This window comes from Brachyhypopomus gauderio, chromosome 13, assembly GCF_052324685.1.
Source record: "Brachyhypopomus gauderio isolate BG-103 chromosome 13, BGAUD_0.2, whole genome shotgun sequence".
NCBI lineage: Eukaryota > Metazoa > Chordata > Actinopteri > Gymnotiformes > Hypopomidae > Brachyhypopomus > Brachyhypopomus gauderio.
In genome coordinates, this window is record NC_135223.1 from 9794543 (window position 1) to 9866631 (window position 72089).

At 41.7% G+C, this 72089-nt stretch overlaps 3 protein-coding genes across 6 annotated transcripts; 2 read left to right on the top strand and 1 right to left on the bottom strand.

Moving 5' to 3' along the window:
* Window positions 1–5011: 5011 nt before the first annotated feature.
* Window positions 5012–11005, bottom strand: macc1 (MET transcriptional regulator MACC1). Of its 2 annotated transcripts, none has more exons than XM_076970967.1 (5): window positions 10876–11005; window positions 9904–10021; window positions 6831–8878; window positions 6499–6687; window positions 5012–6312 (listed from the first exon to the last, which is right to left on the bottom strand). In XM_076970967.1, exons 2-5 carry the CDS (start codon window positions 10019–10021, stop codon window positions 6088–6090), a joined length of 2580 nt encoding a protein of 859 aa, XP_076827082.1. In that variant the 5' UTR covers window positions 10876–11005; the 3' UTR covers window positions 5012–6087. The 2 variants fall into 2 exon arrangements, 1 of the variants encoding a protein (XP_076827082.1); XR_013120636.1 differs by having other exon boundaries at window positions 6174–6312; window positions 6499–6617.
* An 822-nt stretch (window positions 11006–11827) lies between these two features.
* On the top strand, window positions 11828–29597 carry LOC143473660 (ATP-dependent translocase ABCB1-like). The gene is given in 30 exon segments (XM_076970752.1): window positions 11828–13596; window positions 14765–14838; window positions 15037–15097; window positions 15218–15272; window positions 15378–15449; window positions 15451–15529; window positions 15696–15777; window positions 15983–16174; window positions 16262–16433; window positions 16897–17021; window positions 17192–17369; window positions 17493–17606; window positions 17761–17871; window positions 17948–18073; window positions 18156–18359; window positions 18519–18689; window positions 18831–18992; window positions 19121–19348; window positions 19475–19624; window positions 20889–20993; window positions 21149–21226; window positions 21350–21433; window positions 21576–21779; window positions 21926–22026; window positions 22153–22293; window positions 22394–22550; window positions 22655–22852; window positions 23812–24018; window positions 28487–28633; window positions 28840–29597. Coding segments are annotated over 29 exon segments (3954 nt in total). The 5' UTR covers window positions 11828–13596; window positions 14765–14786; the 3' UTR covers window positions 29038–29597.
* A 4677-nt stretch (window positions 29598–34274) lies between these two features.
* abcb5 (ATP-binding cassette, sub-family B (MDR/TAP), member 5) lies at window positions 34275–45473 on the top strand. Of its 3 annotated transcripts, none has more exons than XM_076970750.1 (29): window positions 34275–34393; window positions 35111–35188; window positions 35397–35508; window positions 35599–35662; window positions 35763–35913; window positions 36118–36199; window positions 36535–36726; window positions 36885–37056; window positions 37957–38081; window positions 38228–38405; window positions 38494–38607; window positions 38777–38887; window positions 39011–39136; window positions 39219–39422; window positions 39582–39752; window positions 39894–40055; window positions 40209–40457; window positions 40686–40835; window positions 41026–41130; window positions 41221–41298; window positions 41414–41497; window positions 41701–41904; window positions 42437–42537; window positions 42656–42796; window positions 42900–43056; window positions 43209–43406; window positions 43600–43806; window positions 44034–44180; window positions 44387–45473. In XM_076970750.1, the coding sequence occupies exons 2-29, from the start codon at window positions 35137–35139 to the stop codon at window positions 44582–44584; spliced, it is 4035 nt and encodes a 1344-aa protein (XP_076826865.1). In that variant the 5' UTR covers window positions 34275–34393; window positions 35111–35136; the 3' UTR covers window positions 44585–45473. The 3 variants fall into 3 exon arrangements, with proteins under 3 accessions (XP_076826865.1, XP_076826864.1, XP_076826866.1); XM_076970749.1 differs by having other exon boundaries at window positions 34275–34310; XM_076970751.1 differs by having other exon boundaries at window positions 34275–34310; window positions 40209–40446; window positions 40684–40835.
* The last annotated feature ends 26616 nt before the right edge of the window (window positions 45474–72089 follow it).

The window sequence follows — 72089 nt, forward strand, 5'->3', positions numbered from 1 at the left end:
AAACACAATGTGATGATCCCTGACAGAGACACAATGGTATCATCCCTGACAGGGACACAACATTGTCCTCCTCTCTTCTCTCTCACCTTTCACGATCACTCTCACTCTCCATATACATATGTTGACTACCCCATCTCCACCCACATACTGAAACCTACTCAAAATAATGTGACTACCACACCAAGAAGTACTAATTGAGGTAAACGTTACATGGACATCACGCTGAGGTGTACATTTAATTCTGCTCTGGCTGACACTGCAAATAGATACAATATTCATATTTTAATAATAAACATGCAATCACAACGGAAATGAGGGATTGGTTTTATGCAATATAAAGTAGGAAAGCAACATAAAACATGATTCTACATGGATCTTCTAAGAAACTTGTTAAACATCTTTAAAGAATACAGTATCTGACTAAAAAACATGTTTTAGAAGATCAAATGTGATTTTAACCCTAACCCTAACCCTAACACAGCTTTTGTCCACTGGACACCAAAGCTCAAAATAAATGATCAAATACTGCATTCTCATTTACGCTAGAATAAAGTCCTATAGTCCTACTTGAAGGACTATACGACAGGTGGCAGGTGAGTCAGGCGGCAGGTGAGCCAGGAGGCAGGTGAGCCAGGCGGCAGGTGAGCCAGGCGGCAGGTGAGTCAGGCGGCAGGTGAGTCAGGTGGCAGGTGAGCCAGGTGGCAGGTGAGCCAGGTGGCAGGTGAGCCAGGAGGCAGGTGAGCCAGGCGGCAGGTGAGTCAGGTGGCAGGTGAGCCAGGTGGCAGGTGAGCCAGGAGGCAGGTGAGGCAGGCGGCAGGTGAGCCAGGAGGCAGGTGAGCCAGGAGGCAGGTGAGTCAGGAGGCAGGTGAGTCAGGAGGCAGGTGAGCCAGGCGGCAGGTGAGTCAGGAGGCAGGTGAGTCAGGTGGCAGGTGAGCCAGGAGGCAGGTGAGGCAGGCGGCAGGTGTGCAGCCTCAGACGCCTTCGCAGGCCAGGGAGAGTGCAGCAGGTGGAGAAGAGGATCATCTGAAAAAAATGGGGAGGGGGGGGTGCGGACATCGTTGCTGTTTCAGCGAAGGCGCGGTGTGGACGGTGTAGATGGGGTGGATGGGGTGGGTGCGTTCAATGAAGGGGTTTCAGTAGAGGCCGTGAGTGTCTGACCTTGCAGCTAGCCCTGTTCATTTATAACAAATGATGCAGGTCTACACATTAACCTTTAACTTACTGTCAGCGCAGTTCTCTTCTTAGCACACAAAATACAAGAGAATCCACAGAGCAGTGGGAAATACAAGATATTTAACAGTAACATCAAACAGAACCTAACACAGAAAATAGAAGGCCTAATAAAAGCTTATATTCTAATACACATTGATTCATTCAGAAGAAGCTATAGTAAGGATACATTGTCCCTAATAATTAGGCAATATTGTTTTAAATGAGTATTGAATGTATTAAATGAGTTTAAATGTTTCACAGATTGTTAAAATGAATAAAATATCTGACAAATTTTTTTATGAATATTAATAAATTATGTACTTTGGTAGTAAGCTACAGTAGATCTGTTCAGCTTTTGATGATTCTGACATGAGAGAAAGAATATGTAAATAAATTCAAATAAGTATGCAAATAAATATGCACATTTGGCGTTTTCTAGGCACATCAAATGTATTAGAAAACGAACTAATGATGCGAAAATGGGAGCATTTTTTGTTAAAATATAACCACACCGCTAATAAGCAAATTTACATAGATAGTTCATATGTTATAGTTTCCATGTATTTATTCATATAGATAAAATATTTGTAGTGAATCGTACAAACACGCCACTCCACACCGGTGTTGAGTTTGACAGGTAGGTCTCCTGCGCCAGAAAGACGGCTCTGTTCTCCAACACACCCAAAGTAATGCTGGACAGCCCAATTCCCATTTCGAGGGAAAGGACCACTAGACTCCAGACAATCTTCCGACTATTGCACATGGGGCATCATTGCTTCACACAGCGCGAGCTAAGGCGACAGAACCCCCTGACCACCAAATGCTCATCATTCGAACATTCTACATATTAATTCCAAGGCTACGCAAAGAAAATAATTGCATTGGAAGTTTTTTTTTAATCCAAACTTGATTATTAAAAAACTATGCTGTAATATCCAGGTTCCCTGTGGCCAAACGTAGAATGTCCAGTCAATACCTGCACCAATGTTGTCCATAGGTCTGGGTCTGTCTCATCTCCGTTATGTTCCTATATAAAAAAGGATTTTTTCAGTTCGCGGGATATCTGTCCGGGTCACATGACATCCATTACTCTGAGTCATGACAGAAAGTTGAGAGACAAAAAAAACTTGAAGAGAATTTGATTCAAATGTAGAGTGTGATCAGTCAGATTCCAGGCTGCTGAATTTACCTGCGGTGCAGGTATATTTTTTTTCTCCACAGACTGACGCTCACATATTGATCTTAACTGTTGAAGAGTTATATAAATCTCTTTCTGATATAAAAGGCACTTTCCTGCCTATACTCCCGCTAACCACACTGTAGTGCGGGTCACTCAGTCTCTGCTTACAACGTCATATTTAACAAGGGGCAAAAAAATGGTTAATGCTGCAATGACAGGAGGAAATCTAATTTTAGCTCTCATCCACTGCATTAGGCTACATAAACAGACATGCTATACGTGGCCGGTGATCCGTGCGGATCCAGGCGGATGCTCCGCAGTGAAGCTGACAGCGGCCCGATAGCTCGTGAAGCTTTGAGTGAGAGCTGCAATAAAAGCGATCGCATCCTATCAGTCTCAGTGCGGGCTGCGTCTGTGCTCTTAAACGAGGAAGCCCAGATAGTGCTAAGGTGAGCTGATACCCCCATCACGCTCCTCAATGGGTGCGGCAGGTTCAGCACCTGCAACCTATATTTAGTAAACAAATGTGTGGAATCCAGATACCGATGTGTTCCGTGATGATACAGGAAAACAATTCAAAAACAAAATTTCCATTTCAGGTCTATTTAGTAAACAGAAAATAGAAGACAGTGTAAGCTCCAACCATTATTCAGAGCATACAGCATTACACTGAATTTGATTAAGCCGCAGGCCACTTACACATACTTATATTTGACTGCGCACACAACCTCTTCACACTGTACTCCTTGACAAATAAAAGGCCTTTTTGCACCTGAATCACAGTTCAGTATACTGAAGCTTGGTTTTTGGGTATGTTTAGATGTGTACTTGTTCTGCTGGACGTGTTACCTCTTTATTTACACTTATTCCTTATTTGGAGTATGTGATTAGACCTTTCTCAGCAGAATGACCTTTGACGTGTTTTCCCAAAGAGCAGAAGTCCCAGTCTCTAGTAAAATACCATCTGACAGAGCTTGGATCGCCACATGAAACTGCAGCAAGTCTGTCACCAGTTGGAAAATAATGAGGTGACTCAAGTTTGAACAGCCTGAGACATTCCTGTCTCCAGTAATAAGGAAAGGTATATTGTCTAGGCATTCATTGTGGTAGAGAGTTGTGGTCATGAGAAATATCAGTGTGTGAGTGTGTAATGTGACAAAAATCTACTGCAGAAAATATGAAATACAAACCTGTGGGAAACGGCCAGTTAACTTGGTCACAGCTGGAAAACAAACAAAAACATGACTTCAGTCTTGGTGTTTGTAATAGATGTATAAAAAAATTAATGGTTTCTTTTAAAATCCCATCCATGCTTTATGAATCCCACGGGAAATATTACCTTTTTAAATGTATCATTGTAGTTATCTATGGCTGATGGGAGTGCGACGATGTTTTGTTCGGCGCGCGCCCATTTTGTGACGTCACCCTCAGTAGGAAAGCAGTTTAGATCCCCTAAGGGAGGTTCGGTTTCCTCTGAGCTCTGGGAGATTACTCTGTTAATCTTGAAATACCGTTCAAGACAGGGATAGGTCATTTTATATAATAAATGTATGGTAAATATATACCCAGCCATAATTACCTTACGAGCAATTAAGAGCATTTTTATGGTCCTGGGAAATTGGGTTGCAGTTAGCACGCTACTAGATTACGTGGTTAATCTAATAATTTTGACCATTTAGCAAAAATTGACTCCTCGCTTTCTTTGTGTTCTTAACATTCATAATAATATTTTTCCCCATTGTGTGTTCGAGATTTTGAGGACGCATTTCTGACTCTTATTTTCCATTTAAAACCAGTACCCAAGGAAGGCTGCGCGCGCATCGGACCGGTTAATTATTGATGGTTGTAAAAACACTACAGCCTGGATGCCTAAAGCAAAGTATTGTAGCGGCGGTGAGGAACGAGGCAGAGAGTAAGACATTGCTCTTGCTTTTCTTTTATTAAAGAAAACTTGTTCTCATCAAACATGTGTAAGAGGAAGGGAAAGGAAGCACACACAACATATTCAGGGTGGTTACCAACCACATTATTTCTCTTTCTAATATTTACTATGTATGGACATTTTTCTTATGTGAATCACCCTAATTGATCTATATGTTAAGATAACTGGTTTATTAAAAGACAAGGGCCAGTGAGGATAACCGCCTTCACAAAAGTCCTCATTCCAAGTGAGGTTATGATGGCATGGCTCATGGACTTCAGTGCTACTAGTGCATGTGTTGAGCTGCTCAGACACTTACAGGGCCTCCTACCTCCCGTACATCCAACATCCTTCTACATTGTTGCTCACTGGATAATAATGATTGGTATAAGTACACAAAACCAGTGCACAGCAGTTCAGCTCTGCACCACCCTCAATGGAAAAAGCTCAACACCCCCAACGCCCACACATACACTCACACACACGCAAGCACACACACCACAGAGCTCACCCTGTCAGCACTGTGCATAACGCTCATGTGTCAGTACATTTGTGTATGTGTATACAGAAGTATGGAAAGCACAAAGAAGTGTGGGAATGAACCATCTGATGTGAGGAAAGGGAAGGTGGGACATAACTGAAGTAATTATGAGTCTGTGGCACCATCAGTGCTCTAAAACAACAGGCTTGAGGATTCAAACAGATAAAATTAGTTTATTTACTAACAGGTTCACGATTACATAAAAAGTTAACATTACTTAACAGCTTAGCACAGGTAACAATATATATTTGATCTGAGGTTCACATGTCACACAAAATACTGCAATCTTCATTTAATACAAAAGACAGCCACATCTGCTGATTAAATGTCGTAACTCGGCCTTCGGTCCCCAAGCTACAGAGATATGGTCACAGCATCTACAGCAGCGAGCTGCAGTCCCAGGTACAGAATACATCTGGCCTGCCATCATGCAAATTACATTTCAGAGTAACCGTACAAAACAGGAATCAGTTTTTACCTTTAAAATGTCCCCTCAAATACCCTCAACAAAAATGCAGTTTCTAGATCTGCACTCTGCTTGATGTACAAACTCTGGACTCCAAAACTCTTTAAAAGAGAATGACAAATTACCATGTCATTTTGCCCAGGACTACACTTAAGGTTTATAAGGCAAGAAATGTTTACAGAGCAACTGGACAAAACTGTTTTTGTTTTTCAGAACAAACACCTTATAATTTAGTAGCTGGAGTATTTTACGTGTTGGCCTATGTAACATCTGGTGATCAAAATCACAGAACAATGGTAAAGAATTTAACCACATATTAAACAGTATAAAAGTAGAACAAATAATTGTGCCTTTTCAGACTAAAAGTAAAGTAAGATGTAAAGTACTGAAGTTGTACTCCTTGCTATTACAGATACTGCAAATAAAGTAAATTCAGACTCTGCACAAACGACTACATCACCCCCACCCCATCCCCCATGCTAAATAATACCATTACTGATGGGTAATAGGGTAAGTGTATTCTATATTCTAGTAGACACAAAACCAATTCATACAAACTTGCGTTTGGCTTTGGCTGTTACTCGCTTGTATTACCAAACCTTCCATTTTCCAACCTGAGCTATATAGTGCTGTGTATCAGACAAGCCCATAAAAAGTAGAAAATATAAAACATGTTGCTGAGCATCATCCATGCAGACAAATGCAATTCAGTGCTGACGTGCAAAGGACCAGCGAGAGGCAGCCTTACCCCACAGCCGGCTTGGGCTTCAGCTGCTTTGTGGCCCCTTCGTTTTTCTAGGGAAGGCAGAGGCTCTTAGGATCTCCATGCAGGTTATTGTGATGAGGGCTCCAGTGATCACTCTCCAGTGCTTGGTCACTGGGCTCTTCATCTTGTCCAGGGCCAAGTGGAGATCCTGGATCATGTCTCTGTAGCAGTCACCATACTGCATACTCCAGGAGTACAGGAAGTCATATGCAGGCTTCCACATTGACTGGAAAAGATTAGTCATTTAGACACAATAATAGCCTAAATTTGATTTGAGTAAAGTTTTATTTTTCCATCCCAGATCATTTATCCATTTCATAAAAAAGAGCAAAAATATTATTTTAAAAACACAAAAATCTATTATTATTATGCATTGCAGATCATGTTATGCTGACAATTTGCAGGTGCTCACCTGCGTACTGATGTCTCCTTTCTTTCCCCTGTGCGGTGCCTCATAAGCAGTGATCTCAGAAATTGAAAGTCTCCCAATCCTCTCAGCTAGTTCCCTCCATCGTATGCCAATCTCAACAGCTGTGGACAAAATGACTGTGTTCTGGATTAAAAGGGCTACGAGGCCCTGGGCATCCATTTTAAACAGCCCCTGTCATGAAGAAAATTATGTTATACAAAGATAACATGCAGAATGTTTTGTTGAAAACAAAATATTTATCCAAAAGTATTGAATGGTCACAAAGCTCAACACAAATTAATAAGCGATATCAAGTTGTATAAGTAGATACATACGGCAATGAGTTCATGTAGGAATTTTTTCGTGTTTTTATCTGCGTGGCAGTCCTCCTTCAGCTTCTCAAGCACACAGGCTACCTTCTCTGCTTCGGTCTCAGCATGTCTTCTGGAGAACATTTCTATTGGGAGGTTTGGGTAACCCAGAGCCTCAGCAAAAGTCCTCCAACATGCTATATGCTCTGTTACCAGGGTCTGAATGGCAGAGTACATGTATGTGAGGTGCTTGAATGGCAACGTCATATCCTTCAATAAGGCCTGTGTTGTGACTCGAACGCTCGAGAAGTCAATTACTTGATCTCTTGGAATTATCTTAATGTTCTTACAATGAACCAGGCCAATAGTTCCTCTGAGAGAGCCAACACACCAGTCCTTCACTTTTGACTGTCCGACCAATTTTACAGACTCTCTAGACATCAGACCAATTGTGTCCCCTTTGAAGTACTCTAGAAGATATTCCACCTTTTCATGTCTGATGACCGATTTCAGTGCTATGCCATACCACTGAATGTTCACTGCTGTGTCGTGAAACTTCCTGACCTCTGGAACAGATTCTTCTGGGATGGACAGAGAATGTGTAACGTCCCTGTGGCGATCCGGATGTTTCTGTCCGAGTTTGTCGGCTCTCAAAGGAGCAGTCACAGGGGAGGTGATGTGGAAGTCTGTCAAGTGGAGGCGATTCGAGTCGTTCACCTGGATGGAGAGTTTGAAAGGTCCCATATCTCCACCACCCACCCTGGACACTTCCAGGGGCAGGTGGATTACTCTACCCATTTTGAGCTGCTCCCTTTTTACCTCTTTGTTCCCGTCCTCAGGTTTTACTTTAAAGTTCGACTCCACTGTGCTAGTCGCAATGTGCAAGTCTTTCAAACCACATGGGTTAAACTGATGCCTTCCCCACAGCTGCAACACCACAGGGGGCAGGTTTCTGTTACCCTTGTGGATATCAGAGAAAGGAAGCCTGGGGGGAATGTTATCATGGCAAGAAATGACCTGCACGACCTTGAAAGACGGATGAACGTGCTTGGGGCCATAAACAGCGACGGTGATCTGATGGTCTAAGTAGTCCCATACTGAGGTTGCTGGTGCCTGGATGACCGTAGCCTCGGCAACTGCGATAACGTACATATGAGGCTTTAGCTGTTGAAGCTGCATTTGTAAAATGTTTTTATATATGTAACAGTCCTTGACCTTTTCATAAGGCCCTTCTCTTTTATGTGCAACTAGAGCTACAAATGTTGTCATAACTTGGCTTAAAGGGTCTTTCTTAACTTCGGCTGCCATTTTAATGTCAAGCGAGATGCCTCCCGTAGCATTTAGGTTACTGACACTGACTTCCAGGAGAGGGCTTACAGTTGCCATGTAGTTACTGTTGATTCCATTTGGTGGATCAAGACTAGCTTTGAGAGCAATTTCCTGGATGTCCCCTGGGGGAACATGTCCTTGGGGAACATGAGCACTAATATCAGAGTTTGGCAACCTCACCGAGCCTCCATTGTGATCAATCTTGCAGACTGATGTCTGTGTGTCTGCAGCTTGAGTCTGGGCCCAGCCTGGACTTTGCTTCATTAAGCCAAGATCTAAACACGACCTGGTCAGCTGTCTGTGGCTCAGCCAGGCCATTTTGTAAGCCTCCCTGTCATTTTTCAACCATTCAAAATCTGGCTTCAAGAATGGGCCTTGAACATTAGGACCCTTATTTCTCTTTGATTCCTTTTTCTCGATATTCTCAAGAATGTCCGAGGCGCTCCTCCACCGCCCAGATCGATTCAAGTTATTTTTCCTGATTTCCATAACATGGCCATAATTGTTCTCATCTGAGGATATGCTTTCAGAATCTTCAATAGTGTTACCAAACAAAGCTAAGGGATCCTCCTTCAGAACAGACACACCCCTGTCTGAAGGGGTTCTACAAACAATGTCATCAAGGAAAGGGTTCGACCTCGAGAGTTGGTTCCAGAAGGGATTTGTTTGTGCTGGGTGTAGGACCTCTGGTTGTAGGACAGATAACTCTGAATGTTTGCCCATCTGTTGAGACATGTAGCTCCCTGACAAAAAGAACAACATGAAAAGGAAAACTCTTAAATTTTTTAGTTTAGTAGACACTAATGTTTATCTAACACACACTATACAAGTATTTGCTTTACTGCAATGTTCAGTAAACTGAAAAAATGGCATATTCTTGATTATGTGGATTATAGATGGAGAAGGTTATTTTTGCAGTATATTCAGTATTACTAAAACCACACATGTAAAGCAAATATGTGATACCACTTTTACTAGAGCATTTTACTTTTTTTAAGCATTGTGGGGAAAAACCTTTTTTTATAAAGCAATTTTTCAATACCTCTGCAAAGCAGTTGTAAGCTAATTTCAACACTATAAAAAATTATAATGCAATTGCGAAAAAATACCATATACAAGATTGTATACTGTATACAAAATTACTCATCAGCGTGGTTACGTTACACTGTTAGATAGAAATCTCTCCTTACCACTGCAAAAAAAGGTCAGAATACATAGACTATCACATATTGAGGAAAGACAAAAACAATAAACACAAGCAGTCCAAGACAAAGTTCACTGAGAAACAAGTACAGGCAAAGTTTGACCAGAACAACATTATTTCAAATGTATCCACATAAATTCTTCTGCCTATTTACTAAAATGCATATATGCTCATTGTATGGTGCTTTACTATACAGCTAAAGGCAAGGCAGCATAAAAAAAAAGGTTTCAGACATGGCAAGACATTCTTCTAAGGTGTATCAAATTACAGATTTGTTTCAACCTTGAACAGAAAACTGAAAAGGTGTGGCAAAGAAATATCTTAAAAGAACAATAGAAATAGAGATGAGTGCCCCTTGTCCTTGATTTTAATCGAGTACAAATATATAAAATATCACCTTAGTTGTGTGTCTAATTTTGACCCCAACCACTTGAACATACACAGGCAATAAGAAAAAGCAGTATTTATCAAATGGACTCTCCTCCCCCCCCCCCCCCCCCCCCCCCCCCCCCATATTAACAATACATTAACATCTTCCCCCACAAACACTCTATGTATAATTACCATGTAAGGTGTTGTTATTGATGGTTATGTTGTCATCTAGGTCTATCAGAGTGCCTTCTGATCGACTTCGAGCTAGAGTCCCAGTGCGACGGACTGACTTTGCTTTAACACCTGCCATCTTTTACAGACAAGAGAGAACAAATACAGGTTAAAGAAAACACGTTTATCAGATGTTTATCAGAGTCTGAATGAGGTAAATTGTGAATGTGGAATAATAAAAAAAAAAATCATGATTTCTCATCATTCCCTGTTAGTAATATTCAGTTAGCAATTTTAAAACATCTACATATTATGGGTTTGGCCATTGTAGATGGTTACAGTCAACTTGTAAAAAGCTATTTTGAGGAAGGAACAGAACATGTTATTAATCAAAGACGAGTAGAACTCGACCTGCTGTTTTGAATCGCTAGTGTGTGCATTCACAGTCCATTCACAGCCTAATCTGTCACCGGTAGTCAGTTATTAAGTGCGTTTTACTATGCCACTGAACAAAAGCTGGTTGGGCTAGTCTGAATCTAAAAAACACGCACAGTTTCTTCTCGGGGCTATTGGTGGATGAAACAAGCACGCGTGCACACGCCCCAGCGCGGCCACGTCGATACACCTGTTTGTTTCTGAATGACTCCGTAGACGGAAGCGGAGAACATGCACTAAACAAATCCACTATTTCAATGTGTTACCGCAAGACAATGAAATAGTGACTGTGACAGTGCGGCAAACAAAAACTTTTTTTTACTGAACAATTATTTTCTTTTAGAAAATCTCTGTCTAAATCGCAACATACAAACTAACGCTCTTAAGCTGTAGCCACACGTGTACTATTCCATATACCAAGTTCATCTACGAAAAAAATTCCCAACCATGAGAAAATCATTTCAGTTTTTATAAAGTTTGACATAACACGTGGACATGGCTAGAGAACTTCGTTTCCAGAATGGCGACACTGGATTAATAGTAACTGATACGACTCACCTGAAATAAGTTTCTTCTTCCACGTTCACTATTCAGCTTTTTTTCTTAAATCAAGAGGGAGCGGCAGCAACAACACCTTGCACACTTGCGCTCCTGTCCTCATTTGCATAGTAAGCAAATGCATTGTGGGATTAGTAGTCCTGAAAAAGATAAACGACCGTAGTAGCACAGTACCGGTTTATATTCAGACTCAGTCATCCAGAATTCTCTTTATTATGAACGTAAAACGTGTCGCAACACCTGAAACTGAAGGTGGTTTCGGTATGGAACAAAAACATATTTATTTGTGGATCACAATATCGTGGCACTACTAAGTACGCAAACTTTGGTAGTCTGCAGTTTTATTTTCTAAGAAGTCGTTTTTTCGGATCAGTTGTTAGGCTACTAATAATTAAGATTATTATTTATCTCATTAAGCTTTTTTCTTTTTTCAGCAACAACATGATGCAAAATGATGCAAATATTAACCTATAAAATATTTTATCTTTGGTGGTTGCGGATGCTTAACAAAAAATGTATTTCTATTTTTTTGTTTTGAGACGTTAGTTAGTAGATTTCACAAAGGTGATCTTTTTTTTAATAGCATACCCAGAGGCGCAGCTGTTTAATTACTTCATACATTTTTTATTGTGAAATATTTAGCCAGAAAACGCTGGAACCGTTTAAACCCTTTGCATAGTTGCTGTGTACATTTTGACGGGCTGACTGAAAACTGTATAAAGACTGACCCCTACTGGACACCTGTAGGCATGACCCTGAATTATTTCCATGTAATTCCATAATGGTGAATTACAAACAATATAAAACAGTGGTCAGTCGTCTTCTTTAAGATCCGCTTTTCTGTTGTAAGTCTCATCCACCACTTCTAACCCTGCTGTCAGATACAGGCAGCTACTCTGGAGGACGGGAGGTTTGTGACCACGGACGTAAGTACCCAATAATTAGGGGTCCAAGCACCGAAGGTGCTGGAAACCCACTGTAATTGTTCCGATTTTTATTATTTGGTAGTTGTCATTGTCACTAAAGAATCACCCATGCAGGAGATATCATATTTCACTTCTGCAAACAGACGTGTGTTGTTCTTGCAAATTCTATCATAGCTTGTTCATATTATCATTCTTCCTAAATCTGACAGATTCCACATAACCTGTTACACACCTGTTGCCAGAAGGAGGTGTTTCTAGATGGTAAAGAACTTAGGATGCCTGCAATCTTGATGTGCCAACACCAGAGTCAACACACCAGAGTCAGTCCTGTTCCATTTAAGCCCAATAAACACATTTATCTTCTCGTGTAGCATCTAGATATTCACTACATTAGATGTTTGTAACTGCGTCGATGGTGTTCAGTTTATTTAAAATTTTACGTCCACTTGGATGCACTACCAGCTCTCACCACCAGGGGTCCATGACCCCTCAATACTCGCCGTTTCCAGTTCTATTGCACTCAATGTTGACAATTAGTATCATTATGTTGGACTATATATGTTTGACGAAGTCTTGTTGTGTGCATTTCTCTTTGTATGTGTATGGGTCTTTTTTTATTCTATATTTTGGTGCCTCTGACTTTACCATTTGCCAGGTTTGTGCCCCACTCTGGCACACACTTTTTATTAAAACATGCATAATACATCTTTCTGAGTTTGCCTCAAAGTCTAAAATTTGTTTATTTGATCTCAAATTAGCTTTTCATAGCTTTCATAACCTTTCTTTCAATTGTGATGCTTATGTTCTATATCTGATAATCAAGATCTGATGAATAAGATCTGATCATCAAGATTAGGCCAAAACCATGAGAGAGGTATGGACGTACAGAGGTTATACAGAGCAGGAAAGTCTTGTTTTAGAGGTGTGTATATCACCTGTTCAATTATCTCACCTAAAGTACATTAATACCAGATGTGGGAGGAAATATGAGTTTGATTAGGTTGTTCTGCTGAGAGTTACACTAAAATACAGTAGTAAAAAAGTAAATCCTGACATAAAACCATAATATATCTCTACCTGTTAGTACCTATCCGTACTATTACCTAGGATGAATTCTGTGATCAGATGCAAAGCACTTTGTAAGTCGCTCTGGAAAAGAGCATCTGCTAAATGCCGTAAATGTAAATGTAAATGTAGGACAGTGGTTGAACTTGAAAACAGATGCAAGCACAAGTAAATGTTGTCACAAAGTACTCCTTTAAACATATTCCTTATTTTAGTGTACAGGAAACTATAGGACTACAGTTTACTGGAAATGATTTAGATGGTGGACCATTAAACATCCTCTCTAATGGCAAAGGTAGACTTCCTCCACTTCTTCTGTAGCTCTCAGAAATATAGAGGAAGCAGTCTGTAGGTTTACATGGCTGCATGTTGGCTTACACGAGGTTTTAAAAATAATCAAATTATGTTCAGCTTTATGTAATAACATGTCTATGTTTACCATAGTATGACCATATTCAGGTTTTCAGACAAGCAGAGGTTGACACAACACACACAATCCAACAGCTCTACGTTCTGGCGAGGAATTCATTGTTTTGTGTGTGTGTGTGTGTGTGTGTGTGTGTGTGTGTGTGTTTGTGTGTGTGTGTGTGTGTGTGTGTATGTGTGGGACGGTTGATGGTGATGGCATGCTGTAGGCGTGTCCTTGTGGGACCATGTATCAGGCTGTAAAGCTTGTCTTGGTGGAATGAAACACTTGTGAGTTATACCTTGACTGTGATAACAGCACATAGTAAGTCCTGCAAACTTCCTTCTTTTTGCTTAATTTTGCCTTCAAAACAAACACCGGTACGGTACTTTACCACACTTCACATCTGCAGGGTCACATTATTGCAGTGGCACTGCTGATATATTGACTGATTTTCAATACCAAAGATGGGTAACATAACTTTAATTTTTCCTTACAAACATATCTGTATAGCATACTTTTAGTGAACCAGTGGCAATTTGGTATGGACTGTACTGTTAATTAGAAAATGATATATATTTTTTCTTTAGATAATGATAATGCAAAGGACATGCTATTTCAGTATTTTCCTGATGTCTGTGATTTAATTCAAGAGTAATCCTTAACACAATATAAACTCTTCATTCTCAGTTCCCACTGCACTATAGCTGTACATTCAAATGACACTGTAAGGGTTTGTTTGCTGATGCTAATGTTTATGGGAGCATCACTGAGCATTTGGCATAGGCTGATATGTCATCATTTAATTGAGCATCAACAGTTACAAAAACTACACCAAGCCTGTACATTATTATTATATACATGTTTTGTGAATGTATCGCATTCTCTGCAAGGTCAGACTGGAGTTTCATAATGAAATAAATAAATGGCCTTTCTTAATTATTTTCTTAATGAAATAAATTACCTTTCTTATTCATTTCTGGGTTATGTATCACACTTGGCCCCTCTATCGTTTCCCTGTCTTGTGTCCTAGTTTCATTTTCTCTGATCCTGTTCCTGTCCCACTTTTGGTTTTTGCTATTTCATTACTTTCCCCTGTGTCCCCATGTTTAGCTCGTGTTAGCCTTGATGTCCCTGTGCATTATACCCAGTTATGCCCGGCCTTTTCTGGTTTCTAGGTATTGTATTGTTGTCCAAGTCCTGTGTGTACTAAACCTTTGTTCTAACATCCATTATTCTAGACTTTGTTGTGTTCTTTGTATCATGTCCTTGTTTCTGGTTTTCGTGTTTCACTTTCTGTTCCTGTTTCCCGGTACCATTGGTTCACTGACCCTGTACTGTTGTTATGACCCTGAATCTGCATTTGGGCAAAATAAATCACCCTCTTCTCAGCGTATGCGACTGCCTGTCATTCTCTCGTTACATTATGAGTGTAATCATCGTGTCCGATCACTTCATGCAGCTAGAAATGCTGACTTATCTCTGCTTCAAGGAGCCCATGAACGTGTGCCAGTATGACGGAGGAGCTGAATGCAGAAGAAACCCAACCTCCAGCTGATCTTCAAGGTGCGGCCTCTCTGCTTACAGTTTGCAAACACTATACATAATCATTATCATACAACATGCCATCAACATAAATCATTATCGTACGTCAGGTGTTGTACCAGTTTGTCTCATTTTAAATGAGTTTAAAGGGAAATAAAGTGTTGTGCGTGAGCGCAGTGTTCTGCAGAGCCTTCAGACTTTTTTTCTTCTCCTTAACAGAAGATGATAAATCAGAGAAGCCAGTGGGGGAAAGTTTTGAGTCCCAATCAAAGAACACAAAGTAAAACATCATCATTTCTTACTGTCCTTCAGCTACAGTAATACAGTGAATACATTCAAGGAACAGTTTTTAGTCTGTCACTATGTCATTTGGTTCATAAATATTTTTTTAATATTAAAGAAAGAAGTCGGCTGACCCAAAAGAGTCAGGGAAGTCCGTCAGCTTTTTACAGCTGGTAAGACAATATCTTTAGCTACTCTATATTTTAGGATAACAGCCAATATGGCTGCAGGTATCACTGCATTTCAAGAGATGTCACCTGCCTGCGTTGTGGTTACAGTTTCGCTATGCCACCTGTCCAGAGGTTTTCCTGATGTTGATTGGTCTTATGTGTGCTGCTCTCCACGGTACCCGCCCTGCCCATCACATGTGTCGTATTTGGCGAGTTGACCGACAGCTTTGTACAAAGTGGACAACCGTTCAACTACACAGGTGCTTATAAGGCTCAAGATATTTGAAGCAAAATGCTCATAACTACAATATGTTCAATTCTGGGAGCTGTTAATGAGCTTGATTCCTTCACCTTCGAGGGCCATTTCCACTCTAAAAATGCTTATATGTCAATACAAAGTTTAACTTTTTTGCTCCCACTTTGCAGAAAACTTCGCCATTAACTTCACAGTGGCCTCCATGGACTGTGGAACTATTCCTGGGTTTGACATTCAGGCTTTAATGACAACGTGAGGGGCCTTCGGTCATCCTTTCATTCTTGTCGTTCTGTCTCTTTTTTGGGGGTGTCAACTCATGATTTGTTTTTTGACTGACAAATCACTACTGCTAGTTATGCAAAGTGGTAAATATTTAGGACACAGATGTACTGGGAATAATTCAGACATTCTAGTTATGAAGAGTGGCAATAATGCAGATAATGATTAAATTTCACAGGTACGCATATTACTTTGCGGGGTTTGGAGCTGCAGTGTTGCTTCTCGGAACGGTTCAGGTGATGCTGTTCGTAGTGACAGCCACTAGACAGACCAAGCGCATCCGAGAAAAATACTTCCATGCCATCATCCACCAGCAGATGGCGTGGTTCGACACACATTCCATTGGAGAACTCAACACTCGATTGACAGAGTAGGTTTCCAACCTGAATGAGCTTATCATAGCCTTTCTGTACTAATATTTGTTAGTAATATGGTTGCTCTTTTTTGACTCCAACAGTGATATAAACACAATCAGTGATGGCTTAGGAGACAATATTTGCATATTCGTTGAGTTTATCAGCAGATTTCTCAGTGCTTTAATCATTGGATTCATCTATGGCTGGAAGCTAACACTGGTCATTTTGGCAGTCGGTCCACTGCTGGCAGCATCAGCTCTTGTGTGGTCTAAAGTATGTAATATTCACCTATATGAAAATTAATATGTTAGCATGCTTTCCATTAGAAACCTGTCTTGAATGTGGACAAACTGTAATTTGAATTTAAGTGATACATTTGCCTTTTGTGAGTGATGCAATATGAATAGTTTCATGAAGAGGATTACAAGACATTTCACAAGACATTTCTGTCTTACTGGGAATTACAGAATTACACAGTAAAGCTGCATATACAATCTTTGCATAATTTAGTTACCATATCAGAACCTTTCAGTTTCAGTGTTGTTGCTAACATTTTTTAAAGAGATTTCAATGTTATTTTGCTGAAATTTAAAAAGAAAATTAATATAACTTGCATGTTAACATATTAACATATTTTCTAATTAAATAATACTACTTCTTAAGTTATGCTGTATGCCTTAGGCTACATGACAATCGCTTTAGTAATGTAAGAGTGTTTTCACTTGTTTTCACTTAGGTCCTTGCAACCCTCACGAACAAGGAGCTATCAGCCTATGCTAAAGCTGGAGCAGTTGCTGAGGAGGTTCTTGTGGCCATCAGGACAGTCGTGACGTTCAACGGCCAACAGAAAGCTCTGCAAAAGTGAGAGAGTGCTTTATGTTCCCAGTTCATTCAAAGAATCTCCCTTTCTCTCAAAGAATCTCCTAGTAATTCCCTTGACTGGTATTTGCAACATTAAACTAATGTATTTATTTATGCATTTATGTATTAATGTTTTAATGTGTAAACAAAGATAACTTTCTGCATACTAGGTATCAGACCAGTTTGACTGACGCAAAGAACGCAGGGGTGAAGAAAGCTGTTATCACAAACGTGTCCCGGGGGGTCATGCAGTTCCTGGTATTTGGAACATTTGCTCTTGGGTTTTGGTATGGCACAAAACTCTCTTTGGAAGAACCTGAGAACTACTCCATTGGAAGAGTCATCACTGTGGGTTTGGAGTGCAGCGCACCCGATACCATTTACGTCTTAGGATTTTTAAATAATGTCATGGTATATGAAGATAAAACAGTATTTTGCAAAACGTTCAGACAGGTTTGTTTCTGTCCTAAGGTCTTCTGCCTGGTGATGCTTGGGTCGCTGTCTTTGGGTCAGGGGATTCCTAAGCTGGAAACTGTTGCTAAGGCTCGTGGTGCTGCATTCACAATTTACGAGACCATCGACACGGTAGGCTATGCAGTCCCCTTTCATTAACCACATTCAGCTTGATTCATTTTAGTCAAGAAGTCTTGCATTGGCGGAGATGCTATACTGTATAGGAAAGAAATGCCATTGCATTTCTGATGAGAATTTCTTTTAAAATTTTGTTTGTGTCTCGCAGCCCCGTCCCATTGACAGCAGTTCAGAGGAGGGATTCAAACCAGACAGTGTGAAAGGTGACATCGAATTCAAGAACATCCAGTTCAGCTACCCGTCCAGAAAGGAAGTGAAGGTAATCTAAAAGAAAAAACACTCCGATTAGTTAGTTAACTTAGATAGCCTAACTTATTTTTTGTGTTCTGCTGTAGATTCTGCAGGGGATGAGTCTGAAAGTGCCCCATGGGAAGACAGTTGCTCTGGTGGGAGCCAGTGGCTGTGGGAAGAGCACCACCATTCAGCTGCTGCAGCGGTTTTATGATCCTGACACAGGAGAGGTAAATATGATCATGTCTCCACTCCCTCAGAGTGGTGGTGTGAGGTTGAGTGGTGGGTTCTGAGTTCTGGTGGTGTGTGTAGGTGACCCTGGACGGGCGAGATGTTCGTTCTCTGAATGTGCGATGGCTGAGGGAGAATATGGGCATCGTGAGCCAGGAGCCTATACTGTTTGGCACCACGATCGCCGAGAACATCCGCTATGGCCGTGAGGACGCTACCGATGAGGACATCGAACGTGCTGTGAGAGAGGCCAATGCCTACGAATTCATCTCCAGACTTCCAGACGTAAGAGTCATGCACGTGTTCTACATGTTGTATACTGACATATAAAGCTTTGAAATCTGACACACACTGTCTTGAAAACACATTTTTGCGTATCACTTGAAATATTCAAAATGGCTGGGATGTTGTATGTAAATGCTGGAGTTGTGTTTTCTGAGGCAGAAGCTGAACACGATGGTGGGGGAGCGGGGGGCTCAGCTGAGTGGGGGACAGAAACAGAGGATCGCAATCGCTCGGGCTCTGGTCAAAAACCCCAAAATCCTCCTGCTGGATGAAGCCACCTCAGCCCTGGACACACAGAGTGAATCCATCGTTCAGGCTGCCTTAGATAAGGTAGCACTAGACCAGTGACTCCCACACACCCCCTGTCACACTCATAGTGCTTTTTCATATCAACCATTCACCTGCACTGTTCAATAAAGTTCTTGCTGGATGGATTATAACACATGACTGATTTTGAGTGTTGTTTCCAAGGCGAGATCAGGTCGCACCACCATAGTGATTGCTCACCGGCTGTCCACCATCCGCTCAGCCGACGTGATCGCAGGGTTTCGGGACGGCCAAGTAGTGGAGCAGGGCACTCACAGGGAGCTCATGAGCAAGAAGGGGATCTACTACTCACTCGTCATGCAGCAGGTACTCCAGCAGCCTGGAACAGCCCGACTACACACAGGAGTTAAAACTGTTAAAGGCTGTTACTTAGTTCATTGGAATCAACAGTATGATAACTCAAGTGTAACTTGGAAATTGTCAATGCTACACAGATGTCTGAAGTATGTGAGGATGAGGATGGCAATGGTAATGAAAAGGTCTCTGAAGAAGAAACGTGTGATGAGTTATCTGACTCTGGCAGTGCTGATGAGCTTCTGATGGGGAAGTCAGAAAACATCAGCTCGGAGAGAAACTCAGTAAGACACGATACGGTTCTTGGAAGGAGATCAAAAAGGAAGACAAAAGACAAAAAGAAGTCTGAGTCCCAAAAGCACAAAAAGGTACAATATTGGATGATAGCAACAAAATTGGCAATCATCAAAGGAACATATGGACCAGTAGATGAAATGTCAGCTTTGAAAACAAATATTTTTTTACATTTACATTAATTGTTATCTTTATATTAGAAGGAAGAAAAAGAACCAGGTGTCCCTTTCAGCAGGATCCTGGCTCTGAACAAGCCAGAGTGGCCCTACCTGGTGGTGGGCACCCTGGCCCACTTTGTGGGAGGAGCTGTCCAACCTTGTGTGGGCATCCTCTTTGCCAAAATCACTGGGGTGAGTAGTTGCCTTGCTCTGAGGTTTTCAGTTGTCAAGATTATATACTGTGAGGTTTTCACCTGTGGTCCTTTTATTACATTCAACCGCAGTTCCATTTTCTAGCACGTGTGATCTAGAATTCTAGAAAAATCTTGAAGGATGTTTCAACTACAGGTTAGGACTTGAAAATCATGGTTACAAATTAAGAAGTGGTGTTATATTAAACAAACATGTGTAGATGAAGTCTTCATGTAGGTGTTTGTGTGTAGGTGTTTGCTGAGACTGACCCTGATGTGTAGATGAAGTCTTCATGTAGGTTTTTGTGTGCAGGTGTTTGATGAGACCGACCCTGATGTGTAGATGGAGTCTTCATGTAGGTGTTTGTGTGTAGGTGTTTGATGAGACTGACCCTGATATGTAGATGGAGTCTTCATGTAAGTGTTTGTGTGTAGGTGTGTGCTGAGACTGACCCTGATGTGTAGATGGAGTCTTCATGTAGGTGTTTGTGTGTAGGTGTTTGCTGAGACTGACCCTGATGTGTGGATGGAGGCTTCATGTAGGTGTTTGTGTGTAGGTGTGTGCTGAGACTGACCCTGATGTGTAGATGGAGTCTTCATGTAGGTGTTTGTGTGTAGGTGTTTGCTGAGACTGACCCTGATATGTAGATGGAGTCTTCATGTAAGTGTTTGTGTGTAGGTGTTTGCTGAGACTGACCCTAATGTGTAGATGAAGTCTTCATGTAGGTGTTTGTGTGTAGGTGTTTGTTGAGACTGACCCTGATGTGTAGATGGAGTCTTCATGTAGGTGTTTGTGTGTAGGTGTTTGCTGACCCTGATATGTAGATGGAGTCTTCATGTAGGTGTTTGTGTGTAGGTGTTTGATGAGACTGACCCTGATGTGTAGATGGAGTCTTCATGTAGGTGTTTGTGTGTAGGTGTTTGCTGAGACTGACCCTGATGTGTAGATGGAGTCTTCATGTAGGTGTTTGTGTGTAGGTGTTTGCTGAGACTGACCCTGATGTGTAGATGGAGTCTTCATGTAGGTGTTTGTGTGTAGGTGTTTGCTGACCCTGATATGTAGATGGAGTCTTCATGTAGGTTTTTGTGTGTAGGTGTTTGCTGACCCTAATGTGTAGATGAAGTCTTCATGTAGGTGTTTGTGTGTAGGTGTTTGCTGAGACTGACCCTGATGTGTAGATGGAGTCTTCATGTAGGTTTTTGTGTGTAGGTGTTTGCTGACCCTAATGTGTAGATGAAGTCTTCATGTAGGTGTTTGTGTGTAGGTGTTTGCTGAGACTGACCCTGATGTACAGCGGGAAAAGACACTGATGTTCTGTCTTTTGTTCCTCCCTCTTGGAGCTGTAGCAGTTATCACACATTTCTTTCAGGTGTGACACACACACACACACACACACACACACACACACACACACACACACACACACACAATTTCTTGTGGTGTTTTTGTAAAAGGTCAGCTCTATCACATTTTGCTTGTTTATTGTGATGCACATATATACCATTTTGAAATACTCTTTTCCAGGGCTACATGTTTGGTAAATCAGGGGAAAATTTAACTATGAGACTGAGGACTCAGGTATTCAAAGCCATTGTGAGACAGGTATGGCAATACTTTCCAGCTATATTAGAAGTAAAATTAAAACATTTTCTAGAGTTAGACATTTGCCATACTTACATACTATAGACTACATGGCCTTTGTTGGTGACTGAAAGCTTATTTTAGGACATTGGCTGGTTTGATGACAGCAACAATGCTGTAGGAATCTTGACCACTAAATTAGCAACAGATGCATCACTTGTAAAAGGGGTGAGTAGAGAACTATGTGCCATCAGTGGTGGTAGTTAAGAGCTTAAATGGTGTTACTACTATTACTTGACATCAAATCATACACTTAAGTTATTTGAGGGTGTGCTCTGCCTCTTCTCCAACTTCCCCACTTCCATCTCAGGCAGCAGGATCTAGACTGGGGTTGGTCACCCACGTTATCTGCGCCCTGGCCATTGCTGTGATCGTTGCCTTAATCTACTGCTGGCAACTCACCCTGCTCATCCTCGCCTGTGTGCCCTTCCTCATTGGAGCCAATTACATCCAGATGAAAGTAATAGCAGGAAATGCTTCTCAGGACCAGAGTGCAATGGAGATGTCTGGCAAGGTAGAGGGGTTCCAATATTTTAGCTGGCTACTAACGGAATAAAAAGAAATGTGGATGGAATGTATGCAGTAACTTAAGTTACCTTTATATAGCTTATTTAAAGCTAATGTTAAATAGAAGCATACAAACAGGCTATTTTTCCGCAGATATCCACGGAAACTGTTGAGAACTTCAGGACAGTTGTTGCATTAGCCAAAGAAGACATCTTCTTGCGCAAGTTCACTGCCAGCCTCAATAAACCATATAAGTAAATATTAGTTTTAGAACTTTTATTCATCACTTCATTTCAAAGAATGTGAAATTGCATAATACATATTCAGTAAAGCATATTCAGGTTAATGGTCATTTTTAACAGATGACTATAACTTTTCAGGTCTGCCTTATGCAAAGCACCTGTTTATGGTGTCACCTTTGCCTTTTCTCAAGCAATATCTTACTTTGTCAACGCTTCAGTCTTCTACTTCGGATCCTGGCTGATTGCAAATTGCTACACTAAATTTGAAAATGTATTTCTGTAAGCAGTTAATATTCCTATATTATGTTTTCGTCATACTATTTTAGTATATATATTTTTTATACTTGGACATTATCCTAATGCCCATTTTCCCTGTCAGAGTGTTTTATGTGATCATCTTTGCCACAATGAGTGTTGGCCAGTCTTCATCTTTAGCCCCAGACTTTGCCAAAGCCAAAGCAGCGGCTGGAAGGATCTTGGACCTGCTGGCAAAAAAACCTGAGATTGACATCTACAGTGAGGCAGGAGACAAACCAGTGAGTAGTGGATCTGTTAGCTTTCATATGCGCCTTTTTTTTTTTCTTGGCAGAACATAAGATAAAATGTTCAGGTCTAATAAAATTTCCTATGTTTCTTATAGACACACTTTGTGGGAGACGTCGAGTTCCGTGATGTGCATTTCTCATACCCGACACGTCCGAACGTGAGGATTCTGCAGGGACTAAATGTATCGGTGGCTCAAGGACAGACGCTGGCACTGGTGGGGAGCAGTGGCTGTGGGAAGAGCACCTCCATCCAGTTACTGGAACGCTTCTACAACCCTCACAGTGGACAAGTGGTGAGTTGGGCACCCAGGAAACCTTTAACATCATAATGTGTATTTAGTCTAGCTGAAGGACATTATTCATCTTCACGCACCAAATTTACATATGTATGTGTAACTATTACATACATCAGGATTTGGAATAGATTCCATATAGGTAATGTATGTATGTGTAACCATTACATGTGTTAAGAACAATACATTTGTGGTTGGGTTCAGTAAAGGAATCCACCGCGGGAACTGTAGAGAAAGACGTGGACCCAAGTGTTGGCTCACACTAAATAAAATAATGACAAGGATCGCTGAACAGCGAGAAAGGCAGACAAACACTGAGGGAGAAGGTGGAGAGAAAAAAACTAACAGAAAATCTGCGGAATACATCACGGAAATTAAAATTGAGTGAAATGCATGCAAGAAAATACTAAATGTGAACACAAAAGACGCAGAGTACTCAATTTGTAGAAAGAAACGAAAGCCCATAAACAACAAAAGACACCAGGGGAAGTAACTGACCGGCTGGCAAATGCTGCAAAGAACAAAAAACCCTTCCCAAAACAAAAGCAGAACTGGATAGGAATATAATAGCAGGAGGAAAACTTGAGGGAGGCCAGGAAACAGCGCTGGAGGTAAGTACTCGAATAAGTAAAGGTTTTGAGAGAGAGAGAGAGAGAGAGAAAGAAAGAGAAAGAGAAAATGGTGACGGGACACCAATAAAGCAACTTGTGACCTACAAGGAGAAACTGGCTGACAAACGAACGGCATGGGGACCAAAACAATTCAGCAGTGAACTACCACAACTCTCTCAGCTGTGGAACAGCTGTGCCAGATCACTGCTGATTGCGGGAGAGCTGCCTAGAACTCACCAGACTCCTCCCTGTGGCGGCAGGAGGAACCGCACTGGAGCCAGCCTGACAGTATTGTTCATAGAGTTTCGCTGGTGTTAGCCGTATTGCTCACTGCGGTCTCTTGTTCAGCTTGCAGATGGGGCAGACACAAGCAGTCTGAACTTGGCCTGGCTACGTTCTCAGCTGGGCCTGGTCTCTCAGGAGCCCATCCTGTTTGACTGTAGCATCACTGAGAACATCCAGTATGGAGACAACAGTCGTGTGGTCAGCCAGCAAGAGGTTGAAGAGGCTGCAAGAAATGCCAATATCCATGACTTTATCATCAGCCTACCAGAGGTAAATTAACATTTTCTGATTGTATGAACATTTTATTAGGCACTTTAGAGCAGTGGCAGAGCTAGACTTTTTTTCAAGGGGTGGCCAAATGGTGACCAAGGCTTTATCAGAGGGGTCTATATACAAATGATGAATGAAAGGAAACACATATTTTCTCTTAAAATTACCATTTCCAGTGGGGTGGCACTAGGGGTGGCAAGGGCTCTGTTGAGGGTGACAATTGCCACCCCTGCCCCCCCTTTGGCTCCGCCACTGCTTTAGAGGGTGCATTAGCTCTAAAACAGTAGAAAAATCTAATGAATTTTGTTGAGGAGACTTTACCCTTCACCAGGATGTCGCATACAACATTCAACCACAGTGAGTGATAGCACGCAAAAAATAATCTTGTGTTTTTTTCTCAAGCATCATTAATGTTTCTAAAAATACAAAAATAAATGCTATTAATAGTGTTTCTGAGGAAGACAAGAATGAAAACAACAGCTTGGCTAATGTGTATGGGCTATACCTTTGGATAGGACACATGGATAAGGATGTGAATAGGTGTGAGGAAGTAACGTGCATAAGTGGGTAGGAAAAAGTAGTTTAATTAATTTAGCACATTTCTCATACTCAAGGCTGCTTTACAACATAAATACTGGGAAGTGGGGTGGGGTGGTGGGTCTAACTGATAGGTGGCAATTTGTATAGGCAGGGATAAATCTGACGCAGCTCTAGAAAATCTGGGTGTTCCTCAAGGCTCTGTTCTTGCCCCCTTGCTTTTTATCAATTACATCCTGCCACATAGTGATATCATCCGTTGTCACAATTTCAACTTTCATTGCTATGCTGATGACACTCAAATTTATGTGTGTGATGGGCAGGTGTGAGCAACTAAAAAGGAAGCGATCACGCCAAGTCTCAGGGAAAGAGGATGGTTTAATAGAAAGTGTGCAAACCAAAAACCCGTGCATGGTTCCAGATTAAGGAAATAATAACCAGCAGTCAACTGGTACAAAAACAAGACATATATAGACGAACAAACGACCCTCAGGTGAGACGGATCACGGGTCCCGCCCACCTGAGGGACGAACATCACGTGACCAAAAACAGGACCGCTGCCGCTGTAACCGGGGGCGACCGGTAGGGGGCCCCCCTCACAATGTGACAGACCCCCCCACCAAACACACAAAACACAACAAAGGGGCGGGAGGGTGGGGACAAGACAGGGACCCGTTCCCTGCCGTCCTGAGCTGAAACACAACACAAGCTCCTCGTCACAGGACGCAGACCAGGCAGGGACCCGTTCCCTGCAGTCCTGGAGCTGAAACATAAAAAGACATACAGGTTAGCTCGCCTCCTGGACCGACTGGGCCATCAACAAGACGATAACCACGCCCCGGTCGGTCACAGGGCCCTCGCGCCCTAACCGGCCTTAGGCCGCTTAAGCTCCACCGCTGTGTGCGGACCGGGAGCACATGGCCCAACAAACGTCATAGGTGTGGATGTGTGCAGGCCGCCACACTGGGGTGCGGCCACGGCTTCTACCGACCACCTCCCGGACCTACCTCCTCGCTCGAAGCTGACCCCTGCCCTTTCGCTAGGGGTCACCCCAGACTCCTGGGGAGTGAACCCCTCCCGGGGCCCCTCATCTCAAGGTGGACTCCTCCACCCAACCCAGGAGCGCCAGAGACCAGGGCCCTGGCAATCCGCATCAGGGACACGCTGGTCACCCCGAGCTTGAAGGGGAGGGTCTCCGCCTGGAGACCCCACTAGGTCCGGGAGTGCTGCAGTCCACCTCCAGGAGCAACCTGCAACACATCACACACACACGCACACAGACAACATACAACACATAACGTGCACTGCCCTGACCTTTGCACCCCCTTATACCCAGGGGGGAGGGTACCCCTTCTTGGCATGAGGAGACACCCTGTCCATACACCCCAGGCATCCTCAGCCTACAAAGGGGTACAGGGGCTCCTCCCTGCTCAGGGGTCCCTCCCAAAGGCCAGTTCTCCCTAAGGAGCAGCGCCTTCTGAGCCACATGCCGTGGCTCAGGAACCCCATAGCTCCCCCCCAAAAACATATTTAGGGGGGCCCCTCTGGGGAATAACAAAACAAAAAACACAAACATAACACTGACGCTCCCAAGATGCCCTCCGTGCCACATCCAGTGGCACGGGACCTCAAATGGACCCCTCCCCACACACAGTGAAGAGGGGCGCAAGAGAGGAATTACATAAAACAAAGCACGCTACACTCTAGGACAAAACGAACACGCAAAGACAGAGAACACTAACAAACGGACAGGACCCACCGATGCGCGCGCTCTGTGGAGCGCGACGTGCCTACTCCAGCTCTCTCTCTCTCACCGTTCTCCCAACGGGATCCACAGATCTTTGGAGAGAGAGAGAGCTATACGCGAGCGGCTTACGCGTCACGCCCACAGCGATGCGTCTCTCGGGCTTGCAGTCGCTCACCCCCGTCACCACGGGATATCGGGTGAGCGAGGCGAAAGGCGCCGAGAGACCCTCGCGTCTAACGCGGTCTAGCGTGCGGCACGCACCGGTGGACCCGACTACATACACACACGAACACCACCAGCAAAACACACACACCACGGCACACTCACACACTCGCTCACGTCCGCGTCGTTATTAAAACAAAACACTACAACGTACATACACACACACATATACAGACGATAACGGACAACGGACGTGCGCAATGTGAGGCACCGGTAGTTTCGCTGGGCGAGAGCAGAGTCTACTGGTCCCCAGCTCTAGTCACCGCCGTGTGATTTTACGGGTTTTACACAAACAACAGTTAAACACGGCGGGACGAGTGGAGACAGACTCAACACTCTCGGACAATACACGACAAACACACAGCACGTAGACAAACACTTACCACAAGACATGACCACGAACGAAGGTGAAAGCAAAGGAGACTGGCGGCTTCCGAAAGGTGGCTGGTTATTCTGTGACGGGCAGGTGTGAGCAACTAAAAAGGAAGCGATCACGCCAAGTCTCAGGGAAAGAGGATGGTTTAATAGAAAGTGTGCAAACCAAAAACCCGTGCATGGTTCCAGATTAAGGAAATAAAAACCAGCAGTCAAATGGTACAAAGACAAGACATATATAGACGAACAAACGACCCTCAGGTGAGACGGATCACGGGTCCCGCCCACCTGAGGGACGAACATCACGTGACCAAAAACAGGACCGCTGCCGCTGTAACCGGGGGCGACCGGTAGGGGGCCCCCCCCACAGCGTGACAATGTGAAAATTAAACCTTCAGATGAATTCCAACCTCTGACTGAATATTAGACTATTATTTTTTATTATCAATCAATCAATCAAATTTTATTTATATAGCGCTTTTTACAACAGTTGTTGTCACAAAGCAGCTTTACAAGTGCCAAGCAGCTTTACAAGTTATTAAGATATTAGATAGATAGTTGAATGGATTGATGGATGGATGGATGGATGGATCAGAGACCGTATATATAAGTGGACTGGATGACACGAGTAAAAAGTGAAGCCTCCGTGAGTCAGCTGCCCTCTAGTGGCTGGCTGCAGTACAACTTTTAACCCCGCCCATTCCCATGTAAGTGAACGGGCCAGACGAGAAACTTTGAATTTTTATTACACGTAAAATAAGTTTTTTGAGCAATTATATTTTGTCAATTCTATAACACCCCATTGCGTTAGTATCTCTCCCAGTGTTTTTCTCAACGATAAACAGATTTTATAGAAGTTATTAAGTGTTACTTAAAGGGGTGTGGCGATAAGGTGATTGACTGTTAATAGCTGCGTTGGTTGACATCTAATACCAGACGCTCAAATGTGAACGCACTCAACATCAAAGCTCTCGACAGCAAAAACTCTCGACAGCAGTATTAAAACATTTTACGTTTGTTTATTTTGTAAAACGTCAAAAGTTTCTATACTGGTGGGCGTATCCTAACGAATGTCGGGGCGGAGATACGGTCTCTGGCAGAGATACTGTCCTGCCTACCGGTTCTAATGCGCATGCTCTGGCTCCAATTTTCATCTACTGCGCAAGCGCATCCAAGATGGCGGTGTCCATGCGGCCATCTTGGTGGCTTCAAAAGTTCACAATGGGAGTCAACGGCGACGTACCGTCCATTATATAAACAGTCACTGGGATGGATGGATAGATGGATGGATACTTACTTACTTTCTTTTCTTTCTTTCTTTATCCCGGGGGAAATTTTATATTATAAAAATACATTTTAACAGCAGTGTTAGTAAGGAGTAATGGTTCCACCATGGCTATGGTAGGGTCCCCAAGGAGAGTGCCTAGGTAGGGTCCTTAAGTAGGGTGCCTATGTAGGATGCGTAGGCACAGGCTTGCAAGGCAGACTGCTGCAGAGGCATTTTTTTGGACATGTATGAGCAAATGGTGCACAATGAATCCAAATTAAGGCTTACAACCATGACTAATAAATTGGATGTTTGTACAGAAATACGACACACGTGTGGGGGATAAAGGCACTCAGTTGTCTGGAGGGCAGAAACAGAGGATAGCCATCGCTCGAGCTCTGGTGCGCAAGCCCAAAGTGCTGCTGCTCGATGAAGCCACTTCAGCCCTGGACACGGAGAGTGAGAAGGTCAGTGAGAGGCTCCTGGACCTCTTTTGCATTCAGTCTATTCATTATCATAAAAAATACCTAAACATGTCGATAACATATAGGATTCAGAACACAATGCTTAGGTTTTTTCCACTTGGCATTCAGTCTGTGATGGAGAGACAGCTGATAACCTCTGGTTTATTAAAATGTAATTGTTGGTTCCTCTTCCGTTTGCTGTGGTCCAGATTGTGCAGAAAGCTCTAGATGCTGCTCGACTGGGCCGCACCTGCATCGTCATTGCCCACCGTTTGACCACCATCCAGAATGCTGACATCATCGCGGTCATTCAGAACGGCCAGGTGGCTGAGCAGGGCACACACAGCCAGCTAATGGCCAACCATGGAGTGTACTATGGCCTCGTGAATGCTCAGGTCACACAATAATGGCCAACCAAGCTTCCATAAGCAAATCAACACTGTATTATGTTGTCTATTATTTTATAATTTATCACTTTATTACATTATTTTATTATGTTTGTTTCCTTTTTATCTTTAATTTCTTAACATTTATTCTGTAAAGCACTCTGTAAAGAGTTGCATGTATGTATGAAAGGTGCTATACAAATAAAGAATATTATTATTATTACATGCAGTTGTATACAAAACAATGCTATTATAGCCAGTACTATAAGCTATTGTTCTATACTTTCTTGTCTGACATGTTTTGATAATCATATTACTTTTTATGATTAATTGCTTTCATAATACTGTGCCAACAAAATGAAAATGCAATATATGTAATTTACTGCAAAACTGTATGTGTAATGCTTTGTGTATCCAGTGTATGTTTGCTTTCTTATTTAACCAACAAATATGACTGATCATTTAATTTATCACACACACTATTACTTGTAACTCAGATCAAAGAGACCTGTGAGTAAGGCATATCTCTGTTTAGAATTTAGATAACACTAGGATGACCACTGGGAGATCAATAAACTTGGTCAAATGACAATACTGTTACTTGTTTATTGGAGAGTTAAAATCCTGGTTATTCTGTAAACCTGTCTTAAATCCACACTCTCTCCATCTCTCTCTCCATCTCTCTCTCTCTCTCTCTCTGTCACACACACACACACACACACACACACACACACACACACACACACACAGCCCTTTGCTGGCACACACACCTTATGGAAGTACTATATATAAGATTCCCTATAGAAGCTTCTGTCCATTTAGATCATTCATCCCTAACAAAACAGCCAAGGATAGCATAAAACTATGTGTAGATAACAATACTAACAGCAGTTATAAAGGATACAGGTAAACACAAAAGCTTGTTAAGGAAAAGGCTGTTGGAAAAAAAAATGGACAATGGTGGGCACCATCTGCAAAAAACATGAGCTCCTTCCAAGACTTGTGACAGTCAAATGCAATTGAGATGTAAATAACATGTTGGATTGCAAGTTACCCAGCTAATGGATAACAACTACCTGCCTTGTTATTAATATAGAGCTAGAGGCTTTGTACTCCCAGGGCTCTATGCTTTCTCAATGAAACTTTCTAGGAAACCAATGTATTTTTCTAGGTTTAGAGTTAAGGAACCCCAGCACCGTAGAAACCTTTTCCCAAGCTACCTTATTATATGGAGGGAGCACAGAGGGGATCAGGAGAGAACACAGAGGGCATTAGCACATTAAAATGTTCTAACAAACAGCGATGTCCACTGGCCCCATATGTTTTGTCCTATATATGAGTTGTTTAGTCATATAATAAAGTTGTAAAGAAAAATCATAAATATTTTATTGAAGATCAGTATTAAATTTGTATCAGTGCAGTTTTGCTCATTCAAGTGCTCTTTGATGTTTGTTTGCTTAATTTGAATACAGCAAGAGACTTGGATGTCCAGACAGGTGGTGAGAGTTCACTCCACCGTCTGGGTGCTAGTACAGAATATTGTCTTGAAGCATGTCTTCCTGACTCAAAGGGGTTGGTGGTTTGAGTTGTACTGTCCTGGAGGCACGAAGTCTATGAGATACAGTGTGTGGAGGTGACACGTGCTTGCAAATAGGACGGAATGTTAACAAGCTTCAGCCTCTATAATCTGATATGGCCAACTACAGGATACCAGTGGCGGGATCGGCGGTCATGCGTGTGGACATGTGTTTGTGTGTGTGTGTGTGAATGTGAGTTATGCAGCTGAACTCTGGATCAGTTGTGAGGATGTAGTGCCATGTGCAGGGAGGACTATCGTGTGTCAGCTGCAGTAGTCGAGAAATGATAAGCTGGCAAGTGGCATTTCTAGAAAGAAGTGGCTTGATTATTTTGACATTACATAATAGAAGCCTGCGTGTCTGTAGATCAGGCTGATAACACCAGGAACCAATGACAGTTGGTTGTCGAGGACTACAGCCATATATCTTGCATTTTCAGATGCTGATAAGTCAGTTCTCACAGGAAGTGGACAGGTTGAAAATCAAATGCTGGCTTTGGTAATTACCATCTAAATGAGGTCTAAAAGTTAAACTTTCTCTAAATGTCATAATTTAGCAACTGATAATCTGTAAAAGATGGACACAACGTTTAAATGTACATTCAGTAAATAGACTCATCGATAGTCTGGTGTAATGAGCTACACTAATTATTTTGTATAAATTTGTACAAAATTTTGTACAAGTATTGCTCCAATTTTAGTTTTCTGTTTGAATAGTTTTTCTATCATTTCTCACTTGTTTCTCTAAAAGTTTAGCTATTGAATTCCAGAACATAATCTTCTTAAAATGATAATGAAGATTATGCAGTCAGCATGCGGCGCTCGGTGGATGCGCAATGATTACTCTGTGCTGGAATGCCCCGATGCTCAAGATGTTTTGCTGTACATATTTAACACTTCAGAATGTTGTAATGTTAAACTCCAGGTGAGGGTTTAGATGGAAGAGATACGAGCAGAACTGGAACAAAGGTAGCGCAGTCCCTGCCGCGTGGAGGCCCTGCCGCACGTGGGCGTCTTCAGTTTCATTCATTCAGATGAGGAAACCAATTATACGCTGTTAGTTAGTGAATCCAGGCTACAATGAATTCAAGCTACAGTGAATTTAAGCTAGAATGAATCTACATGCTTGGTGTGATGAATCTATGATAGCTAGTCTGGACTGTAGCCCTTTTCTTTATGCTCTACTGAAGACCTACACTACTAGTTGGCAAAGAGTGCAAAATGCTTCAGGAAGAATTTTGACTTGCACAAGAATAAGAGAGCATAATCAGACTGAGACTGCTGCACTGCCTGTCTGTGTCTTTCAGAATTCATTTTAAGATCCTTTCCAGTAGCTTCAAATGTCTTTACAGTCTTGTTTCTTTGTATCTCAGTGAATTGATTATTAGGTCCTCACATAAGTTCTCAAAAGAGCTCTCGGGTCCACCAGCAGTAATGTGCTGGTCATATCTGCTATTCAAGAGAGTCTTCCTGAGGTCCTTGGCTTCCCCTTATTAGAGACCTGAGGTACAGGCACATTTAAGAGGAGAGTTAAGGCCCATCTGATCAGACTGGCATTTAATAAGGAAGTAAGTTATGTTTGTGCTTTAATTATGTGTGATTTATATTTATTTATTTCACCTTTTGTTATTTGCTAAGCACTTTGAATCTTTCAACATTATTATTAATGAGAAGTTCTAATATGTCTGAGGAAAAAATGTGGTGAGAAAACTTTCTCTGCATACACTGCAGTTTTTCTGGTAGGAAGTTGAACCCGTTGACATCCTAAATATTCTTCATTCTCCAGGACTGCACACCTGTTTGCATTTTGTTGACTCAGTTTGTCTGAGTTGCATTTAAGACTCAAATCGAATCCACAAGGAACATTGTGAATCAGGTGAAACTCTTAAGTGCATCTTTAATAAGTTTAGTTTTCTGCTTTTTGGAAAGAGAAGAAGTTCAGGCTTATTTCTCACAACGTGATCAGAAGAGGGACTTACAACCTTATATTTAACCTCTGAACAGAAAATGCCATTCATTTTTCAGTATGAACACCACACAGGTTCACCAGAGTTCGCTAACAGGTTAGCAGAGTGCATGCCCACAACCTTTGTCACACTGTCATAGCTGACAGTCCAATTAATCATTGTAGCACGTCAAAACAGCACATGACTCTTCTGAATGGGAATATACTGTATACACTGATCATAAACATAGACCAATAGACCTGAATGCTTGTAATTATTAGAGTCCTATGAAAAGTCATGCAGACATGCTTCTGGAAACTTCAGAAGTGAAGGTGAAAATGTCTTTTTGCAAGTGTTTAAGAATATTGCCACAATAGCCACAACAATTGTACAATTTAACCATTGCTCTGTTGTGTAACTGCTTTGTATCTAACTTTGCTTTAAAACTATAGCACTTGAAATATCCATAGCCTACTGGAAATAATGTATTGTGATTAGTTTATATTTGCTGTGGAAAATTAGGAGCAGTAAAGGTGTTTACAGGTCATGGTTTGTAAGGCGTAGTCACATCATCAGTTTCCACTCGGAAATGAAGCCAAAGGTATTGTAAGAACAGGTTCAGTCGAGAGTTTATAAAAAGGATTTTATAAAATGCATTTCTGTGGCTTTCACTTTATTGTTTTGAATATTTGCATGATTTCATCCTCTCATTGTGTCCCCACTACACATAAGTAATGAAAGCCACTGTTGGTATGAGGTCTACATTTTATCAGTGTTTATGAAACATTGTTTAAGTGCTACAGCCTCCATGTATAATCAAGAGTTCAATAGTTCAATCAGAGGAGTCAGACAAAAGAAAACTAAAACAGCTCAGTATACAAGATCATTTAAAATTACATTTGTTACATTGGTTACATTAATTAAAAATGTAGCCCAAGCTAATTGCAGTACGACCACGGGGTGACTGATGAACCTGAGCTAGCAGGGACTAAGACCGCACAGTGAATAGCTATGTGGCTGCTATGTTGGTAGCAAAGTTCTCAAAGACTATATAACAGGACTAATTGAGTTCTCAAAGGAAGTGGACACAAGATGTTCAGAAACACTTGATGTCATGGTGTGGAACAGATGGACCCAACCTGCCCTGGTTCCTGTGCCTCCCTGTACACACATCCTCCTAGTATTATACCAAACATCTTGCATCATTCATTGTCATTCAGACTGAGTTAGCGTGCATACACCAAACTCCTCTACAGTAGTCAACGCCTAGGTATGCTGTTCACCAGGTAATATGGGAATGTAATAAGCTACATTATTTTTGGTTTGGCAAAATAGGGCCTCCTCGGGTATTATTCCTAGGTTAATGACGCTATACGTACTACTAACAGTAGGATCATAGCCATAGAGCACAGTCGTAATCCAGCAGCTCTGTATTCTGCTCAGTTGGAGGATTAAATGCTTAAGTCATTAAGCCCTTCTGTATCATACAGATCGCATAAATCTTATATAAACTTATAATGAATCTGTTTATCATAACGCCACTGGGACTCCTAATAATTAACCCCAAGGTTTTCATGTACAAAAGTCAAGAGGCATTTTTTTTTCCCACACATTTCTCACATATATATGTAACTGTGACACTTGACACACTGCTGGGGGTGTGTCCTTGTGATGCTTGCGAAATACAAGGTATAAAGCATCATCTCCAGGCGTCAGGAAATAACTGTGGACATTATTTTTCACATCTCAGTTCTCCGTGATAACTGCACGGGGTAAGTCATTAAATGGCCATTGGTTTTGTTCTGGTATTTTTGGAAACACTAGCCTTTAGTTGTTCTACAGCCTAAACCATAAGGTAATGTAGCTACCTTTTTCTGTCCAACACATTTCCTATGTAGCAGATGTTTATATTGGTAATTGCTTTGCATAGGTTACCAATATTCATTATTCATGAAAATACTAAGTGAGAAGAAATGCCATTAAAAAAATATATTTTAGTGTAATTAAATGTTAATGCATAGTTTTTTTGGAGATTCAAAAAAGTTGAGGACTTACAATAAGTACAAATAAGATGTGCTGAAGACAAATTATTGCACTTTCCCTAATACGTGCATCAATATATTTGTTTATCTGTTTAGTTCATTTGAGGGTATATCTGTTTATCTATTTAGTTTTGTTTATCTGTTTAGTTAGTTTGTGGGTTTATTTGTTTAGTTAATTTGTGGGTATATATGTTTATCTGTTTATTTTGTTTGTGGGTATATTTGTATTATATTATCCTTTATATCTTAGTTTGTTTGTTCATATGTTCATTTCCTATTGTGATGTAAAATTGTTGCTTTGTAAATATTACTGCCTGTTTATTAATGGGGTAATTATGTAGGCTCCTAATGTAAATGAATAATATTATCATTTGTGTATATAAGTCATTAGTTATTATGCCTAAGGTTTGAAGGAACCATTATCTTAGAATGGTCAGGCTATGGGTTTATATTGCAGTTTGAAAATGTCTTTCTAAATTGTACAAATATTTTTCCCTTTTTGTTGTTGTTGTTGCTGATCTCCCCATAAGGAGCCCATAGACACCAGTGTGCCAGTATGACGGAGGAGCTGAATTCAGAAGAAACCCAACCTCCAGCTGATCTTCAAGGTGTGGCCTCTCTGCTCCCAGTCTGCATACACCTTTCACAGTAATTACGACATGCCATGTTTGGTAGCTGCAGGCGCTCCACTAGTTTATCTGGTTTCAAAGGACACGCTAACTGTAAACAATGCAAAACTATTGGACTTCTCTTCAGTGTTCCTCGGAAACATCGGTCCTTTGGTTTGTGACCTTCTTGATGTACCTGTTTTCCCAGAGGTTCCTGTGGGACACATCAACTTGGCTTTCAGTGAGAATGAGAAACCTCAGGATGAGACAGCAGAGAACTTGCCCAAGGACAACTCCAAGTCCACGCCAAAGGACAAAAAGTAATTACAGGCTGGTACTGTACTTATTACACATGACCTGCATCACACAATTAGTCACTGAATCATGTGATTGTGTTGCTATTATTAAAGAAAGAAGAAGAAGAAGTCTGATAAGCCAAAGGAGAAGGGGAAGTCAGTCGGCTTCTTCCAGCTGGTAAGGCGATGTCTGAGACCCCTCTCCATATTCACAACCTGAATGGTTGCAGTGTGCCTGTACTTTAAGACATGTCACCTGGCTTCTGTTGTGGTTACAGTTTCGTTATGCCACCTGCTCAGAGGTTTTCCTGATGCTGATTGGTCTCCTGTGTTCTGCTATTCATGGCGCCGCCCTGCCGCTCATGTGTGTAGTGTTTGGACAGATGACAGACAGCTTTGTACTAAGCGGCCAAGCGGTCAACTTCACAGGTACATATAAGAACAAAATTAAGACCAAAATTAGCTGAACGGCAGGACTGTGTTTCACATAAACGTATACTGTCCTGTAAACACTTAAATAAGAAGTGTTAGACATACCTAAACACGCCAATTGTGTTCATTTTGGTTTTTGGAATCATGATTGCCATAGCATTTCAGAAAACTTTGAAAATACTTAATTGTTCACCCTTACAGCAAACTTCACCTATAACTTTACACTGAATTCCTCTGGCTGTAAAACTATCCCCGGAGTGGATATTGAAGGTCTAATGACGAAGTAAGAGGCTACCTGTTGTCTTCTGTCTTCATTTTCTTAATGTTACTGATGTTTACATTCACTTTGGCTCAATGTTTAATACTCATGCTAATATGTCTAATGTTTAATACTGCTTCTGCTAATGTGTCTAATGTTTAATAGCCTACTGCTCATGCTAATGTGTCTAATGTTTAATAATGCTTATGCTAATGTGTCTAATGTTTAATACTGCTAATGCTAATGTGTCTAATGTTTAATACTGCTTATGCTAATGTGTCTAATGTTTAATACTGCTCATGCTAATGTGTCTAATGTTTAATACTGCTCATGCTAATGCATCTCTTTAAATCACACAGGTATGCTTATTACTTTATTGGGATCGGGGCTGGAGTATTTCTCTTCGGAACATTTCAGGTCATGCTGTTCGTAATGACAGCTACTAGACAGACCAAGCGCATCCGAGAAAAATACTTCCATGCCATACTCCACCAGCAGATGGCGTGGTTCGACACACATCCCATTGGAGAACTCAGCACTCGGCTCTCAGAGTAGGTTATAATTACCAAATTCACCAGTCAAACATTGTTTTCATGTAAATTTTGTAATTCAGATTCTAAACACTTCTAAAATGACTGCATGCTGGGATTACTATTTACCTAATTCTATGGTGTCAGTAATATGACTTTTCTTGCTTTGCCCCCTACAGTGACATTAACACAGTCAACGATGGCTTGGGAGACAAAATCTGCATATTTGTACAGTTCTTCTGCAGATTTCTCACTGGTATTATAATTGGATTGGTCTTTGGCTGGAAGCTGGCACTGGTCATTTTGGCAGTCAGTCCATTGCTGGCAGGATCAGCTGCTGTGTGGTCTAAAGTATGTAAAAGTTCACCTCAAGGCAAATTCATTTGATCAAAGTCCTTGATAGCAATTTACCTCTTAGCATCAAAATTTCAAAACCTACTATTGGTAGAAGGGGTGTGAAAGTCACATGCACGCATGCACGCATGCAAGCACACGTACACGCACACACACACACACACACACACACACACACACACACACACACACACACACACACACACACACACACACACACACAGTCTCTCTGAATGTCCTTATAATACTACTACTACTACTACTACTACAAAATTCTGCAGCCAGAGTTCTAATGTCCACAAAGAAATCTGATCACATCACTCCTATCCTCCATCAGTTACACTGGCTTCCTATCTCAGAACGCATCCACTATAAAATCCTACTCCTAACATTCAAATCTCTGCATGGTCTTGCACCCTCCTATCTCTCCAACCTTCTCCACCTTCATATCTCATCACGTCAGCTCAGGTCCTCTAACCTAGGTTTGCTCTCCGTCCCACGACACAGACTCTCTACTATGGGTGGCAGATCATTCAGTGTTGCTGCCCCCACCCTCTGGAATTCGTTACCTCCCTCTATTCGCTCCTCTGACTCTCTCTCTACTTTCAAAACTCAACTCAAGACTTTCCTCTTTTCTCGATATTTCCGCTCTCTCTAAGCCCTGTATTTTTCCCCTTTCATGTGTGTACAGCGACCTTGGGTTTGTGAAAGGCGCTATATAAAATAAATATATTATTATTACTGGTAGTAATAATAATAATAATAATAATAATAATAATAATAATAAATATAATACTATACTATTTATAATATTAAGCGGAGAACTTAGTTGTACTTGTTATCTTATAAGCAAAGCATACATTAACATCATTTTGAATGCAACGCTGCTTCTCACAGATTCTTGCCAACCTCACCAACAAGGAGCTATCAGCCTATGCTAAAGCTGGAGCAGTTGCTGAGGAGGTTCTTGTGGCCATCAGGACAGTCGTGGCGTTCAATGGCCAACAGAAAGCTCTGCAAAAGTGAGGGTGTGCTTTTTACTTCACAGTTCTGATTTAGAGGAGTTATTCAGAGAATCTTGCTGGTTCTCTTACCAAAGATAAACTCTTTTTTAAGCTTTGGCAAACAGTGCCCAGACTGGTTTAATGTGTTTTTTTCTGGGTTTTAGGTATGAAAGCAATCTGGTGGATGCAAAGAACTTTGGGGTGAAAAAAGCTATAACCACAAACGTGTCCCTGGGGCTAACGCAGTTCTTCATATTTGGAACGTATGCTCTGGCGTTCTGGTATGGCACAAAGCTCTCCGTGGATGAACCCCAGAACTACAGCATTGGAAGCGTCATCACTGTGAGTATGAACTGTGCAACACCATTTTCTGCTTAAGCAACTGAGGGTCCATGACAGTCTTCACAAACAAAAACATTTGTGTCTTCAGGTCTTCTTTGCTGTGATGATTGGTGCATTCTCTTTGGGTCAGGCAGCTCCCAACCTGGAGAGTGTTGCTAAGGCTCGTGGTGCTGCATATTCCATCTATGATACCATTGACAGGGTACTGACTTTACTCGTACAGATTAGCTGTATTAAACATATGAAGTATTATTGTCCGGAAATATTGTGTCTGTGTTACTGCTGTGGAGGAACGAGATAACGTTGATTATTATAGGACAAAAAAAGCTGAGTCGGGTTCAAATTTGTTTGATTTTGTTTTTGTCTCTCAGCCCCGTCCTATTGACAGCAGTTCAGAGGAAGGATTTAAACCAGACAGTGTGAAAGGTGACATCGAATTCAAGAACATCCAGTTCAGCTACCCGTCCAGAAAGGAAGTGAAGGTAATGCATTAAGAGAAGCTCATGTATGATTCAGACTGCATAAAATCACAAATGAACCAGGAAAAGGAATGTGAAACACCCAGATTTTGTCATTTATGTTTACGTTTTTGTGTCCTGCTGTAGATTCTGCAGGGGATGAGTCTGAAAGTGCCCCATGGGAAGACAGTTGCTCTGGTGGGAGCCAGTGGCTGTGGGAAGAGCACCACCATTCAGCTGCTGCAGCGGTTTTATGATCCTGATGCAGGAGAGGTAAATATGATCATGTCTCCACTCCCTCAGAGTGGTGGTGTGAGGTTGAGCGGTGGGTTCTGAGTTCTGGTGGTGTGTGTAGGTGACCCTGGACGGGCGAGATGTTCGTTCTCTGAATGTGCGATGGCTGAGGGAGAATATGGGCATCGTGAGCCAGGAGCCTATACTGTTTGGCACCACGATCGCCGAGAACATCCGCTATGGCCGTGAGGACGCTACCGATGAGGACATCGAACGTGCTGTGAGAGAGGCCAATGCCTACGAATTCATCTCCAGACTTCCAGACGTAAGAGTCATGCACGTGTTCTACATGTTGTATACTGACATATAAATCTTTGAAATCTGACACACACTGTCTTGAAAACACATTTTTGCGTATCACTTGAAATATTCAAAATGGCTGGGATGTTGTATGTAAATGCTGGAGTTGTGTTTTCTGAGGCAGAAGCTGAACACGATGGTGGGGGAGCGGGGGGCTCAGCTGAGTGGGGGACAGAAACAGAGGATCGCTATCGCTCGGGCTCTGGTCAAAAACCCCAAAATCCTCCTGCTGGATGAAGCCACCTCAGCCCTGGACACACAGAGTGAATCCATCGTTCAGGCTGCCTTAGATAAGGTAGCACTAGACCAGTGACTCCCACACACCCCCTGTCACACTCATAGTGCTTTTTCATATCAACCATTCACCTGCACTGTTCAATAAAGTTCTTGCTGGATGGATTATAACACATGACTGATTTTGAGTGTTGTTTCCAAGGCGAGATCAGGTCGCACCACCATAGTGATTGCTCACCGGCTGTCCACCATCCGCTCAGCCGACGTGATCGCAGGGTTTCGGGACGGCCAAGTAGTGGAGCAGGGCACTCACAGGGAGCTCATGAGCAAGAAGGGGATCTACTACTCTCTCGTCATGCAGCAGGTACTCCAGCAGCCTGGAACAGCCCGACTACACACAGGAGTTAAAATAACAGGTTCTTTGATGTTTCACTGCAGTCTAGCAGAGGATCCAGGAGAGTGTTTTGGTCCTCACTCACGTCTGAAGCTTAACTGTGAATTTGTCACTGGTGCACAGACTGCAGGTGGTCAAGGACCTGATGAAGATGAGGATGATGATGAAAGTGATTCTGAAGGGGAAACATGTGAAGAATCTTCTGACTCTGATGTTGCTGATGACCTGGTGGAGGTGAAGATAGTAGATGGTGGTTTCGAAAGGAGCTCAATAAGACGCAGCATTGCTCTTCAAAGGAGATCATTAAAGAGAAAGTCAACAAAGAAAAAGAAGTCCAAAAAGAAGTCCAAAAAGGACAAAAAGGACAAAAAGGTACAAAATCTGATAATCGCAACACTTATGATTCATCAGGTGGTAAAAATTGCTACAATCATATCTCCTGATTTAAATATTTGCTGCTTTCATCCCATTTGTAACAATAATATGTATAAATAGAATGCATTTAAAAATCACCATCACCAACATTTAAAAATCACCATGCTCAATAAACCTTTTTCATTTTTCAATCTACATATATCTTTGTGCTCATCCCTCCATTAGAAAAAGGAAAAAGTTCCAGACGTCCCTTTCGGCACGGTCCTGGCTCTGAACAAGCCCGAGTGGCCCTATCTGGTGGTGGGCACACTGGCCAGCTTTGTGGGAGGAGCTGTCTACCCCTGTGTGGCCATCCTCTTTGCCAAAATCATTGGTGTGAGTAGTCGCCTTTCTTTGTGTTTGCCAGTTGTCAAATAAATCCTTTGACTGCACGTAGTGAGTCTAGATGTAAGATTCTTCTTCATCTGTACCTGTCTCTTCTAGCGCTTAAAGAAGCTAACTGGAGCGCTCCTATTAGCACACATAAACATTGAACGTTTTGTTAGACATCTTTGTTTGTATGTAGGTGTTTGCTGAGACTGACCCGGAAGTGAAGCGACAGAAGACACTGTTGTTTTCCCTCATGTTCCTCGTGGTTGGATTTGTAGCATTCATCACCATCTTCTTTCAGGTGCTCTGACTACACAAACTCTCTCATGTCTTCTTTGGTTTAAATTTTGTTTGTCTTCACCTATTTAAAATATCGATACTTCTTTTCCAGGGCTATATGTTTGGTAAATCTGGAGAAATTTTAACAATGAGGCTGAGGAGTCAGGCTTTCAAAGCCATTTTGAGACAGGTATGGCTGTACTTTTGAGACAGGCTCATTTATGGTATGGTAAGTTAAAAGAAGTTCTGTAAATACTGTAATACAGTTGACATCATGGTTGACTGAAGGATTTCTATTATTTTAGGACATTGGCTGGTTTGATGACACCAACAATGCTGTAGGAGTCTTGACCACTAAATTAGCAACAGATGCATCACTTACCAAAGGGGTGAGTAGAGTGATTTGATATCAGTATTGGTAATTGTAATACCGCAAAATACTTAAAGTTATACTTTAAATGTATACTGTAAATAATGCATTTAAAGTTCCTTTAGGATCTGAACTGTACTTTGACATGAAGTACATAGTTATTTTTCATTAGCCAGTTTCTGAATACAAACATATGTATCTTTTCTCTCATTTTGCCTTTAGGCAGCAGGATCTAGACTAGGGTTGGCCACCAACACGATTTGCGCCCTGCTCATTGCTGTGATTGTAGCCTTCATCTACTGCTGGCAACTCACCCTGCTCATCCTCGCCTGTGTGCCCTTCCTCACTGGAGCACATTACGTCCAGATGAAAGCCATGGGTGGCCACGCCTCCAAAGACCAGAGTGCTCTGGAGATGGCAGGCAAGGTAACTGGTGGTGTTGGTATTTCATTATGGAGCTCAATGAATAACAATACAGGTGTATTCCAAATGAAAGTGATAACTCAAGTTACTTGAGTAACAGTAGTACTTTAAATATCATCTAAACCAGGTATCACCAAATGGCGGACCGCGGTCCGGATTCGGACCCGAACGCCGTCCTGTCCGGACCCAATCACATTCCTGATTAACTGGATACGGACCCAAATGCCAAAAAAATTTTAACGGGAGACTATATTTTAAACCGGAGAATTTATTTTCAGACGAGTGTTACGATCACCACCCATTTGAGTGTTACGTTTGCATACCCCCCCCCCCCCCCCCCCCCCGCTCAACAACTTTCGTTCGACCACCCCCCCCCTCGCCACCGCGGTCCCGGTTCTAAGGTCTGAGCTATCTGCCAAAAATGGACCGCGGAAAGATTTAATTGATTACCCCTGATCTAAACTAAATAGCTTATTTATAAAACAATCTTAAATTAAACACAGCTGACTGGCATATCAACGCTCATCTTCCTCAGATATCCACAGAAACAGTTGAGAACATCAGGACTGTTGTTTCCTTAACAAGAGAAAAGGTCTTCTTCCGCGAGTTCACTGAAAGCCTCAGTAAACCATATCGGTAAATCTTAGTTTTCTGAATCATTTTAGTTTCTAAATGAACATTTATTTCATGCACTCACGTGTAGACTCAAGTCATACATAATTATCTCGAGCCATACATTTCTTTACCTTTTCAGGTCCGCCTTATGTAAAGCACCTATTTATGGACTCACCTTCGCCTTCTCTCAAGCAGTCCCCTACTTGGTCAATGCTGCTGTCTTCCGCTTTGGGGCCTGGCTGATTGCGCACTGCTACACTGAATATGAGAATGTTTTCCTGTAAGCAAACTCATGCAAAGTATAGCTTCCGAAGTATAGAGTTCACTTCACACTCTTAGAACAAGATGCTGATGCCCAGTTTTTCTGTCCCCGTGATGTCCAGCGTGTTTTCTGTGATCGTCTTCGCTGCCATGAGTGTTGGCCAGTCTTCATCTTTAGCCCCAGACTTTGCCAAAGCCAAAGCAGCAGCTGGAAGGATCTTGAACCTGCTGGCAAAAATACCCGAGATTGACATCTACAGTGAGGCAGGAGACAAACCAGTGAGTAGTGGATCTGTTAGCTTGGTCTCACCACAGGGAGACAAATCATACGAAATGCCATATTACATTATTGGAATATCATTGGGCCAAGCTGCAAAGCAGCAGTCATAAAGCATTGTAGGCATGTTAAAGAGTTTCTGGTCCTTTTGCAGACACACTTTGTGGGAGACGTCGAGTTCCGTGACGTGCATTTCTCATACCCGACACGTCCGAACGTGAGGATTCTGCAGGGACTAAATGTATCGGTGGCTCAAGGACAGACGCTGGCACTGGTGGGGAGCAGTGGCTGTGGGAAGAGCACCTCCATCCAGTTACTGGAACGCTTCTACAACCCTCACAGTGGACAAGTGGTGAGTTGGGCACCCAGGAAACCTTTAACATCATCACTGCGGCAATAGCCTAGGCTAAGGATGCTAGTCGGCTTACAAGGTTTGAAATATGTTTATGTATGTATATGTAACCATTAAATATGTTAAGAACAATGTATTGTTCAAAGGGTTTCGCTGGTGTTAGCTGTATTGCTCACTGCGGTCTCTTGTTCAGCTTGCAGATGGGGCAGACACAAGCAATCTGAACTTGGCCTGGCTACGTTCTCAGCTGGGCCTGGTCTCTCAGGAGCCCATCCTGTTCGACTGTAGCATCACTGAGAACATCCAGTATGGAGACAACAGTCGTGTGGTCAGCCAGCAAGAGGTTGAAGAGGCTGCAAGAAATGCCAATATCCATGACTTTATTCTCAACCTACCTGAGGTAAAACTTTGTTTCAGGAGGCATTTTCTGCATGTGTATACAAATTTCACTGGTTAATTTTAATATCTGCAAATGTTAGTCTTTGTGTGTCTGCCTTTGTGCAAATGTGTAAATATGAAAATGTTTCAGATGTAAAATTTAACATTTGGTATTGTATCTGTAAAACAAACATTATACAATGAAAGTAAACTTGCCACCACTGGCATGTATATACCATGTTTGTTCAGAAATACGACACACGTGTGGGGGATAAAGGCACTCAGTTGTCTGGAGGGCAGAAACAGAGGATAGCCATCGCTCGAGCTCTGGTGCGCAAGCCCAAAGTGCTGCTGCTGGATGAAGCCACTTCAGCCCTGGACACGGAGAGTGAGAAGGTCAGTGAGAGGCTCCTGGACCTCTTTAGCATTCTGTCTATTCATTATCATAAAAAATACCTAAACATGCCGATAACATATAGGATTCAGAACACAATGCTTAGGTTTTTTCTACTTGGTATTCAGTCTGTGATGGAGAGACAGCTGATAACCTCTGGTTTATTAAAATGTAATTGTTGGTTCCTCTTCTGTTTGCTGTGGTCCAGATTGTGCAGAAAGCTCTAGATGCTGCTCGACTGGGCCGCACCTGCATCGTCATTGCCCACCGTTTGACCACCATCCAGAATGCTGATATCATCGCGGTCATTCAGAACGGCCAGGTGGCTGAGCAGGGCACACACAGCCAGCTAATGGCCAACCATGGAGTGTACTATGGCCTCGTGAATGCTCAGGTCCCTCACTAACGGCCAAACAAGCTTCCATAAACAAGTCAACACTGTATTACATATGGTTGTATACAAAACAATGCTATTATAGCCAGTACTCTAAGCTAATGTTCTATACATTTTTTGTCTCATATAATTATTACATACTACTTTTAGATTATTTTAGAGTAATAGAATTTTATTTAGCTAGAACAGAATGACAAATGACGTCAAGCTATTTATTTTAGATCTACATGTTTACAATAAAGTAAACTCAAGAATTGCATTTTGTGACGCGCGGCGGAGCAGGGAAGGATGAGACACGAATCCTCCTTTTGACTGACGTCACTTAATTTTTAACAGAGATTGCGCAATATAGCGCACGAGGAACATATACTTGAACACAGAACGTGTAAACATTAGACAACGACGAGCACAGGACACTGCGCGAGCGCACATTAAATAGACAAACCACATTAGCCCCACGTGATTACGAGACAAGTCACAGGTGAGACAGATTATCACACGACATAACCATAACCACGTAGATCCACAGATGCAGACGATGCACGTGGACAACGTAAACACACGCCCAAAAGGGAGGGGCCGGGGTCCTTAACGTGACACATTTAATCTCACTATCAGTATTCACACCATAGGTTTGGTTTTAACCAATGTTATGGTTCATTTAATTTAGTAAACAAAAGAATGTTAAAATATCAGTGTAATCTCACATATAAACATTTTATACCAGTGATAGGTTATTAGATCACATTGTTGTGAATGGAACAGTGCTTTAGTTTCAAAGCAAGATAAAGTGAAGTGTTTGCATTTTACATGTACATATTGACATTTATATGTTTCACTATGTAAATATGCTGTGTCTATTTGTATCTAGCCATATATAAATGTTTGTCTGTTCTGTGCAAATGCATTATTTTGTATTGTTTTATTTTTTAAATAATAATCATTTGGTAAAACAATTTGTGACTTCTCACAAAAATTATTTGTAATATAAGTGTAATTGTACTATGCTCTTAGCTTATATATTATCTGCTTCGAATGTATTTGCTATCTGTGATGGTGTGTACACACTACTTCAAAGCAATAGAGTTCATCAGTAATACTGTGGTCACACAGCAAGGGTCAAAATCAGGTAGATGGGAAAAATGTGTCATTCAATTACAAGGTCAAAAAGAGTCCAGGTCAGGTTCATCTGTTCAGCCAGGCAGAGGTACAAAAGGGGTACGCCAAAAGAAACAGACCAAACAAGTCGAACCATGAAAACAAACTGCAATCAGAAAAACCAGTCAGTAAGCTTTCCAAAACTGTAGGCAATACTTTGCAAGGTGTATAGGGAGAGTTCAGGTATTTATCAAGGCCGTGTAATCAGAAACAGGTGGAAGCTAATACTCAGGGGAGGAGGAATGGGGCAGTCGAAGCATGGAATTCTGGGAGTTGCAGTCTCCTTGGTTGAGCTGCATGACACTATGATTGTGCTACTTTACTGCATCGTAGGACACTTGATCTTGAAAGATTCCTTTGAAGCATTCAAATATTATGACTACCTATTTATTAGTGTGTTGGTAGGCTGTATATTGTGAAGTGAAGGCGGAGGTGAAAACAAAAGAAGCACAAAACAGGAAATACCTTGAGCAGGTCAGGAGTGCATCTTTCTCTTGTGTTTGGCAACCTGCTGGAAGAGACGTCAGCTTACAAGCAGGCAGCAGTTAACCACACACAGGTAAAGCTCATGTGAATCAACCACTGGCTCTCAGGACGCCACGTCCCCCCGCTGCCCTCGGTGAAAGGAACTCAGCCACCACTGTGTGTCCCAGACCTGTGGAACGCCTCATTTCTGAAGGGCTGAAGTGCCAGATACCAACGGGTGAGCCACGCCTCGGCACCCTTCATGCGGTGGAGGCGTTGGAGCATGGGCGTGGGTGCAGCAGGGAGTGAAAGGGCATCCCATCAGGCAGTGCTGCAGGGTGAGACCTCCCCCACTCGATAGCGAGGCATTCCTTCTCAACAGTGCCAAACTGAGTCTCACGCACTGGCAGCTTTTGAGTAATATACAGCATCCAGGTGCCCCTTCCCCTCGACTATCTGGAACAACATGGCCCTCTGTCTGAAACGTCCACCCGCAAGACAAAGGGGAGGGAGAGGGCCGGTGAATGCCACAGCGGCCCCCACGGAGAACCACCTGCTTGAAAGCTTATTGGCAGTGATCTGTCCACTGGACCAGGTCTGCAACTCCCTTTTAATGAGATTAGTCACCATAACTCCACCCATCCAGGAGATACTCATGGTATCTCCTGGATGGGAGAGGCTATCTGGCACAGGCTGACAAGTGTCTTAATAATCGTTCCAAACACTGTCGACACAAGTGACAGCACGTGTAGTGCTAGCACAACCAAATAACATACAAAGCACACAGGGATGACTCACACAAAGACGAGCGACAAGCACAACATCGACACATTAAATACCTTAACATAAACAAGAACCAAGTGCAACACATAACTTTAATGAGATGAGTGACAGGTGAGACGGATAAATCACACCTAAAGGAAATATATGTCTAGACATAAACTGTCACGTAGGGCTACGCCCCCTCTCGTAGCTGTCACTCTGGGTTCCCTCATGTCTGTATTCCCTGCCTGTTCATCCCGCCCTGCTCGTTTGTCTCTGTGATTCCTCGTTTGTAGCCACGCCCCTGTATTATCATTCCCACCTGTTCCTTGTTTCAGACCTGTGTATATCTGCCCCTGAGTCTCCCTTGTCCTTCGTCTGGTATTTTGGATGTTTGTTCATGCGGTGTATTCGTGTACCTGATCCCGTGCTTTCGTGTTTCTGTGTTCCGCCCGTTTATTTCTTGTTCTCTGTGTCTCCCTACCTGGTTGTGTTTCCTCGTGTTCAATATGCCCGTTTATGCCTGTTTTTCGGACTGCCCTCCTGTTATGAACCCGGACTGGCTTAGCGACGACGAGTATGATATTCCCATGAATAAATCTCGCTCTTCTCAGCAATTGTGTCCGTCCTCTCGCTCCGCAGCGCGAGCTACGTTACATAAACGGAAGCAGACCACACCTGAGAGGAGGAGTCAGGGGTTGTACCATGACATGAACATACAGTCAACACAGTGAACATAAAAGTTATTACACACATGATACACTGCTTTATCCCTGCTTACTGACAGCTGGTTGGGCCTAATTGTAAGTATAAGTATTTAATTGTTTTTAAAAAATGGTTGTGTTCAAACGTTTAAATTCAATCCAATAGGCTTATTGAAAATATTGAATCTGAAAACTACACCTGCAAGTGAGTCCTGACAATATGAGGGTGAAACGGAAAATAACAGAAACAATCCCTTCGTAATTCAAAATGACTTCTATTTAATATCTGCTTTTGAATTGAATTGATTATATTCAATATATTGAATTTCTATCCATTTAATCCAGATTCTGCTTTTATTATGCTGGAACATGTACTTTACTGTACTACTGTAGCCTACTTTACTGGAACATGTATTTTACTGTACTACTGTAGCCTACTTTACTGGAACATGTACTTTACTGTACTACTGTAGCCTACTTTACTGGAACATGTATTTTACTGTACTACTGTAGTCTACTTTACTGGAACATGTACTTTACTGTACTACTGTAGTCTACTTTACTGGAACATGTACTTTACTGTACTACTGTAGCCTACTTTACTGGAACATGTATTTTACTGTACTACTGTAGTCTACTGGAACATGTACTTTACTGTATTACTGTAGCCTACTTTACTGGAACATGTACTTTACTGTACTCTACAAACACTTAATGAATGCAGTGTTTAACTTTTTGTTTATATAAGATTGATGGAATTGATATTATATTGGTCAAGATATGACATTTTCTTCACATAATATCAATAAAGTGTGTGCGTGTGTGCATTTATGTTTGAGTGTACTTAAATCTTCTGTTAAAATTCAATGTAAAATGAAAACACAGCAATAGCAGTTTCTAAATAAGCAGTAAAATCTTTCTTTAGCCCTACCATAAATACTCTTTATTGTGCCACAACCCTGGCGTCATATTACCTCTCTGGTCCTTTCAACAATTACAGGCTGGAAACTCAAAACTATAACAAAAGCAGCAATATCTGAGAATTCATCCCATTTGTCAGCAAATGCAAAGTTTTCTCCCCAGAGGATGTCTCATGAAGGTTACCTTAACCTGTCCTACACCCCAGAGGAGGCTATCAATGGGCCACCACAGGAAGAGTCCTTTCCCAATTGGTAGGGATGACTTGAATGTCTTATATCTGACTGATGCAAACATTAAAGTATGCAAATCATTTGGCAACATAAACTTTTTATGTGCTGTCTTGTAGCTGGGATGTATAACATATCTGTAGCCATGCAGAACAGGTGTTGGTCAATGCCACCTGAATAGATGAAATAACATACCACTGTAACATATTGACCAGGCAGAGAGGGATCCAACTGCGGAAGAATAACGCTTTTATTTAAATGAATCACTTGTACAGAAAATGGCAGGTGAATCACTAGCACTAAGATCAGTAGCGATAGCGTTTTCTTGGGGTGGTCGGGACGGTCCAGGGTCGTAACGGGAGAGCAGAAGTCAGGAGGTACAGAAGGACTAGGCAAGAGACGAGGTCTGGGGAGTAAGCAAGGGTCAGAACACAGGAGATCAAACAGGTAATGGAAACGCTTGGTATGCGGAATGAATCGGCAATACTTCGCGACTAGGAAGTGGAATGAGGGTGTATAGGTATGGTAAAAAGGGGACGTGGGAATGAGTGACAGGTGAGGCTGTTTCAGGGGAGATCAGGTGGCATGTACCGGGGGTGCCGGGGGTCTGGAAAGTTCGGGTGTGTCGCATCGAAATCCGCTATCATAGAAGGGCAGAGGACATCCCTTGCTGGAATCCAGGCCCGCTCCTCTGGGCAATATCCCTCCCACTCCACCAGGCATTGGAATCCTCCCCGCCGGCATCGAGACTCTAAAAGCTCCCGGACTATGTACGCCGGTCGTCTGTCAGAGGATCTGGAGGGCTAGTTGGCACAAGGAGAGTGGTGAATGGACTGTAGTGGACTGGCTTAAGGAGAGAGACGTGAAACATGGGATTAATACAATAGTGAGAAGGTAAAAGGAGCACGTAACTGCGTTGACTGTGGTAAGTATTTTAAATGGTTTGATATACTGTGGGCTAAGCTTCTTACTACGTTGTTTTAAGTGCAAGTTTTGGGTTGACAGCCATACCCTCTGTCCCAGATGATAAATCAGAGGAGGAAGACGACGGCGGTCTGCGTTTAGCCGGGTGTGACATAAATGGACATGTGCCATCTCCCAGGTGCGGGTACTGCGCTTTAGCCACTCGTCTAGGGCCGGGACGTCAGCTGGTGTCTTGTCCTGGGGTGAAACGCAGGTTGGTAACCATACACACATTGGAAGGGAGTGAGTTTAGTTGCAAAATGTACGATGGAGTTCCGGGAATATTCCGCCCACGGGAGGTATTTGTGCCAGTCATGTTGGGAGGTGCAATACTGACAGAGAAACCTCCCTAATTCTTCATTATAATGCTCCACTTCTCCATTGGACTTCTCCTACGCTTTGTCCCTGTGTCCGTGTCCATCGTCCAGAATATATTTGCCTCCGTGTTTGCCTCTGCCCTGGTCCCTGGCCCCACTCCTGTGTCTGCTCCCGGTCCTGTCCCGTCCAGTCCTGCTCCTGTGCCTCGCCCTGGCCCTGTTCGTTCTCCCTTTGGCCCTTGTCGTGTCGCGTCTACGCTCAGCTCCTGGCCTGCCTCCACATCTCCTGTCCCTGCCATGCCCCAGGTCCCATGTCCTGTTTTGCCCCGGTTCTGTTTCTCTGGTCTGTCCTGTGGTGTTCTGTCCAGTGTCCATTGTCCCTGTTGCTCACCGTGCCTCGTGGTCCCCTGTCCTGTCTGCCTTTTGCCTGTCCTGGAGTGGCACGCTTTGAGGGGGGGTTCTGTCACGTAGGGCTATGCCCCCCTCTCCTAGCTGTCGCTCTGGTTTCCCTGTTCCTCGTGTCTGTGTTGTTCCCTGCTCCTTGATCCCGCCTTGCTTGTCTGTCTCCATGGTGTCCCCTCATCTGCCACGCCCGTGTCGTCATTGTCTTCACCTGTATCTAGTCCAGTTCAGTGTATTTATAGTCCCTGTGTCTCCCATGACAGTGTCGGATATTTTGTTCAACCTGTTCCTTGTGATCGCTGCCATTTGTACATTCCTGTTCATTGTGATTGCTGCTGTTCGTGAGTTCGCTCTTTTGTGTTTTCCATCATCCGTGTGTTTTGATTGTCCTTTGTTAGTTAGCCTGCCTTGTTGTTTTCGGTCCTGTTAGTATGCCTGTGCAGCCCCGTTGACAGGGGGGGACAACCGGGTCCGTTGTCCCGGGCCCCAGGGCCAGGGGGGCCCATCAAAGAGCCCAGTAATTTATTTTTCTTTAAAGTCTATAATTTTAAATAATCTTGAAATCTTTCATTAATATAAAATTCTGTACTCAAAATAAGCTCAAATATATGTTTTTTTTTACCTATCTGCATATTTTCTGCATAAGTGCATACACCCCCGCCTCCCACTGAAAAATGGTTTGATCCAGCACTGACCGTAGCCGGCTGGTACCCGCCCAACAGCGGGAAATACAGTGGTGGATAGTTAAAGTAAATACAGAAATCTGGGGCACAGAAAACAAAGGAAAATCATTTACCTGATGAATTTAAATGTTGCATTGTGTTCCAGGTTTGAAAAGTGCTGGAATTTAGGCTAAAATACTTGAAAATGCTTGAAATCGTAACTAATTTGACAACAAATATCTGTCTGACTGAACAGTTCTCTTGTATTACGTTAACAAACACGAGCCTCTTGTAATTCCAGGACGAAACATGAGAGAACGTGAAGACGTTAAGATTGGGCGTTTTGAAAATAAACAACCATTAAATAATGTGATAAAAAGCGAATTATTTTGAATCATTTCGAGTATATGTATAAATATTTAACTTAATTAAGTTGAACGTGCTGGGAAATATTGAAATGGACCTTTAAAGTGACATACAAGTGCTTGAATTCCACTTTATAAAGGTGTATGAACCCTGCAAACATGACTTTGTTCATTGCGCTGAAGTGCGGCGCGCGCAAAGTTACAAAATACGTGAGCCACTCGCGCACGGGCGGTGCCATTGCGATTACGTAATGTTCACCGCGCGGACCCTCACGCCGCGACGCGTCAAGTATAAACCAGTAAGCTGTCAGATACAGCTTTGATGTGTGGCTATATTATATACTATATTGTCTGCTCCAGAGGAAATTCAAATTACGTAAGCACATGAAACTTTCTTGTCCCGGGCCCCAGCAAGACTGTCAACGGGCCTGTGCCTGTGTATATTTCACGTTTGGATCGCCTGCCCGGTATGACCCCTGCTTATGAATACGACTCTGCCTATGGAATTCCCATTAATAAATCTCGCTCACCTCAGCGTTTGTGTCTGCCTCCCTGCTCTGCGTCACACAGTTCGTTACAGTATCTAAGCAAACAAGGACACCAGGCATGATGTAGGGAATCATTCTCAACCTGGTGGTCCAGCAAGAGGTAACGCTGACATCATTGGATAATCAGAATTAGAAAACTTTGTCATTGCACATTGTCACAAGTACAAGACAATTAAATAAGTTCCTCTGGGGCCTATGAAGCATTGCAATCCCAGAGCGGCTGCTGCATCTAAAACGCGCCACCGTTCACGGTTGTAGAGTCATCCTCTGGCAGTCTGTGTAGGGGAAGGTTGCAGACTCCCCTTCAGGGAGTTTTGTTTGGGAGCCAAATGTAGATATGCAAGAATGTAGATTTAGCGAGAAGGCCATCCAGGTTTAAGCACGAGAAACTCCTCTGAAGTCAGCAGTCTCCCAACTGATCCAACTTCGCTTTTAGAGCCATGAGCCTCACCAAGATCGACTCCTTGTTTTTACTAAAAGTCAAAGTTTGCAATCCGAAAGCTCTACCCATCACATCAATCATGTTGGGCAATTTCTGTGGGTGTTCGATAACTGACCCCACTCTTGTAATTTTCCGATAAACCAGGGCAACGCTTAATCCAATCAGCAGTAACCCAGTGATCAAAGTTCTAAATAGATATACGTCCTAAATGTCTTCCAAGGAGAGATGTGCGAGCAGACCATGCCACTCTGTAGATATTACAGTTAAGTCTTGGACTATATTTCTACTAAGTAATTTTTTAACATGTCTTGATGGCCAGTCACAAGCAGGTTATTCTGGAAGTGGAAGAGCAGGTGACGGACAGTAGGGAGAAGCTGGCAGGTGGAGGCTGGGTGGAGGCTGGGTTCGCCCTGCTTGCACTGGCTCTTGGCGCCACAGGTTTCCTCTGCTTCACCTTCTACAAGATGATTTGCTCGTCAGCTGCCCAATGCTGGGGGAACATACGTGGTGGACGCACCACAGCGGGTGTAATAACGAGGTCTCCCCCTTTGTTCCTTATCCGTCTAACAGCCACACAGAAGTGCAGAGGAATCAAATGGTGAGTTCAGGTTGAGATTTCAGGCAGCTAACAGCATTCTTTTTTTCCCCCCCAATCAGAGATTACACACACACTGACACAGATATCTGAGAGTTCCAAGGCTGCAATTCATTTAACCCATCTGTGCAGTTAGAACACACACACACTAGTGATTACTAGGGGGCTGTGGATCACACGTGCCCAAAGCAGTGGGCAGCCCTAGCCCTAGCCCGGGGAGCAGTTGGGGTTAGGTTCCTTGCTCAGGGGTACCTCAGTCATGGCCTCAGGTCTGTGAATCGAACCCACGACCCTCCGGTCACAAGACCAGTTCCCTACCACCAGGCCATGACTGCCCAAAGTGCTAAAGTTAATGGATGGATTAAATGTTTCAACAGCATTTGAAGTGTTAAAATTTCAACAACCGTTAAAATCATTTAGCAGGATATAAACATTTAAAAAGCCTTTAACATCATTTAGCAGGTCATTGACATTCAAACAGCCTTTTAGCTGCCTTGTCAAGCCAACTTAAATTTTGTTTATAAACTTTGCCTCTCTAACCTATGTATTATTACGAACCCTAAAGGCCCAGCCTTTCAGCATCCATGACAGTGCGCAAGCGATCTCGAGCCTGCAGGTTAAACACTGTTCCGAGATACACCGCATTCATAAATTATGTGACATTTGGCTTGTGGGCCCAGTCTTACCTGTTAAAAGCGGAGGACAAATTTCGATTGCGGTGTAAAAATCACAATTGACAAAATATGGCACATTTACATTTACATTTACTTAAACCCAATAGTGAGTGTCATGGGGGCTGGAGCCAATCCCAGCACTATCAGGCAAAGGCAGGGTACACACTCACACCTACAGGCAATCTGGTGACCGTTAAACTTAACACACTTGTCTTTGGACTGTGGGTGGGAACTGGAGTACCCAGGGAAAACCCACACACAGGGAGAACATGCAAGCTCCACACAGAGCAGCCTGGTCCAGGAATTGAATGCAGACTACCTTGCTGTGAGTGACCACACCAACATACTGCCGAAATGTTTAATGTAAACTTAAAATAATGTTGAAATCAGCTAAAAATGAATAAGAGGCTGCTTGGATGTTTCATAGCTGATAACCTGCTGGGTGTACTTATTAACCACCATAAGCACTTTAATTGGGTATTTTATGTTCTGTATATTCTTTGTGTTTGCATTTACTTATTTTTTGTGTGCTCTTGGACAAATTAATTTCCCCATTGGGGATTAATAAAGTATCAATCAATCAATCAGTCAATCAATATGAAATGATAATGAAGGCTGTTTAAAGGATAACACTGTTAAATGAGGTTAGATACTGCTGAAATGTAAACCTAAACGTTGAAATACTGAAATAGGCTATTGTCAGCTAAATCAGAATAAAAGGCTGCTTGTCTGTTATGTTTGATAACCTGGTTAATTATGAGGTATGATGTTAAATGTTGTTGGGTAGTTGAGCACTGTAGTGTGAATTTAGGTTGAGGGGTCATTAGCATTGAGGGGTAATTGGCTGTAGGGCAGTTGACAACGAGGGGTAAAGTAGTTGATGGGGTAAATGTTGTTGAAGGCAAATAGGCTAATGGAGTAGTTGTTGAGTAGTAGTTTAGCTGTTTGGGGTAATTACTGCTGAGGAGTAATTGGCTGTTGGGTAGTAATTGAGGGGTTACTAACCTGTTGGGATAATTGTTTTTGATGGATAATAGGATTACTGTGTAGTTCCTGTTAAAAGCTTATTTAGATTGTGGGGTAGTTGTTGTTGAGGAGCTATTTTCTTGTGGGGGGTAATTCCAGTTGAGGGCTATTGGCTGTGGGGTAGTTAAAAGAGTGGCTGTTTAGTTATACAGGTAATACTGCTATAGGGATTGAAGGACAGAACCCGCGGACACCGTATGTCCGACATGTCCCAAAAGCACAAGCGCACTATTCCCATATGGGATCTGCGATCATGCCAAATTACAAGGTCAAAAATTGCGACCTGTGAAATGTTGAAATTTGGAATAGAATAATAAGATGACTAGGGAGAACAGAATGTTGGCTTTGACAAGCCAACATATTTATTGCATTTGAATTTTGAGCTCAAAGTAGCTTGTATGAGTGGAACTTGTAAATGCAAATTTAGGATTACATTGCCATTTTGCACAATACATTTTAATTTTAATTTAGAGCCTGATTCACTTACATATCTGTCACCATGCGGTCTTGACTAGCTTTACAGAAATACGGCTGTGACGTTCGGGCTGTCACGAAGGACGAGACACGGAATCCTCTGGACTGACGTCACTTCGTTTATTTTAACAGATATTGCGCAATAGCGCACGAACAACAAACAACTTTCATACACACAGCAACGTGTAAACCTAGACATTGACGAGCACAGGACACCGCGCGAGCACACATTAAATAGACAAACTACATTAACCCCACGTGATTCACGAGATGAGCCACAGGTGATATACGTTAGCACAGGACATAACCCCTACCACGGAAAAACACAGACGCAGATGATACACGTGGACCACGTAAACACACGCCCAAAGGGGAGGGGCCGGGGTCCTCAACGTGACAACGGCACAATTACTAAATTACTGTTTTCCCCACAGAAATCAAACAATCTCCAATTTCTGAATGGATTCATACCTTAATAGATGGAATAAAATACCACAGGCAATGTCAGCACTGTTTCCTCAGTTGGCTTTATCATGAATGAGGAAAATGTTACTCATTTGCGACCGGTTCAGAATTTACTTACTCTTCAAAAAGAAAGATTCAAAGCACTTGGGCTTTTCTAACTGGTAAGACAATATCTGCTTCTGCCTCAGGTCTCCCTGAGCCTTGGAGAACGAGACACCTGCAGTGCTGAGTATCTAAAGCTGTGGTTACGGTTTGGTTACGCCACCTGTCAGGAGGTCTTCCTGGGGCTAGCTGGCCTTCTGTGCTCTTCATGGCAGTGGCCTCCCCCACACATGTGTCGTGTTTGGACAGATGACTGACAGCTCTGTGCTAAGTGGACAGCAGATCAATTTCACAGGTTCATATAAGGCACACTTTAGCTCCTCATGTGGAAGGCAGCCCTGAAATAGAAAATGATCACGAGGAAATATTTTTAATTCTTTTCACGACCATGTTTACTCATAAGTAAAAAACAAAACAGTTTATTGTGATTTATTGCACTGCAGATGAAAACATAATAACAAAAAAAAACAGAAACTTCACAGTGCAGCCTTCAGGTGTCACGTCCAGCCCCTCCCTCCTCCCTGGTCCCGCCTAGCTCCTCGCTCCCATTCGTTCCTACCCCTGTCTGTCACGCCCTCGTCATTAGTACACACACCTGAGTCTTGTTTCACCGTCTTGTTTTCTGTGTATATAACCCCCCTAGTGTTTCACTCCCGCGTCGGTCATTGTATTTGTGTTTGCCATGTTTCCTGCACGCTCCGGTCTATACTTCTCTCTGCGCTCAGTAGCCTGTACCCTCCCTTCGTTTCTCCTGTGTGCTGGTCTGGTTTGTTCTGTCTTGTCTTCCCTGTTTTAGTTCTCATATCTCTTTGCTGGTTTTTGTAGTTGTTCCTTGGTAGTTGTGTTTCCCTTCACATCTTGTATATTTCTCCCTGTTATTCTGTTCCCCTTAGTAGTTAGGTTCTGTTGTAGCCTTTGTCTTTCGCTTCTAGTTTGTGTATGCATTCCCTGTGTGTTCTAGTCTTTTTGCCTTTTAGTCTTTCGGTTATTTCAGTCCTGTTTGTGTTATGGTTGTCAGGCTTTAGTATTGTTTGTTCATCCATTATTGTAGTAGTCCTTCCTGTAGTGTGTCTAAAGTTTATACTTCTTGCATTGTTTTAAGTAGCGTTTCTATTAGTGTGTTTGCTTGGTTGCCGTGCTGTCTAGCTTGTTTGGTCTAGTGTGTATTCTCCTGTCCTTAGTTGTTCTCTCTTGTTCCTTTTGGTCTTTGTTTAAATTAATAAATTACATAGATACTTGCGTTTGTGTCACACCTGCCCTCCTTTGATTCGTTACATCAGGTTGAGTGGCTCTTCCTGGATTTGAAAGTGAAAATGCAATAATATGGTAACGTCCTGTTATCTACTGTCATATCACTGCAGTTTCTTTGTTTCATTTTTAAGGAGTGTTTTGCCAACATTTATTCATCAACTTGTTCATTATTCACTGATGAGATTCAAAATAAGTCAATAGACTCTGAAGAGATGTTCAAGGACAACATTGTGCAGCTCAGATGACACTAGATTCATTACATTCAGACCTTCCAAATGGCTGAAGGGATTTTAAAAACTGTACTATTGTAATCATATTTGTATGGTTTTCTTAAGCATACAAAAAGTAATGAAAGTGGTGTAAGGGTTGTATTTCTGTGTTAACCCCTTGTGTTTGATGAACTCTTAAGCTGCTTTGAAAGGACATCACCTCGGCTTGCACTTTCAAAATCCCCATGTGTCTTGGCCTTTTGGTACATCACTAAGAACAATTACATCCTCTGCCATGGAAACCTACACCACAACACAGCCTATGTCACATTTCTGTCCTAAATCTGTATTACATTTCTTGTAAATCTGTTTAAATCTGAGCATGCTTTTCTGGTGAGCTTGAAAGCACATTTGTCGTTCAGAACCTTTTTTCATGCCAAAATTCATTTAAAAAAGGTCTGAAGACTGGACGCATTGCATTATAGTAATTATAAGGGTGGAGATGTTACTCTCAGTGTTGGAGGCCCCAGCCCTCCAGGTGTGTCCTGTCCTGCAATATTTGCAGGAGCTGGCCATACGGGTTTGGCCAACATGTATTCACAAGGAGCTACTGTGGCCGTCTGGCTTAAGTAGGCAAAGTAATCTGCTCCTTTTTCTTGAACAAAGATACAACAAAGTCGAACTTGTGCCTCTTGCTTTGTTGCCTGGGCACCACAGCATTGTTGCCCTACTAAATTTACTCAGAATTTGTTCTCAGCTGTCACGTATGGCCTCGCCCCCTCCCTTAGCTGTCACTCCGGGTTCCCTCATGTCTGTGCTCCTTGCCCGTTCGTCCCGCCCTGCTCGTTTGTCTCTGTGATTTCTCGTTTGTTGCCACGCCCCTGTATTATCATTCCCACCTGTTCCTTGTTTCAGACCTATGTATATCTGCCCCTGAGTCTCCCTTGTCCTTCGTCTGGTATTTTGGATGTTTGGTTGCTGTATTGCTGTGGTGTGTTCTTGGTTTTTGAGTCTTTGCCTGTTACTCATGTTTCTTGTTTTGTCATGCCTGTTTACGCATGTTTTTCTGACTGCCCTCCCGTTATGGACCCGGACTGGTTATCCGACAACGATTATGGTACTCCCTTGAATAAATCTCGCTCTTCTCAGCAATTGTGTCCGTCCTCTCGCTCCACAGCGCGAGCTGCGTTACATCAGCTCATTTGACCATATACACTCACTGGCCACGTCATTAGATAGACCTGTCCAACTGCTCAATAACGCAAATGTCAAATCACATGGCAGCAACTCAATGCATTTAGACATGTAGACATGGCCAACACGATCTGCTGCAGTTCAAACCGAGCATCAGAATGGGGAAGAAAGGTGATTTAAGTGACTTTGAACGTGGCATTGTTGTTGGTGCCAGACAGGCTGGTCTGAATAATTCAGAAACTGCTGATCTACTGGGGTTTTCATGCACAACCATCTCTAGGGTTTACAGAGAATGGTCTGAAAAAGAGGAAAATATCCAGTGAGCGGCAGTTCTGTGGGCGCAAATGTCTTGTTGATGACAGAGGTCGGAGGAGAATAGCCAGACTGGTTCGAGCTGATAGAACAGCAAGAGTAACTCAAATAACCACTCGTTACAACCGTACTACAACAGTAGTAGTAGTATCATCCTTACAATAATGGAACCATTTTTTTATCTAATGTGGATTACCTGGCATATTGAATTTATAACCCCTTCCACCCCTTATATATGTAGGAAGGTACAAAAGAGCTGAATCTGAACAACATGCTCTCCCTCTCGATGGATGGGCCCAGTGTTAATTGGAGGTTTGTTGAACTCTTACAAGAGTTCAACAAACAAGCAGTGTGGTGGAGCCCAACTACAAATAATTGGAAGCTGTGGCCTTCACACAATGCACAACTCATTCAAGAAGGGCTTCACGGTTTGGCAAGTTGAAAAAGTTCTGAAAGCCCTGCACTACCTGTTTCATTGTCAGTGTTGTATAAAGTATTCGAGACCCATACTTGAGTAAAAGTACAAGTACTCTATCAAAACATTGACTTGAGTAGAAGTTGAAGTATTCTTTAAAAACTTTACTTAAGTAGAAGTACAGAAGTATTCAGCATTTTTTGTACTTAAGTATTGTAAGTAGTTTAGTCTAAAATTTATTACTCAAGTACTGAAAGTAAAAAGTACAAGTATTGTGTTTTGAATTAAAGAAAGCCATCAATTTTGATTATCAATAGTTTTTATATATCACTTACAAATCAAAGATATCAAAGATCACAAATACAAGTGTTCTGTATGTACTTAAAAAACTGGGGTTAACACTTCGTACACAAAAAACAGATAAGCTATGTCCCGCTATGTCGTAGGTTTGACGCAGAAGTACAAATTTGCCTTAATTTAGCTGAGAAAACGAGGTGTATTTTGGACATAAAATCCGTCCGTCGGATTTTAAGGGTGAGCCTACTGACCTGCGTTTACCCTCATTAAATGCCCTTACCCTATAAAAACACTACACTATAAAAATGGACACATGATTAGTCAGCACGTCGCCTTTATTGCCAGCTAATATTAAGTGAATTCTGCAGCACGCAATGAACATAATTAGGTTAGTTGGCTAAGATATCTAACCTAACTAGTGCTTACTGCGCTCTTCTGCTGTTACCAAACACGGTACCATCTCTTTTAATGAGATAAAAAGCGAATTATTTGGAATAATTTCGAATATGTATTTGTATAAATATGTAAATTAAGCTGAAGCTGAAGGCACAAAAATCGAGTGGTGCACGACATCACGACATGCCGCCGCGATTGCGTCATTTTTGCCGCGCGGACCCTTGTGGCAGTCACGATGTGTCAAGTGAACCTAGATTACGAAGCTCAAGTGTTCAGTGAAGGCAGCAGCAGAGTAAACGAGACGCGACCGGAGCATGCGCAGTTTTCTCATAAGACAGCCTGATCGCTTGACACGGTGACAGCGCCAGCTAACATGTTTATAATTGTAATGAGTAACTATACAGCACGTAAAAAATGTATCGGAGTAAAAGTATTAAACTGATGGAAAATATGTAGTGAAGTAAAAGTGGAAGTAGGAGAAAAAAATAATACTCCAGTAAAGTACAGATACAGCATTTTAGTACTTAAGTACAGTAGCGAAGTAGTTCTACTTCGTTACTATACAACTCTGTTCATTGTGCACCAGCAAGGAGGGAAGACTTTGTGCTAGTGACCAAGTGTGATAGATTTCCTCTGCCATTTTGTGGACATCGCTGGCTGGAAAACCTTCCAGCAGTTGAGAGAGCGATTGAAATTTGGCCATATATTGTCTCCTATGCAGTGTTGTATTAAGTATTAGAGACCCATACTTGAGTAAAAGTACAAGTACTCTATCAAAAAATTGACTTGAGTAGAAGTTGAAGTATTCTTTAAAAACTTTACTTAAGTAGAAGTACAGAAGTATTCAGCATTTTTTGTACTTAAGTATTGCAAGTAGTTTATTCTAAAATTTATTTCTCAAGTACTGAAAGTAAAAAGTACAAGTATTGTGTTTTGAGTTAATTAAAGAAAGCCGTCAAAGTTTGATTATTAGTTGTTTTTAAATATCACTTAAAAATCAAAGATGTCAAAGACCACACATACAAGTGTTCTGTATGTACAAACAAGTAGCAACTTAAAAAACTGGGCTTAACACTTCGTACACAAAAAACAGATAACCTATGTCCCGCTATGTTGTAGATTTCACGCAGAAGTACAAGTTCGCCTTAATTTAGCTGAGAAAACGAGGTGTATTTTGGACGTAAAATCCATCCGTCGGATTCTAAGGGTGAGCCTACTGCCCTGCGTTTACCCTCAATAAATGCCCTTACCCTATAAAACCACTATAGGCTACTATAAAAATGGGCACATGATTAGTCAGCTAAAAACACAACTCAGTGTGACATCGCTTTTGTGATTGCCAGCTAATGTTAAGTGAATACTGCAGCACGTCATGAACATAATTAGGTTAGTTTGCTAAGATATCCACTGACAGCTAAAGCTGGTGTGTCTTCTGTGCGTTATATTTATAACTTACATTGATGTGTTTCTTCAAGTTCGAAGGTGAATATTTGAAGGCCAAAATTTCACCCTCTTTAGGGAGGCAGAGATGGCACTTCATCCTATAGGAATTTACTTTCACTCCAACCAATGCAAACACTGTCTCTAGGTAGGGCCAGGGTGCTCTCCTTCCTCACCCTCACCGCCACGATCACTCGATGTTGAAGGTGTGGAAGGTACTAATATATGTACATTAAAACACCAACAAGCTTATTATGCGGCACTTATGCTGCTCTTCTGCTGTTACCAAACACGGTACCTTCTCTTTTAATGAGATAAAAAGCAAATTATTTGGAATAATTTCAAGTATATGTGTATTTGTATAAATATGTAAACTAAGCTGAAGGTGCTGGAAAATACTTTAAATGGACCTTCAAAGTGCTGTACAAGTGCATGAATTCCACCTTGTAACTTCGCACGCACAAAAATCGAGAGGTGCACGACCTCGCGACGCGACCCCGCGCGTGGCCAACGCACATGGGCGGAGCCACCGCGATTGCGTCATTTTTGCCGCGCGGACCCTTGCGGCTGTCACTACGCGTCAAGTGAACCTAGATTACGAAGCTCATGTGTTCAGTGAAGGCAGCAGCAGAGTAAATGAGACGCGACCGGAGCATGCACAGTTTTCTCATAAGACAGCCTGATCGCTTGACCCGGTGACAGCGCCAGCTAACATGTTTATAATTATAACGAGTAACTTTACAGCTCGTAACAAATGTATCGGAGTAAAAGTATTAAACTGATGGAAAATATGTAGTGAAGTAAAAGTGGAAGTAGGAGAAAAAAATAATACTCCAGTAAAGTACAGATACAGCATTTTAGTACTTAAGTACAGTAGTGAAGTAGTTCTACTTCGTTACTATACAACTCTGCTCCTATGTGGATACGGTCAAAGCCAAGAAGCTCCCCAATCCAAGGTCATCATCATATGACACCATCGCAGAAGCACGCATGGATCCCATTATCCTGGCAAAGTTGCACTTCTTCATGAGTATCTCAAGAAGCTGAAGGCACAAAAATCGAGTGGTGCACGACATCACGACATGCCGCCGCGATTGCGTCATTTTTGCCGCGCGGACCCTTGTGGCAGTCACGATGTGTCAAGTGAACCTAGATTACGAAGCTCAAGTGTTCAGTGAAGGCAGCAGCAGAGTAAACGAGACGCGACCGGAGCATGCGCAGTTTTCTCATAAGACAGCCTGATCGCTTGACACGGTGACAGCGCCAGCTAACATGTTTATAATTGTAATGAGTAACTATACAGCACGTAAAAAATGTATCGGAGTAAAAGTATTAAACTGATGGAAAATATGTAGTGAAGTAAAAGTGGAAGTAGGAGAAAAAAATAATACTCCAGTAAAGTACAGATACAGCATTTTAGTACTTAAGTACAGTAGCGAAGTAGTTCTACTTCGTTACTATACAACTCTGTTCATTGTGCACCAGCAAGGAGGGAAGACTTTGTGCTAGTGACCAAGTGTGATAGATTTCCTCTGCCATTTTGTGGACATCGCTGGCTGGAAAACCTTCCAGCAGTTGAGAGAGCGATTGAAATTTGGCCATATATTGTCTCCTATGCAGTGTTGTATTAAGTATTAGAGACCCATACTTGAGTAAAAGTACAAGTACTCTATCAAAAAATTGACCTGAGTAGAAGTTGAAGTGTTCTTTAAAAACTTTACTTAAGTAGAAGTACAGAAGTATTCAGCATTTTTTGTACTTAAGTATTCTTCATGAGTATCTCAAGAACATTTCAGCCATTTCTCGCCAAGTACCAGACAGATGCCCCGATGATTCCCTTCTTAGGCAGAGATTTGGAGGATCTAATCAGGGTAGGCCTAATGACAGCTGAAAATGTATTAAAGGTTTAGTCATTTAAGCATCGTTACTTACAGAGTATATGAAAGAAAACAAAACAATGAATTTTCAGCATATTGATGTTTGTAGAATATATTATAAATACAGTAATACTTATTCAGATTTTGATTATAATAATTAGTATGCCTGTGCTATTCTGTTTTCAGAGCCTTCTCAGGCAGTTTATAAAGTGAGATGTCCAGTTCGATGTTTCCACAGTAAATTTGGTCAAGCTTGATGTGACAGACCAAAAGTTTTGGGTCAGTCCAAAGCAAGTAGACATTGGCTTGGGAGCGACAGCTGCCCTCAAGGTACCATTTATTATCTTGGATGACTTCAACAATGTGCTACATCAGCTACAAGTCATTTGACTACTAAAGTATTTATTCTAAAACAACCAAGAGATTAGATTAAGATTAGACATCAAGCAGTTGACTTATTCACAGGATTTGTAAAATGTTGTGTAGTGTAAGTTACACATAGGGAGGGTTTATTTGATGTTTCAGGTGACATATGACTTTTGTGCATTTGTCAGGGCGTGTCAGGCAGTCAGGGTGGAAGTGAGCGTGATGTGTTACAGTTCATGCGAGACAGCCAGAGTGCTCTGCCAAAAATTTGTCAGAACATTCTATTGAAGTGCCCACTGAAGTACCCCACTGTCCGAAATATGCTGTGCCTGGACCCCCAAAAGATGCACACTGAACCATACATGTGCTTGAAAAAAATGAAGGCCCTCATCATGAAATTTGTGCAGGACAAGAAATTGTCAGGAGGAGTCACAGCGGGTAACATCTGTAGTTATATTAGAAATAAGAACAGTTACCTATGGTTTAGCAAAGGGAGTCTTTAGGCACCTTCTTTAAACCAGTGGTTTTAAAAGTGAACTCCAGGGGAATAATTTATTCTCACTATAATTCCAACAATAAATCACAGTGACAGAAGGTATGACGATTTTGGTCATAGGATTCATACACTTTTTTGTAATAAGACCTCTAAAAGCAAAACTCTTAAAAGATGGGGATTTGTGGTCTAATTTGTGCCAGGGGTCCTTGACATGAGAAAGCTTGAGAACCACTGCTCTAAATGTTATTGCATCTCACCCTTCAGTGTCGTTGAATAAGACAATATCTTATTTCAGTAAATATCCATATCTTCGATGTCAAGTTATACTTGCCTATTACTTGCATCTTTTTAGTATTTTATTTGATTGGAAATATAGCCTAGTAGGAGTTGTAACACATGTCTGTAGGCCTAAAAAATGTTCTTAGACTTAGTTCAAATATAGTTGGAAATCTGAGATTCATTTTCCAGAGTATATTGAATATAATTTTCCACAAAATATTATTTTAACTGGAAAATATACAAATGTTTGTCTTTATGTAAATGCAGGTGATAAGATTGCACAACAATTTCAGAAGTTCCTATTCAATGAGGCCAGAGGAGAGGAATTCATGGTCTTCAGTGCATTGGATGGGACATTGAGAGTTGACAGCTTCCTGCATAAGGCCATGAATGGATATGCAGAACTTTGGAGCGTTGTGGAAAAGCTACTGCTTCTGTCCCATGGACAAGACACTGTGGAGCGTGGATTCTCCATAAACAAGGAGGTAGAGATGTGCAATATGAACGAGGACACTATTGTCTCACAGAGACTGATCTGCGACTATGTGAGGATGTGTGGTGGAGTGGTCAAAGTGCCACTAACTAAAGAGCTGCTAAATGAATGTGCAACTTCACGCAACCGGTATAGGATCTTCCTGGAAGATGAGAGGAAGAAAAGGGAAAAGGCAAAACAGACGAACAAGAGAAAGGGGGCTGAAAATGAGCTTGAAGAGCTACGCAAGAAAAGAAGAACAATCTTAACTGTGTGCGACACTCTAGAGAAGGAGGCAGATAGCCTTGCAGAGAAGGCTGAGAATACAGCTGGGACCAAGATGGCAGAGCTCATCACTAAATCCAATACCATGAGAAAAAAGATGCAAGGACAAGAGAGGGGAGATGATGGACCTAGACCATGACATTGAGAAGAGGGTGGCAGAGCTACGCTACACGTCTTTTTTTTTTACCTCTCTGTTCATTGGTTTCTCTCTGATCCATGTGATAACATTTTGTGTTTTTTTTGCTTATTTACAACACAGACTGCTTTACTTGTTATTTTATAATTCTGTATGGTTTCTACATGCAAGTCAGTGTGTTGTTTAATGTAATGCAGCTTATGTCTTATGCTGGCTCTGTTCTGCATCCTAGTGGAACAAAATTGAAAAGATTGTTGATGACAAATGGCAAACATTAAGTTTTGATTTCCAATGTGGGAGTGAATAAATTGAAAACTGAACATTTTTTTGACATTTTTGGGTCTTATTATTACATGTATTGAGGTCTTAAAAGGTCTTAAAAAGCATTACATTTTACTTTTAAAATAGTGCAAGAACCCTGTAGTGATATGTGGGATGTTAATGTTGTCACCCTGAGTACATGTAGTCTTGGTAAAGGTCGTAGTGATATGTGGAATCGGCATTTGAGTTTTCAACCCATCTGTCATCTTCTCCAGTTGTTTATACATTGTTATTGATCAGTGACAGCCAATATGAGATCAAATATTCATTTTACTAAAACGTTATGATCGTGTTTATAGGAAGCTATGTTCTAGTGCAGGCATGTCCAAAATTCGTACCAGGGGACAATATGCAGCCTGCCAGCACAATATAAAATGCCCTTGTACAAAAAAAGCTATTTTGTATTTCACTAGAAGATGGTAGTAGATCTCGCCTATACTGTAGATCTCGAACACCTTTTACAGATACGCTGTAAACATGACATGACATTTAATAGGAAATGGAGATCTATGTTGAGGAAGTTTGAATAAAGTAGATGTGTTAGATCTACACCACGTGTGCATGTTTTACTTTTAATGTCAATTGTGAAGTGTGGAAATTTAAAATTATTTTATTCTAATCATTTTCAGTCCAACAGAATTGTTGTCTTGACAGTGAGACATTTGAGATCTTCTGAAGAGGTGAGTTATATTTTAAACCTGCGACTGATAAATTTCTCAGTACAATTCAGATAAATAAGCAACAGTTTAAAGCACACACACAGCCTACAGGTAGCCTGTAGGCCCAATTGTACCTTTTGGATTTGCATACATAATGCGGCCTTGTTTGTTTTGGGGTCTTTGAACAGGCTCCCAATCTCATTATACACACAGGCTGGGTTATACATGATATTACACAGTATTAACACAGTATCTCCCAATCTCATTATACACACACAAGCTGGGTTATAGTCCCTTCTGAACAGGACAGTAACTCTGCTATGGAGTATAATGCTGCTAAAACATTGTAAACAAACAGAACATATTCCGCAAATATACTATTTGCAAGCAAACATAACGAGATTTTCAAATGAAAAACACGACTTACAAATACAAAATGCGATAGTTGTAAATTCATATGTGACTTTCAAGCAAATGCACAGCAACTTTTTAATACAACACACTACATGTACAAATACGTACATACAAAAAATGTCCTTTGTGGATCATGTGACTTTTTGCACACTTTTAGCAGGAGTGCTTTCTAAAGAGGCCAACATCATTTTTACCTTCAATCTACCTAGAAACATGGCACATTGAGTAATTGTGTGCACAGGTGAATTTTCTGTGATATGTTGGTGCTGCCCATAGATTAATTCTCTGATGCACAATAATTTAAAAGATCAAATCACACTGCTGGAACTCATAAGGAGCTTCAACAGACCAAAGCAGCTCTGCAGCATCATGGGAGAGAAAGGAAGGAAAACTTGGAAAATAAAGTTGATGAACCCTACAAAATAAAAGTTCCTATAGACTGGCACACAGAGTGGCACTGACATGTATCACAACATAGACAAACATTTTCATTTTAGTGAAGTAATGAAGCCTAACACTGTCTCCTGATGGTCTTTAGCATGAATGTCTTTAGAATGAATGTCTTTAGCATTATGCAGATTCCAAACGGTTCTTTGTCATGATTGTTTCATCTTCATCTCACAATGAATTTGAATCTTTTTCCTCTAGGAATTAATACTGTCCACTTTTCTAAACACGTAAACTTTACCTACATAAACACATTTATCTGTGAGGAGTATGTCAGACTGCTGAAATCAGTAAACATGGAAAAGGAGAAAAGCTACAACTGCTTAGAGTGTGGAAAGAGTTTTACTACACAGAGTAATCTTCAATTGCACCAGCACATTCACACAGGAGAGAAGCCATATCACTGCTCTAAATGTGGGAAGAGTTTTACTACACAGAGTAATCTCAACAAACACCAGCGCATTCATACAGGAGAAAAGCCATATCACTGCTCAGAGTGTGGGAAGAGTTTTACTAGACAGAGTCATCTTCAACTGCACCAGCGCATTCACACAGGAGAGAAGCCATATCACTGCTCAGAGTGTGGGAAGAGTTTTACTTAACAGAGTAATTATCATCAGCACCAGTGAATTCACACAGGAGAGAAGCCATAACACTGCTCAGTGTGGGGAAGTCCGATGCTTCTAGCTACAGTGCTAGCTAACTGTACATTTTCTGTATTGCACTAATACTGCACTGTGTTAATACAGACTGATGCAGGCTGGACAGACTACATGTGATCTGCAGTAAACATTAGTGGGAGACTCTGAGCACATACGTTTGAACATTTTCTCATCAGTCATGAATGCTTTTAGTTTCCTTATGTTTTCACACTCCATGGCCAGCAGGCTAACGGGAGTATTCACTTGCATCAGTGTCCCTGCTTGCTTAAAGAGCTTTACTACTAATGCAAAGTGGCAAAACCCCCGGCCCTGACGGGTTCCCAATCGAATTTTTTAAGATATTTTCTAACAAATTATCCATTCTTCTTCTGGACATGTTTAACGACTCACTATCCCATGGTTTATTGCCTCAAACACTTACAGAGGCATCAATTACCCTTCTGCTTAAACCTGGTAAAGATGCAATTGATTGTGGTTCATACCGTCCTATCTCTCTATTAAATAGTGATGTGAAGATTTTAGCTAAAGTCCTTGCTATGCGCTTAGAGTCCACAATGCAGGACGTGATTTCTACTGACCAAACTGGTTTTATTTTGGGACGACATTCATTTACCAATATTCGCCGACTGTTAAATATTATTTATACTCCGGTTTCTGTCGATACTCCAGAGGTGATTATCTCCCTTGACGCGGAGAAGGCCTTTGATAGGGTTGAATGGAAATATTTGTTTGCTTGTTTAAAAAAATTTGGATATGGCCCTAATCTAATTTCGTGGATAAAACTTCTATATTCCTCACCCAGAGCCTCAGTAATCACAAATGGTAAGAAATCACAACATTTTCAACTGTCTAGAGGAACCCGACAGGGTTGCCCTCTCAGTCCACTGCTTTTTGCTTTGGCCATAGAACCCTTGTCAATCACACTCAAATCGCTACACTCAATAAGTGGAATTTATAGAGGAGGGGAAGAGCACAGACTGTCTTTATATGCAGACGACTTATTATTATATATATCTAACCCTATTCCTAATATACCACATATTGTTCGTGTTCTTAATAGATTCGGCACAATTTCTGGCTATAAACTGAACTTTGGTAAAAGCGAATGCTACCCTGTTAACAATTTGGCTCTTCGAATCCCTGATGGTGCCCTACCTTTCCAAATCTCAAGAAACGGGTTTAAATATTTAGGCATTAATGTTACGAGAAACATGCAGGATCTATATCAGGAAAATTTTTACCCCCTAGTCGAGAAAATTAAACTAGATTTAAAGAAATGGAGAACACTTAACTTGTCGGTGGCGGGGAAGGTGAATTGTATCAAAATGAGTGTGCTTCCTAAATTTCTCTATTTGTTCCAATGTATCCCACTCTACCTCCCAAAGTCCTTCTTTAAATCTATTCATAAAGCCTTCAATACATTCATATGGAACGGTAGAAACCCCAGATTGCGTTTAGAACTTTTACAGAGACCTAAATTAAAGGGTGGTTTAGGCCTCCCAAATCTGTGTTATTACTATTGGGCTGCAAACATCCTGAAAATTACTCATTGGTTTCATACACCGGATACAGACTGGTGCCGCCTCGAGGCTATATCCTGTAAGACAACATCTCTCATGGCTCTGGCTACCAGTAATCTTCCACTTTCATTATCAGACTTTACTAACAATCCGGTTGTCATCAATACACTTAAGATCTGGGCCCAATTCCGGGGGGATTTCGGACTCAAACATCTTTTATACACAAGCCCTATATGCAATAATCATCTTTTCCCCCCAGCTAGGCTGGACTCTATGTTCTTTCACTGGCAAAGACAGGGTATCTCCAAACTTAAAGATCTGTACATAAATTCTGTGTTCGCAAGCTTTGATGACTTATCACAAAAATTTGGTCTTCATCGGTCTAACCTATTTCGGTATTTTCAAATTCGCCACCTCCTTCGAAGTCATGATCCCAACTTTCCAAATATATCTCTTAACTCAGTAGCAGATGATATATTAGAGATTCCATTTAAACCCAAAGGACTAATTTCAAGAATACATGAATGCATAGCTTCACTTAAAAACGTGACCCTTGGGAAGATCAGAAGGGACTGGGGGAGTGAGTTAGGAACGGAATTGGGAGAGGACACTTGGAGTTGTGCCTTACAAAGGGTAAACGATAGCACATCTTGTGCAAGGCTGAGTCTAATACAATTCAAAGTGTTACATAGAGCCCATTTTTCTAAAACACGCCTAGCCAAAATATATCCTAACTTGGACACTCGCTGTGACAGATGCGGTAACACCCCCGCCAACTTGACCCATATGTTTTGGTCATGTCCTGCTCTGGCGACCTATTGGTCTGTGATCTTTAACACCCTATCAGAGGCGCTAAATATTGACTTTCAGCCTAACTCACTAACAGCCATATTTGGAGTCACTAATGAGATAATGACGAAAAAAAATGAAAACATTATTGCTTTTACAACACTGCTGGCACGCAGAAGAATACTACTTCACTGGAAGTCAAAAAACCCCCCGAAAGCATCCATGTGGCTGAGCGATCTGATGCGATTTATTCAATTGGAAAAGATAAAATACTCACTTAGAGGGTCTAGGGATAAATTTCTTTTCACTTGGAAACAAGTCCTAACATATGTTGGAACGCTTACATTTATGCCTGACATTGTTCAGAACACCCAATCTGTATGAGTAATTTATAGATAACTCTATCTAAAATATGATCAGCATAAGACCTGTTACGGAATACACTGTCGCGCTTTCTGGCATTACAGTTGTGTTTTTCTGTGAATGATGTATCTAAAGCCATAAGGTGTAGGCAGATGTGCTTGTGTAAACGCGCTCCTGTATTTGTGTGAATTTTATGTATATGTAGTGATAATGGTTTCAGATACACTTGCCTTCTTTTGCCTAAATAATTTTAGTTTTATGTCTAGGGGATAGGGTGGGGAGGGTGTATTTTTGTTGTTTGTTTGTTCTTGTGTAAGATAGAAAATGGAAAACCTGTGTAATCGATATTCTCTTGTAATTCGTACTTTTAATATTTTCCACAATAAAAATAATTGTCAAAAAAAAAAAAAAAAAAAAAAAAAAGAGCTTTACTACTCAAGTCCCGTTCAATGTAATGAGAAACTGTGTAACACAACTGTTTATGGTTAAAAACCTAGAGTCCATGCGTAAAATAATTCGTCCAGAAACTAGTGGTGGGACTCGATAAAAAAAATTAATCTAATTATCTAATTAATTAGAAGCTTTAATTAATTTATTAAGTAATTAATCAAAATTTTATCAGCAAGCAGGAGTTCACCTTCACCACCGTTTACATGGTCAACTGTATTTTGAAGAAGGTCTTACCAGAGAAGAAGTACATCATCTTGGCCTGTGATGAGCTCCAAGGTTACTGCCACCCAGTCCATTTTGAGGCCAACCCAAGAAATCATACTCCAAGGACGAGTAGCCCAGACTGCACAAAGCAAAACTGTGAGAAACATTTTGAGGCCAAACCAAAGAACAGTGGACCATTTTCCCTTCGTGGATCGACCACGAAGGGTCAGATATTCAAGACTTTGGAGAGATTGTATGTCCTGCCATGGACCTTGTGATAATCACAATGCTGTCAGCTGCATCATTCATCTGCACCAAATGCAAGAAGCAAGAAAAAACATGAGTAGTATAAGAAATAACTGCAGATGTATATAACACTGATGAGAAAGTCTGGTTATCACCTTCTTATATTACCTCAGTTGTGTTTGAACGTCCATTTTTGAGATGCTCTTTTTGTTTAATGGATCTGGTATTCATGTCAATGACAGGACTGTCTGCTACAGTGCTGTGAAAGTATAACCCAGTGTCAGTCAGCAACTAAAATGAGCTTTCATTTTAATATTGGGGTCTCCTATGGTCACTCTATAGATGTTCCGGTTTGTTGTAGCGGTCAGGTTATATTTAACAGCTGCTTCAATAGGAAATGCTGTATAAAAAGCAATTTGGTGATTCTAATTTCATGTTTAGTTTGAGTGAAGGTAGGAAAAGAGGTCAAGTTCCCTCTCCCCAATCTCATAATTCTGTTTAACACCTGTCTCTACACAGTCTCATCATTTTTGGTTTTTAGGTTTGTTATCTGCTAAATCTAATGTAAATGTAAAACAATGTAAATGTGCCATATTTGTCAATTGTAATTTTCACCTCAATTGAAATTTGTTATCCGCATTTACCCATCTGTCCAGTTACACACACACACAAAACATGCCGACAAGATAGAATTTTGAATAGATCATTAAAAAATAGACAGTAAACATCTGGTAAAACATACACA

Excerpts from the sequence above, each read along its gene's own strand:
- abcb5 (XM_076970750.1), top strand. The coding sequence starts at position 35,137 with ATGACGGAGGAGCTGAATTCAGAAGAAACCCAACCTCCAGCTGATCTT. Across the intron at positions 39,753-39,893 it reads TTCAGGCTGCCTTAGATAAG|GCGAGATCAGGTCGCACCAC; the intron begins GTAGCACTAGAC and ends GTTGTTTCCAAG. Across the intron at positions 41,905-42,436 it reads CTCTGGAGATGGCAGGCAAG|ATATCCACAGAAACAGTTGA; the intron begins GTAACTGGTGGT and ends CATCTTCCTCAG.
- macc1 (XM_076970967.1), bottom strand. The coding sequence starts at position 10,021 with ATGGCAGGTGTTAAAGCAAAGTCAGTCCGTCGCACTGGGACTCTAGCT. Across the intron at positions 6,688-6,830 it reads TCCTACATGAACTCATTGCC|GGGCTGTTTAAAATGGATGC; the intron begins GTATGTATCTAC and ends TCTTCATGACAG. Across the intron at positions 6,313-6,498 it reads AAGGAGACATCAGTACGCAG|TCAATGTGGAAGCCTGCATA; the intron begins GTGAGCACCTGC and ends AATCTTTTCCAG.